This window comes from Macrotis lagotis, chromosome 1 (assembly GCF_037893015.1).
Source record: "Macrotis lagotis isolate mMagLag1 chromosome 1, bilby.v1.9.chrom.fasta, whole genome shotgun sequence".
Taxonomy (NCBI): Eukaryota; Metazoa; Chordata; class Mammalia; order Peramelemorphia; family Peramelidae; genus Macrotis; species Macrotis lagotis.
This window is the reverse complement of record NC_133658.1, coordinates 39,319,163-39,391,251: the sequence shown is the minus strand read 5'-3', so window position 1 is coordinate 39,391,251 and position 72,089 is coordinate 39,319,163. Positions and strand designations below refer to the sequence as shown.

At 36.9% G+C, this 72,089-nt stretch overlaps 1 protein-coding gene across 2 annotated transcripts; it reads left to right on the top strand.

The window, feature by feature from the left end:
- Positions 1-22,179: 22,179 nt before the first annotated feature.
- LOC141496075 (interleukin-36 gamma-like) lies at positions 22,180-55,743 on the top strand. Of its 2 annotated transcripts, none has more exons than XM_074198202.1 (6): positions 22,180-22,260; positions 45,483-45,628; positions 46,687-46,733; positions 49,850-49,957; positions 51,785-51,921; positions 54,493-55,743. In XM_074198202.1, exons 3-6 carry the CDS (start codon positions 46,715-46,717, stop codon positions 54,700-54,702), a joined length of 474 nt encoding a protein of 157 aa, XP_074054303.1. In that variant the 5' UTR covers positions 22,180-22,260; positions 45,483-45,628; positions 46,687-46,714; the 3' UTR covers positions 54,703-55,743. The 2 variants fall into 2 exon arrangements, with proteins under 2 accessions (XP_074054303.1, XP_074054293.1); XM_074198192.1 differs by having other exon boundaries at positions 49,836-49,957.
- Positions 55,744-72,089: the final 16,346 nt, after the last annotated feature.

Here is a 72,089-nt window from a genome sequence, read left to right as displayed (position 1 = left end):
TTTAAAAGGAATAGTTTCCAGGAAGAATTGAATTCCATTTCAATTATATTCTGATTCTGTTCTGCTTCTTCTGGAGTATTGTATTCAATTATGGGCCACAGTTTGAAAGAGACATTGATAAAGTGGAGAGTTTCCAGAAGAGAGCAAACAAGATGGTGGAGGGTCTTAATTCCTTGTCATTTGAAGCTTGATTGAAGGAATTTGGCATGCTTAGCTTGGAAAAGAAAAACCTTGGGGGTTTGGGGCGAGGCACAAGATATCTGTATTTAAGTATCTGAAGGACTATCTTGTGGAAGAGGCAACTTGACTTTCCCTTTGGCTTTAGTGCACAGCAGAACTGGGATCAAGGAAGAGAAATTGCAAAGAGACAGTTTTGGGCTTCACATCGGCAAATTTATGGAACAATTAGAGAAGTCTCAGACTGGGATGGTCAGCATCAAGAAGAGATGTATCTCCACTCCTTAAAAGTTTTCAAGAAGAATTTGAGTGATCATTTATATAAAAAATGCACACACACACACATATATGTATACTTAAATATACAGATATACATGATGCAGAGAATTGTGAATGTGGGAGATTTGTGGTTGGAAACTGATTTTGTAATCTTTTATGCTTTTAAATTTTGTTAAGGTGTAGAATACTGTCTGCTCTTGAGATGTAAATGGACTCCTATTGTTCCATTGTAAAATGAAAAATTTGCTTCTGGCTCCTCATTCCCAACCTCCAGTCTCCAATCTTCTCCCTGGCTTTGGTCTTGTAAAGAGGGAGGGATTTTCCCTTTGCTTTCTGTGCCCAAATAATGTGCAAGGCTATAAAAACTTGTTCTGGACCTCCACCCTGGCTATTCTCCTCTCTGGCCCAGTCAGTTCTCCCTGACTGTCTTTGTTTTCTATCCCTCCTTATCTCTCTGTCTGTCTCTGTCTCCCAAGCAACCTCACCTAGTCTTTTGTTATTCACTCTTGTCCTTAAAGTACCTGTTGTTTCTCCAGGAGGAGAAAAGTTTTTAATCTGTATACTTTGCAATAATTTATGGTTGGGTTTTTTTTTAGGTTTTTTGCAAGGCAAATGGGGTTAAGTGGCTTGCCCAAGGCCACACAGCTAGGTAATTATTAAGTGTCTGAGACCGGATTTGAACCCAGGTACTTCTGACTCCAAAGCCAGTACTTTATCCACTACATCACCTAGCTGCCCCTACTTTGCAATAATTTATAATAAATACTGACCACTTTCAAAATCTCTGGGGACATGTGAATTCATTTGCTTTTCAGTTACCCTTGATTTTTGTCTTAATTGGTGACACTAATTCTCATCAATGACATCCAAAATAGTGGGGATATCTTTTGTGTATGGATTGGACTGGATGGCCAGTGAGATCCCCATTCTCAAATTCTGAAATTCTCTAACCCCATCTGCTGGGTGTTTTCTTCTTGCATTTCAGACAAGGGATCCAATGGAATGCTATAAAAACCCAAAGGCAGAGATACTTTTTGTATTTTTCCCAAAATGCACCTGATTTTACAATGTATAAGTGTGTGTTGCAGAGCTGGTTCCCCTTAAATGGAATGGTCATGGGCGGCTAGGTGGCACAGTGAGGGAGGCTAGGTGGAGCAGTGGATAAAGCACCGGCCCTGGAGTCAGGAGTACCTGGGTTCAAATCCAGCCTCAGATACTTAATAATTACCTAGCTGTGTGGCCTTGGGCAAGCCACTTAACTCCATTTGCCTTGCAAAAAAAAAAATGGAATGGTCAGAAGACCTGGACTGGAAAAGAAAAAGGAGTTTATTTGCTCTTCTCAAGAAAGGGCACAACCTCCTTTAACATGTGTTACAGCCCTTAGGAGGAATGAAAAGTATGGAGGCATGCAAGCCCCTTTTATCCTAGTCCCTAATGCAGTCCCATCCCCCTGGCCTGCTACCAATTGCCTAGATAACTGAGCTCACCATCTTTTGGGGAGTATCTAGCTATTTAAAGCTCTATCTGCATAATTATTCAGATCCAGTTTTACCTTATTAGAGAGATAATCCTATATCCTTTCAATCAGTGCAGTGCTGTATATAACTTTTGCTACACCTGACCTTGGGGAAGTGGAAACTGCAATTCCTGCTGACATGGCCTTGGGGGAAAAGGGAGGCACATCAAAACCATGAGGGATGCTTCTTTTAGTTATAATCCCACTCAATTTCTACCTTTGGATTGATTGTCTATCCTGGCTGGGTCATGTGTACTCCAGCAAAGAGGGATAAACCTGCCAGTATAAACAAGGATGTGGAAAAAGATAATACAGCTTTCTATTCAAATTTTGAATCAGTCTTGTTCAAGTAGTCTCAGTTCAGTAAAAGCCTGTCCTGCCCTACAGTGTAGCCCATGTTCTGGAACACTTTCTTGTACACTAATCCTGTACTAGTGTTGGGGGGACATGAACTAAAACTAGGATGTGTTCCTGCTTTCTAAGAGCTTGACAATTAATACCATTAATAATTGAGTTAAATTAACCAAATGCCAACCATTGTATCACTGACATAGATATCCTGCAACACTGAGGCTCATAATTTTTCAACTTTTGGGCAGCTAGGTAGTACAGTGGATAGAAGACCAGTCCTGGAGTCAGGAGGACCTGAGTTCAAATCCATTCTTAGATGCTTGGCATTTACTAGCTGTGTGACTTTGGCCACTTAATCCTGATTGCTTCATATTCAGTGCCATCTCCAGTCATTCTGATTCATCTCTAGCCACTGCACCCAGATGGCTCCAGAGGAGAAAGTGAGGTTAGTGACTTAGCACAGCCTCCCTTCACTCAAAAACAGTTCACTTGCTTGTGGTGGCATCGCCTCCTTGAAGTCATAATCTTCTTCGAGAACAAAAGCCAAACATCATCATCATCATCATCATCATCATCATCATCATCATCATCATCATCATCATCATCATGTCAACTCCTGAACTCTCTATTCAGGTAATTTCCCTTATATTCTCTAAAAAAGAATCAACCCAGCAGAGCAGTTCCAATTGATTTGGTGGGGGGAGAAAACTGACAGTAGACAAGGTGGCACTTGGGAATGTTTGTCTTCTGAAATTGCTCTTGAGAAGGATGTTTTCCAGACCAGACCTATCTCTGATGTTGAAGTCTTTCGACTGTTTTTCATATCTAAAGTATTAGTACCCAGGATCATGAAGTATTAAAAAAAACCCAAAAACTGTTAATGATGGGGTCCCCAGTGGTCTATGAATAGGAATGAAATGAGTTTGTCAGAATGTTAGGGTTATTGGAATAAGATGGATGTGCATATATGCTTGAGCAAGAAAGACCTTGATTAAATATGTAGAATGCATATTTATTTATTAAATAGATTATTATTTATACATATTATATAGTTATATAGAAAATATGTATTTTATGCATTACACGCATAAAACACACACAGAAACATATGTGTGTACTCTAAGTTCCATAGTATAGTTGATAAAGACACTGGATTGGTATTCAGAGGATGTGCATTCAAATTCTAACTGCCACTTATTACCTGTCCAATTATGGTTAAGTCACTCAACTACCCCAGACCTCAGCTTCCTCACCTGTTAAATGAGAAGATTGGACTTGATGGTTTCTGATGTCCCTTCCAGCTCCAAATCTAGGGTCTGCCATTCTAAATCCAATAAAAGTTGGTAGTGGCTAAGAGGAAATGGGTGAGTGATTGTGGTTCAGACTCACAGAAAGGGATTCCTTGGATGTTTTGTCTTACCTTAGCTCACACAGCTTGTTGTGAAAGAGCTAGGATGAGAATCCAGACCTGTGGACTCCAAATCCTCCCCTCCACCCCAGCACTTCCCACCTCCCACAATCCTGCCTCAACCCCATCATTTCTCTGCCTCTCTGAATCCTGCCTCTACCCCAAAACTTCCCTGCCCCCATGAATTATGAGTGTTTTGAAACATGATTCAACAGATGAGGAGTCTGATGACTGGTGAGGCACCCATTTCGCATCAGTAGTTCTATCCATGTTATAGAATCATTAGTTCTCAGCCAAGAGCATGTCAGGACAGATTTCTGTGCATTTTATTACCTGGATCTGAGAACTAATATTCACTATCTACCAACTCTGTGAAGTCATGTGTCTGAATGGATGCATGGCTAGGCATATAAGAGATATTTACCTCCTTGGGCAAATTTTTTTTCACTGTATAAATGATGTTGTTGTTGAATTGTCTTGGATTCCTCATGAATCTGTATGACTTTTTTTTAGGTTTTTGCAAGGCAAATGGGATTCAGTGGCTTCCCCAATGCCACACAGTTAGGTTAAGTATTAAGTGTCTGAGGCTGGATTTGAACTCAGGTACTCCTGACTCCAGGGCCAGTGCTCTATCTACTGCACCACCTAGCTGCCCCTGTATGACTTTTTTTTTTTTGACAAAGATACTGAAGTGGTTTTCCATTTCCTTTCACAGTGAATTGAGGCAAATAGAGGTGACTTGTTTAGGATTATATAGTTATGTCTGAGGTCAGATTTGAACTCATATCTCTCTTACTTTCATTCCAGAGGGCCATCCACTGAGTCACCTAATTGTCTCTGAATAGTCACCTTTAAAGGAATTACCTTATACCCACATTTCTGAGCATCTGAAATATTTTTTGAAAGTTTTGTCAAAGTTTGTCAGGTTTTTATTTGCAGCTAACAAAGGATATACCTGTGATCATTAGCATGTAAGGGTCACTTTGCAGTTCCAAGCCCTTCAAAAGACTCAGAAAGAAGGCAGTGTCCTTTATCCTCCCCCAAATTCATCTCTGAGAATCTTCCCCCTGTGTCTCAGTCTGTGACTCAGGCAGATTCTTCCTGGGCCTCAGATCAAGTACTTTCCTAGAAAATGGTAGGAATTATATGTAAAGGAATTTATTCTTGGTTAATTTCTAAGGAAGGATCTCCAAAGCTCCAATTTTGTACTGGTCTTGTCATTTGCTCTCAATGGATCTTACTGCAAAGTGAGAGAGTTGGATTAGATGAGTCCTCAAGAATCTTGATTCTACATGTCTGACCCTAGCAAAGTTAACCTTCCTCAGCTTGGATATTCTCATCAGTCTGATGGAGATGGAAACCTGGTCTACTAACCTCATAGTCCAACAAGATACATTATAGGTGCTTTGAAAAGTTCCAGAACTTTTCTATAGACAACTCCTATAGAAGAAAATTTCTATAGAATTTTCTATAGAAAACTGGCAGTTTTGTTACTAACCCATCCACCCTAAGTTTAACTTCTAATTTATATCAGTTTCCAAAATAACTCTGCCAGTATATGGTAGTACTATTATTGGATAAACCAGAGGTAGGTCTTCTTGATGCCAAAGTCAGGTATCTTTCTCCTATGCCCTGGGGCCTCTCTGAGGAAGGGTGTCTATAAATGAAGACACTGAGAAGAATTGATAGGGAATAAGCAACCTGAAATGTGTCTTCAGTAAAGTTGGAAGATTGAGGTTAGGGGAAAGTGGTAAATATGTGAAGTTTTAGGGAGGTGGCATCTTTAGCCTTCTTTTTTCAGCCTTTTTGCACTGAGGTGACTTTTTTAGCCCTAGAGAGTAGCTAAATGTGGAATCAGGTAAACCTAATTTATTATTCTATTTTGTACCAAGAATCCACATAAACTCTCAGCCTCATTCCTTTCATTGGTAAAATGGGCACCAATCTCAAAGGGTTTTTGTGAATAATAAATAAGAAAGTGTTTGTAAGTGCTTTGTAAACTCTAAAGCACTCTAGAAATGTGAATTATTCTTTCCCTAGTAAAAATCTTCTCTGAGGAAATAGGGATAGAAATTAAAACTGTAATTTCTTTGGTGTTGAGAACTGTTGGACATAAATATCCTCTACTCATATATGTTGGTAGCTTCTCACCTATTCATAGTTTTAGGGAGTTGTCTGGAGGCCTTAAGAAGTTAGATCACTTGCCCAGGACAACAGAGACAGGAGTCAGAGGTAAGATTTGACCTCAGGTCTTCCTGACTCAAAAGCAGAGATCAATTGTTCTGGAAAATGACCTAGGAAGGACAGAAATAAACCATTATGAATTGTGAATTATGATTATGAATTTTTCAAGGAGGAAAAACAATAGAGAAAGGGAACTAGATATACTAGGCCTGTGGTATAGCCTGATATATATATATATATATATATATATATATGTGTGTGTGTGTGTGTGTGTGTGTGTGTGTGTGTGTGTGTGTGTGTGTGTGTAAGCCTGATTCTAGTAGATTGAGAGATCTGAGCTGATCATAATTTATAGAACATCCATTTCTTGCACTTATTCAACAGATTCCCAGAGTGTGCCAACCACTGTCCTGGACACTGGGAAAACAGGGACAAAAAATGATAATGTCCCACCTTGAAACAATGTACATTCCACAGAAGAGAAAACAGAAAATTACATTTAAATATGTAAATATATACAATGATAATTCTGGGAGGAGGGTAATAATACCCAGAGGGGGAGATCAAGGACCCTGGAGAAGATGGTACCTGATATATGATGGAGAACAATGAACACCTATAAGCCTTTAACTTGTCAGTTTTAGGGTGGTAAGTTCTGAAGAGCAAAGAGGACATGATGGGTGACATGAGCTCATGGAGGCCTCTAGTTTAGCTTCTTTGAGTGCTGAGCATGCATAAGGGTTGACAAGCTTGGATCTGAGAACTCACAGGGTTTTCCTGAAACTTCTATGTTTTTTTAATTTGTCTGCATACGATGGAAAGGTTTCAATATGAATTATGTTTCTTGAAGTCGGGTTGTAGATTATCTATGATTCAAAGGATCCATTATTAAAAGACTGTAGGAACCACGAGAATCTAGACCATGCAGTTGTCCAATTTATGCTTTGATTGTTTTTCTCCTATGATTATGAATGAAGAAGTGAATTCAACTATCCTTGTTTGTGGTATTCACTGATTGAAAGAGAGCAGGAAAGAGAAGAGGATTGTGTTTTCCAGTGGATGGGTTCAATAAGATGCAATCACATACACTATAATTCCATAGGCTATTGGGTTGAGCATGACTACCTAAAAAAGAGGACAGAATTGAGGAATGAGACCTAAGAGCCACAGAGACTTTGGTATCACTAAAGAATGTCCTGTTATCTTGGTTAGGGAACCAGATGGGTGAGGCAGAAGGAGGTTAAAGTGATTTGCCCAGGTCACATAACTAGGAAGTATCTGAGCCTGGATTTGGACTCAGGTCTTCCTGACTCCAGACTCAGCACTCTATCTACAGTTCCACCTAATTGTCCAACTTAACAAAGAATTCCATACTACAGGCAGACTATCATTTGTACAGCCCTTATTTCCTCTTATTTCCTGGACTCTGCCTAGGAATTACCAGTCAATCATCACTTATCTAGCATTGAGACATAACTCCATTCCATTGCATCTCAAACTAATGGATTCTGAGATCCAGGCTGTTAACATTCACTTTCACCTCAAGTGCATAGCTAATTAGCCATTTAATTGGACTCATAAAAGTCCAGAAGTGTTATATCAATGACCTCTAGAATCCAACATTCCAAATATTCCTCAGTCCCAACTGATTCAAGACAAAAACACTTTTAGGTTGAAATATGGCTTCTTCCCTTTTAGCCTGCCATAGTTATGGGAGGACCAACCCAAAGGTTCATTAACTTCCCGTAAACCTCCCTCATCCCAGTGAAGAGGGACTGAGACAGACACTATTTTAATGATAACAAGCATTTATTAAGCACTAGGTATATGCATTGAAGAAAAAGAGGAAGGAAGAGGAAGAGAGAGAGAGAGAGAGAGAGAGAGAGAGAGAGAGAGAGAGAGAGAGAGAGAGACTTGTCTATTTAGTCACAGTTCAGATTCAATCCTTAAATCTGGAGAGAGACACTAGTACCATATGGTAAAGTTATTGAGTTCACCTAATCCTAATGTGAGAATTAGAAATTCTTCAGTGGTTCTTTAGTCCAAATCCCAGTAACCTGACAAGTGGTTCTCAAGCCTCCTTTTCCAAATTTTAGGAAGTTCTGGATTCCAAGAGTGATACTCCAATGATAAATCCTTTCTGACTCTTAATCCCATGATTCTTTCTAAGCTGTCTATCTCTCAGAAGCCTTCATTTACTTTAAAATTCAGCATTACCTCCCATATGAGACCTTTTCTGACCCTTCAGCACAAGCACATTTTTTAATGTGTCATGACCCCTTCTGGCAGACTGACAAAACCTATGAACTTCTCACAATCATGTTTTTAAATGCATCAAATCAAATCAATCAATCAATCAATAATTGTGCTAAACACTAGGGAGAAGAAAAGAGGAACAAGACAGTCCCTATCTTCAAAGAGTTTACAGTCTAATAATGGAGACAGCAAGTAAACAAATCAATACAAAACAAGCTATACAGAGGATAAATAGGAAGTAATTAACAGAGAGAAAGACATATGAATTAAGAAATGCATAGAATTTTATACAAATATGGAAAGGTATAAATTTACAAAGGAGAGCAATTACACTGAAATATCTTTATCAAAATATTAAAAAAGGAAAACAAACTCACATTCCCAGATTGAGAACTCCGGCTCCTAGAAGCTCGTTCCTCCTCCTCCCATTTCCTTGTGGTGGTTTTCAGTACGTACTTTCTATTTACTACTATGTCCCAATGTATCCCCAATGCAGTGTAACTTTCTGGAAAGCAGGAATGAGTTCCTTTCAATCTCTGTATCCCTAGCACCTGGGTAGTGTCTGATACAGTAAAGCTCATTTTGAATGGGAGATTGACCCATTTGGGTGGTGTCTTTGAGGAGGCTAAGGTTCCAGACATGACCAATCTGATAACTTCCTTTGGACACACCTTGCAGGGAGGGAGGAGAGTCAAGTGTAAGGTGATGCAATAATAATATGATAATGTAATGAGGGTGAGATCTTGAAATATAATATAGGAATTAATTAGCAGGAACTGCTGGGTTTTTTTTTTCCATTGAATGTGGAATAGAATGGAGAATGAATCTCTTTAGAATTAGTAAAGAACAGGAAGGTTTGGGGTGGTATATGGTGTTTTGTGAACTTTTATCCCTAATGCAAACATGGAGAATTTAGAACATTTTTTTTGCAAGGCAATGGGGTTAAGTGGCTTGCCCAAGGCCACACAGCTAGGTGTCTGAGACTGGATTTGAACCCAGGTACTTCTGACTCCAGGGCCGGTGCTTTATCCACTGCACCACCTAGCTGCCTCTAGAACATTTTTTTAATGTAATTTTATTGTATTTTTTTCCCAATTACATGCAAAGACAGTTTTCAACATTCATCTTTTTGTAAGTTTTTGAGTTCCACATTTTCTATTTCCTTTCCTCCCCATGGCAGCAAGTAATCTAATACATGTATAATCGTGCTTAATATATTTTCATATTAGTCATGTTGTGAAAGAAAAATCAGAACTAAAGGGAAAAAACATGAGAAAGAAAAAATAAAATAAAATTTTAAAATGTTAAAATTGTATGTTTCTGCATTCATAAGGATAAAATGGACACTGAATCTCCTTAGACTTACTGGAGAGCAAGTAGTTCTGTCATGGTATCTAGTGTTTTTTGAACTTTTATTCCTAATGTAACCTTGGAGAATAGAACATTATAGGGGGAAAAAGAATTGTCTTTTGAAAGGATTTCTGGAAAAGATAGTGGAGAAGATATCTCTTAATGCAACTATTCTATTCAGAAGTGAAATTAGAGCCCACATGGAATCATGAGATTATAGAATTAGAGCTAGAAAAATTAGACTCGTGTAGTCTACAAAGCACCACCCGATTTTACAAATGAAACTAAGATCCACAAAGCTAAGTGACTTGCATCAGATCTCACAAGTAGAATCAGAGATGGGAGTTCTACCTGGGCCCTCTGAGTCCATGCTTTATGTGCTCCTTTCATTCATCTTGGTCATTAGGCATGGGAGGATGGATAAGGAATAGGGCTTTGGGAAGGCAGAGATTCCAGAAAGATTGCCAGCAGAGAATTTGGTTCATATTATGCTGACTCAGTCTTTGTAGGCCAAGACCATACCCAAAGAAGCTAAGAACAAGAACATAGGCAACAAGGTTAGAAATCTTATAATGACAAATTTATTATTTAATCAAAATATAAGTACTCACAGGGATGTATTTTCCAAATTACCAAATGGAGGCAGTTCTAAAGAAATGAGTTAATTTCACATCAACTTTAGTAGACATTATTTTGTACTTTCTAAATATTAGTATTTTTATTTGTATACAAGCTGTTTTCTTCTAGCAGACTTTAAGATCTTCCAGGTCAGACACTGTTTATTTTTATCTATGTATTCCCAGCTCCAAGTTCAGTAGCTGAGCTTAATAAATTATAGTTGAATGGGTTATCTAAATTGCCTCTGCTTCAAGGAATTGTATGTGTAAGACAAGTGTGAGTTTTGATCAAACCCTAGAATCCTTTGGGTGAAAGGTATAGGTAGAAAGAGAAGAAGCAACAACTACTTCTCTCCTTTCAGACGTTGGTTCCATATGTCATCAACGACAGAATTAGATATGACCCTGCAATGTTACCTTGTTTCCATTCATTTGCATTTTGATTGAGATTTTGTCCTAATTCTTCCTGATTTTCAGTTGTCAGTAGATTCAAATATATTTTGCTCTTTGTTTTCAAGAGGACCAATGACATCAAGAGGTGATCTCTTGACTGGCATATGAATTCATTAATGAGGCAGAGTTGTATAAAGTATTCAGTCTCACTGTCTTCCAGAATCATCAGAATCCAGTGGAAAGACAAAGTCAGACACTGAAAGGAGTGCTCTTGGTACCTCTGCTGCCTGATCAAGCTCTAAGCTCTCCACTGCCTTTGTTCTCATCTGCCTATTCTACCAGAGAAATCTTCACAGGTTTGGGGTAGATCCGACTCTTAACTCACTGACTGAACTGAAACTTTAAATACTTTCGGGAGGAAAAGCAAGTCAAGAGTTAGGGAGGTAAAGAGAAAAGGGGTCTAAGCAAGTTTTATCATGCCCCTGGGTCTCATTCTCCTTTTCTTGATGATCATGGAAGGAGGAGGTACAGTGGGAAAAGTTTGGATTTAGAGTCTGAGGACTTTGGTTTAAAAATCTCACTCTAGTAACTTAGTTCTTTTGTTGGGCCAGTCATACAGCCTCTCTGTGTCTGGGCTTCCTCATTTATAAAATGAAAGGACTTGAATTATGTGGTTTCTAATGTGTCTTCCTGTTTTCTGACTATGATTCTATGATCCTTTATGGTCTGATCTCAGCTACTTTGGTCCCATAATCATATATTGAGGTTCTCTGTAATTCAGCATTGTGCTATTTCATAGGTCTAGGTTTTCAAGCAAATCTTATGATTCCCTCCTCAGCACTTTGCCTCTGTGACTCATCAATACTCATGATATAAACTGTTCCAGATGTGAATCCTAAGATCATGGGACTGGAACAGATTGGATTTCCTTAGATATTAACTGCAACTAATCACTAGATGGCAATCTTAGGGATTTATTTTTCCAAGAAAGGACTGAGCATTTATTAAACTATTAATATTCAATATTCTATTAAACAAATTAAACTTTTGATATTAGATGCGTCTCATTTCCTAACAAGTCCTTATTGTATCAAACTATGGATGAATAAGTATTCCTATGGTTATGATTAACCTAGACAATGAAACAAGTAAATGGTAGGAAATACAATATTCATTACAAGTTACAAAGATTTAGCTCTTATTGAATGCCTAGTATAGCAAGTGTCAACAAATCTCACTTGCAGGTCACTCCTTGCCTTGTTACTTGATTTGCTGTCATGTTGATTTTTATCACCCCAAACTCTAGAACAATCCAATTTTGAATATTTTCTCATTTAGCAAACTGCAACATCTTTCGCTAATTAATCAATTGGTTCAGAGTCCTACCCAATTGTTAAATAAGAAATTGTTCACATCTTATCTCAAACCCCTTATTTTCTAGGACTAAATTAGTATGAAATATACTGACTCAAAAATAATATAAAGATATAAAAAGTATAATAATTTAGTGGAGTCCAAATCATAGAATCACTCAAATTCTTACAGTGATGAAGAACACTCTTCCTTACTTCAAGAAATACAGTTTCACCTTTCATTTTACTCAAGATACCAAGCAAAGTTTCCACTCAAGAATTCTCTTCTTTTGCCCACAAAATAAAGGTTAAAATTTAAAAAGAGAGTTTCTTTCTTCCTCAACTTGACAGAAAAACAATTTCTCCAGATTCTATTGAGTTATCCCTTTCAATAGTTTCCTCAAACTGATTCTTCCTAGAAAAATAATTCATAATAATGTTTCATAATAACTGTTAAAACTCCTTAATTTTGTTATTGTCATTGTTGCTTAGTCATGTCTGACTCATCATGACTCCAATTCTGGTTTTCTCGGAAAAGATAATGGCGTGGTTTGTCATTTCCTTCTCTAAGTAATTTTATAGATGAGGGAACTGAGGCTTTTGGTGACTTGGGCTGGTTCACCCATCCTTAGGTAATTTAGTGGATTCAGGGACTTAAATTGCTAATACTTAATTCCTGTGGATTACAACTTGGCCTATCTCATTTTAGTTCAGAATTCCTCAACCTCTCTGATGGCTAGGCTTATAGGTATTCACTGTAAGACCTGGTTTTCTATTTGTGTCTTAATAACCTTCAAGTCCTGATCCCAAATATGTTTCTACCTTTTTAGAGCAGTTATAGATTGGATCCAAAAAATGTTCTGAGTCTGAATCAGTGAGGAGACTAAGTCTCCTCCACTGAGTTAAATCAGTGAGGAGACTAACCTCATTTCTAACCCCCACATGTACCCTTTTACTAAATAGAGATGAACACTAGACAAAGTCATAGAAACATTCAGCAAGAATATATAGAATGTCTCATAAGTCTTTGTGAAATTTTAAGCTTTGATAGACTTTTAGGGTATCCTAGTAAGGAGCATTCTTGAGGTACTCAGGTCCACGATATCAGCACACAAGAGAGTCAACAGTTTGTCGGATCTGCTTGTCCCTTCCTGCTTGATGTCAGATAATATAAGATTCTCTCCACCTCCCCTCCCCTCCCAAAGTGGCTCCTCTTTGTCCTGTATCTCCATGTAAATAACACAACATATCATTTATTCATTCATTTTTGCTTTTAAAAGATTTATTTTTTATTTCAGCAAACAATTTTTAACACTGTTAACATTTTAACAACTTTTGAGTGCCTCCCTCCCTTCCTTCTACCTTTTGAGAAGGCAAACACTTTGATATATTATATATTTGCAATCATGCAAAACATGTTTCCCTATTTGCAATGTTGTAAAAGAATGCAGATCAAGATCAACCAAGAAAAATAAAGTTAAAAGGGATAACTCAATCTGTGTTCAGACTTCATCAATTCTTTCTTTGAAAGTGGTTAACATTTTTCATCATGAGTCCCTGGATCAATGAATTGTACAGAATAGCCTAATCATTCACAGCTGATCATTGAACAATGTTGCTGTTGCTGTTACTGTGAACAATGTTCTCCTGGATTTTCTCACCTCTGCATCAGTTCATGGAAGTTTTTTTAGGTTTTTCTGAAATCATGCTGCTTGTCATTTCTTATAGCACAATATTATTCCATCACATTTGTATACTATAACTTGTCCAGCCATTTCCCAGTTGATGACCTTTCCTTCAGTTTCCAATTCCTTGCCATCACAAAAGAAGTGCTATTAATATCTTTATAATGTTGGAATCTTTTCTTTTTATTCCTTTGCTTCTCTTTGGGATATAATTGTAGTGGTGGTATTGTTGTTTCAAGGGATATATACACTGGTACATTTTCACATTCCTCTCCAAAATGGTTGAATCAGTTCACAAATTCATATCCCAATTTTCCCACATAATGATCAAAATTTATTATTTTTTTTATACTTGTCAACCTGATAGGTATGAGGTGGTACCTTAGAGTTATTTTAATTTGCAGTTTTCTAATCAATAGTCATTCAGAACATTTTCAGGACTAAAATAGCTTTAATTTTAACTGAAAACTTTCTGTTCATATATCCCTTGATCATTTATCAATTGGAAGTTGTTTGTATTCTCATAAATGTAATTCAGGTCTCTATATGTATGAGAAATGAAACCTTTAGCAGAGAAATTTACTTTAAAAAATTTTCCCCACTTTCCTGGTTGGAGGTTTCTAGAGATTTTTCAAAGTAAAACTAAGTTGGAATTTTCAGGGCCTAGCCAGTTCCTCCCACTGCTGTCAACCCAACTCTCCCTGCTCAGTCACCTGTTCAATATTCTCTGAAATCTTTGGTAGCAACATCAATTATTTCTCCTTAACTTCAAGTCAGGAGTTACACAACCAAGTTACAGAGCCACCTAATTCTTCAACTGGATAAAAGGCCATGCAGCCCCGGAAAAATCTCAGTGGAGCTTAAAGAAGCTCTCACAGCCCACAAGTGCTAAAAAATTGAAGAGAGCAGTTGGACCAAGTAATCTTGGGCTCTTTGACCTTCCTGCAGCCAAAAATCATCTGTCAATGAATCTTTTCCTCACAGCTGTCTCTTGGGTTCCGGGGATGTGGATCTGAGTCTTAAGTATTTCTATTGTCAGGATCTTTTGGTTTTTTGCTTTAGGATCCATTATGTTCCATGGTGGTAACAGATGCCTTTCCTGATCATTGGGAGTAGGCACTGATAGCTGATGGCTGAGTTTAGTACAGAAATTTTTAGTGATATATTTGACTAAGAAAGGAAAATTGTATCCTGGATGGGATCTTTCAATGGAAGTATGGTCCTGAGGTCTGGTCTACTATTCATTTGCTACTCTGGGGGGATAATGGAGGTGATGCCTGTGCCCAGGGGAAGATTATTTCTGAGGAAGCAAAGAAGAGTGCTCAAGGGTGCCAGGGAAGATGAACCATCTGTTAATCTGTTTAGGCTAATAACTATGACCTGCTGACCCATGGTTCAGAGGGCTTGCTCACCCTAGCACAGTTAAGTGACACAGTGGAGGGCTGTGTCTGAAGCCAAAAAGAACCAAGCTCAAATCTGACCTCAAACACTATTAGTTATTTGACCTTGAGTAAATGACTTAATCACTATCTGCCTCAGTTTCCTCAAATGGGAACTCAGCAAGATAACAGTACTTATGAATAGGGGCTTTCATAAGGAGCAAATGACATGATATTTGTGAAAGGCTTAGCACAGAAATATGTGTACAGTGCTTAGTCTGGCACATAGTAGATGGAGGAGAAAGGACAGGGATTAAGCATTAATTTTGCTTTATTACATATTTTCTCCTTTTTCTCCCTGATATCTCTTTGGATAGAAGTGTTGAGGTAAAGTTAAATCAGGGCGTATACCTGGTATACCTGAAGAACGAGCTACGAATTGATGAATCTGTCTTTATGGGAGCAGAGAGAATCTTATCATGAATAAGAACAATGAGGATTTCATTTTAGACAATTTTTTTTTTGGTTTTGGTGGGATAAGAAGGATGAGAGAGGTCACAGAGAGCATCCAAACCAATGCGCAGGAGTGGGGAGAGAGAGGGAGAGGGAGGGGGATGGGGATGGGGAGGGGGAGAGGGAGAGGGAGAGGGAGAGGGAGGGGGAGAGGGAGGGGGAGGGGGAGAGGGAGAGGGGGAGAGGGAGAGGGAGGCTGCAGGAAGGTCAAAGAGTCCAAGATTATTTGGTCCAATTGCTCTCTTCAATTTTTTAGCACTTGTGGGCTGTGAGAGCTTCTTTAAGCTCCGCTGAGATTTTCCAGGGCTGCATGGCCTTTTATGCAGCAGAAGAACTAGGTGGTTCTGTAACTTGGCTGGGGACAACTTCTGACTTGAAGTTAAGGACAAATAACTGATGTTGCTACCAACATTGTAAGCAGGTAACATGGCAGACAACATTGGCTCTCAGACTAGTAAAAAGGAGAAAATCTAATCGTGGGACAGTGTCAGGTTCTGAAGTTAGATCATTCATCTGATGCTCATTGCCCAGGTCTTCTTGGTCAATCATTTAGTATCCCTATGTTTATAATATGCCAGAAACTATGTTTTACAGATCTTATCTCAGTCCTGGGAAGTAGGCGTACTATTGTCCTTATTTTATAATTGAAAAACTGAGGCAAATAGAGGTTAAAATGCTTTGCCTAGGTTACACAGCTGGTAAGTGTGTGAGGTTGGATTTTGCCAAAGGTGTCGGACTAGATAGTTACCATTATTTTTTGTAACCTTGTATCTATGATCTTTGTCTATCCTAGAAAAGAGAAGGCTAAAGGTCTACACTGAGGGTGATGATGTTAGTCAAAATATGGAAATACATGAGAGCTCCCTAAATTCTAACCAGTATATGAAAGATACTTGGGTGTTCCATAACATTTTATTTTCACTTATACCTGTGGTGGAGCCTTTCTTATTCCCCCTACCCACTCCCATTGCTGATGTCTCCCTCCCCAAAATACCCTAAATTAAGTTTGTATAAATCCTTTATGTTCCTATATAGACATTTCTCACATTACATAAATTTGCTCAAATTCGATTTTTCTTCTGCATTCCAAAAAACCCACTTAAGTGAACATGACTGTTCAATACCCACTCTTTCCCTACTCCTGCCCATTGGTTTGGATGCTCTCTGTGACCTCTCACCCTTCGTAACCCCCCAAAAACAAAAAAAAATGCCTAAAATGAAATTCTCCCAGATAAAACAAAAGAACAGAGGAAGGAGGTACTCTCCACTACCTTTTCCCAGATTTGCCTACCTATCCTGCCTGTCTTCCATCTCAAGTCTGTCCTTCTGGTCTCCATATCCCCTTTCTCACACCTGTTCTTTCTTTAGTTTCTGACCCCAGGCCCTTCATATTCTTCCTCCTGTTTTTGCTTCTTCTGTTCCTATGCTAGCCTGTTCCCTCAGTGGGAGGAAGCTCCCTTTGCAGCCCCCTTCCTGGTTCCATTCCAAATTCCAGGCAAATTCAAATTACTGTCAAACTATCCACTCACATAAAGAGTACCTTGTATGTGTACATACTTAGTAATCTAGCTGGACATGCTAGATTAAATTTACTTCCTTGCTTGATGTAATAAGTGGGCATGTAGATGAACAGCTAAAATTCTGCTGATTCTGGCAAAGGAATAAAGAATTACCAGCTAGTCTTGAGGAAAAAGACAGAGATTTTCTGTTCAGAGTATAGGAAAATTAGAATCTTGATAAATTCGAGATTGATGAGATGACTGGACTCAAAAGAAGATTCATTAATGATTTAATGGACAGAGGGTCAGACGTGGAGTCAGGAAAACCTGAATCCAAATCTGACCTCAGACATTTACTAGCAGTTTGACCCTTGGGAAGACATTTAACCATCTTTGCTTCAGTTTTCTTATCTGTCAAATGAGTTGGAGAAGAAAATTACAAACAAATCAGAACTTTGCTAAGGAAATTCCAAATGACCTCATGAATAGTTGAACATGCATTGTGACAACTTTACTTTTGAAATGTATAGTTCAGTCTAACATCAGGAGAATTCATGACATCCATCAGCATAGCATGTCTTGACCCCTCAAGAGAAGACCCTCATAGCTGTTTCTGAGTGAGTAGGAAACCATGCCCGATTTTCTCATTCTCTGAGACATTCTCATACTTTAGGTGACCCTCTCTTTATAGTGATCCCTTGGACAGATGCCTGTGACAAAAATCATTCCAAGCATGATTGAGAGAGTTATTAGGCAAAAATGGTGGGAGAAAGGGAAAGGTTCTATACCATTCAATAACAGATGGTAAGGGAAGAGGCAGGTTAGCCTTGATAAGAGTTCAACCATGCTGTTCCAAGAAGACAAAAGAGCAGTAGAACAATTGTGTTTGATTGATCTTTTGCAATCAAACCTATTGCATGTGAGTTATGGGAAGATTGGGGTTGGGAAAAGGGGATAATGGGAGGAGAGAAAAGAATGGAGTGCTGGAATGGAATAAATGGGTTTGACCTAGATTACCAACATACAGGAAAGAGGCAGAGAGTTTCCTCCATATGGCGTTCCTTTAAAGGCAAATTCGGATGACTTAGTGGATAGAGCAACAAATTTGGCATTAGAAGACCTGTGTTAGACTCCTCCCTTAAATGATTAAGTGGTTTGTCATCTTGGGCAGTCAGGCAAAAACGAGGCTCTCTGAGCCTTAATTTTTTCATCTATAAAATGCAACTTGAATTTGATGACAGAAAAGTCTTTTATTGCTCTAAGTTTATAACGTTTCCCGGATCCCAAGGTGTGAGGGAGTGGGTGAAGAGTACATGTAAATGAAACTGGGAAATGGAATGCTCCATTCCATATTGCCACTGAAATATTTTCACTTCTTTTGTGGCCACAGAGAGATGGCTGTTTTGGGGATTACTCCTTCAATTGTCAGTTTTCAAAAGAGCTACTGGGCTAAACATACCTATCTATCGCAAGTCAGGTGTCTGCCATCTAGAAGTACAATGCTTTCTTGACATTTAGGATCCAAGTCACTCTTGCTAGTCGCTCTGGGAGTTAGTAGCCCTAAACTAGAACAGTTAATGTCATCTCGGCAACTTATATCTCTTTCCACAAACGCTCAATGTTAAACGCAACAAAGATGATCATGTACAAAGAACAAAAATAACTATCAAAGCAATCGGCAAAACAGTGTTTTAGGGAGTTAAATCAATTAATTGAGGCATGTGAGTCAGGGCCTCTGGGATTTGAAAGTAAGGTGAAATCTCAGCTCAACCCAGGGGCTCAACAGTTTCACGTAAGTGTCTGATCTTTGTAAACAATGGAGTGCATATTCTGGAAATCAGTGAATATATATGCTAGGATGCTACAGCCTCCTGTGTACCTCCTGTTTTCCATAAATTAATCCTTTCTCTTTCCTTCCACCTCTCTATTTCTCCCTTTCTCTGCTTCTCTACTAGAATTTTTTCAGATTTGAGTGAAGGGGGACTGTGTTAAGTCATCAGCCTACTTTCTCCTTTGGAGCCATCTGGGTCCAATGACCAGATATGAATCAGGATGTTGGAAGATGCCCTGGAGGAGAGGCAATCAGGGTTAAGTGACTGAGCCAGTGTCACATACCCAGAAAGTATACGAGGCAGGATTTGAATTCACATCATCCTGATCCAAGTTCAGTAGCTACTAGTGGCAGAGTTAATATGATTAAAATTCCTCCCCCTCCCAAAAAATATTAACCTAATGCAACAAAAGGAATGGTTTCCAGGAAAAGTTACATGATAATCTAATTGTATTTTGTTCTTAGCCCACTTCCTCTGGAGCATTGTATTCGATTTTGACCTCCACATTGAAATAATTGAAAGTGTTCAGAATATGGCAACCAAGATGGTGGATTGTCATTTGAAGATTGGTTGAAGAAATCTGCTTTGCTTAGCCTGGAGAAGAAGAGGGGATGTGGAAGGGGATTATAATATGTCTTCCTATATTTAAAGGGCTATTTCAAGAAAGAGGGACTTGTCATTTCATTTGACCTCAGTAGGCAAAAACTAGGATTAACCAATAGACATTGGGAAGAGGAAGATTTGGGCTTAATCTCAGCAAACCCATCCTAACAATTAGAATTGGCATTAGACAACTCCAAGAGCAGATGAATTCCCAGTCCTTGAAGGTTTTAAAGTAGAAGTTGGATGATTATTTAGATATATAATAGTGGGAATGTCTTTTGTTTATGGTTAGGACAGGGTGGCCACCGAGATTCCTTTCAATTCGCAAATTCTGAAATACTATAATCCTATCTTATTCCATCTTTTTCTTAGTGCTTTTCAGGAGAGGGACCCAATGGAGTCATATGATAAGCAGAAAACAGAGGAAACTTTTGTATTTTACCTAAATGCACCTGGCTTCACTTCTACCTTTAAGTCAACTGTCTATCCTGGCTGGTTCACACATACTTCAATGCAGAGAATGACCTGTAGGGATGACCAAGGAGTGGAAAAAGATAATATAGCTTTCTCTTTCTATGTCATAGACTGAGCCTGGTCTGGGTCAAGTTCCCTCAGTTCATCAAAAGCCTACCCTGGGTGGGCAATTGTCTCATCTTCAATAAAAGAGACTGAAGTAGAGGTCTGAGCCAGTGGCATTTTATTAAAGGGTTTATGGTCCCATATGATCTGAGATGCCCTCTCCTTCTGGTGCCCTATTTTTCTAAGCCCTTATATATTGAAATTCAAGAATGGCTATCAGAAATACAGAATGCATGAAAAGAGGGAAAAACAAATGTCAGCTAGGTTATAAGTTGGGTGAAACAAGGAATATCTCCACTGACTAGATGATCACAAGTTGGATGGACTAATCTCAAGGTTGTAGAAGAGGAAATAGCTGGCCTATTCCAAAAGATGGAGTAGAAAAGATGATATAGCTATATATAGAGATAGATATAGATATAGATATATAGAGATGATATAGATATAGATATAGATGACATAGATATAAATGATATAGATTAGATATAGATATAGCTATAGATAGATATAGATATAGATTAAATATAGATTAGATATAGATATAGATATACTTTTACCAGTATATTGAAGTGGGAGGGGCTTTCCATAACAAGTCACCACCTATGCATAATTTGATTATGGAATCTGAGCAAAACAGGATAGAGATATCTCCATATCTTGTTATTACAGAAGTGAACAATATTGACTATTACACCTCGAAGACTTTTGCAAGGCAAATGGGGTTAAGTGGCTTGCCCAAGGCCACACAGCTAGGTAATTATTGTCTGAGGCTGGATTTGAACCCAGGTACTCCTGACTCCAAGGCAGTGCTCTATCCACTGTGTCACCTAGCTGCCCCAGCTTGAAGAATTTTATAGAGCATTTCAATTGACTCTATACCCCTATGTGATTTATACAAAGTAAGGATTAATATATTACTTATTCTTATACTACTATTAGATATTTGAATAAATATATATCCCTAAATGAGTATACATTCCTAATTACTAATAATCATTACCCCCATTAAAGTCACCATGATTTGAATAATACTGAATAGAATTGGAGTAAAGTTCCTCAGTCATAAATCAACTGTTTCATTTGTCCCTTCAATCTACAGAAAGACTCTTCATTACCATCTAATTGAATGGAAGGCAGCCCTCCAAGGGTGATGCAACACTAGACAGGGTCAGTCACCTTACTGAGTTGTAAAGGTGACATTAGAGAAGAGGAAAAATGGGCACAACTTATGGAACACATTCCATTTCATTAAATTTTAATTCATAAGGGCAACTGGGTGACACAGTGAATAGACCACTGGACCTGGAGTGAAAAGCACCTAGGTTTAAATCCAGCCTCAAACATTTAATAGTTAATTAGTTCTGTGACCTTGGACAAGTCACTTAACCTCATTGCCTTGCAAATACCAAAATAAAAAAAAAACTCATAATACACTATATATACAATAAACATCTGAGGTGACTCTCTCACTAATCAAGAACCATGATGCTAAATATGTACGACAAAATGGTTCTTGTCCTTCGTTATCTAAGAAGACTAAAATGACATCATTATATTTGAGACAAATTACAATGTGTCCAACTGTGTCTGATCAGCCCGAAAGAGCTCAGAATGGTCTACCACAGGTTGGATACAAACAGTCCATGTGAACATCTTACAGATGTCATGTTTCCTTTGAGCTGCTTCAATGCCTTCTGCCTTCCTCATAGGGTGCAGCACCCTCACTGATGGGGGCATACCATTCTGGGCAGTCCTGTGCCAGACTCTCCCAATGAACTCTAAAGCTCTTAAGAGAGACCTTCAGGGTGTTTCAGTATTGCTTCTTCTGGACCCCCCCCCCCAACCATGACCACTTGTCCCATGTGAGTTCTCCATAAAATAGTCTTTTTTTTTGGGCAAGTGTATGTCTGGCTTTCTAGCACTGTGCCCAGCCTCTTGTAGTTGTACTCTCTGTAGTAGTGTTGGAATGCTAGGAAGTTTAGCTCAACAAAGGACCTCAGTGTCTGGTATCTTCTCCTGCCAGGTGATTGTCAGGATTTTCCTAAGACAATTCAAATGAAAGCAATTCGGTTTCCTGACATAGCATTGGTAAATTGTCCAAATTTCACAGACATAGAGGAATTGGATCAGCACAATGGTTCTGCAGGTCTTCAATTTGGCAGTTAGTCTAATATCCCTTTTCTCCCATGCTTTCTTTCAGAAACTCCTAAACACTGAGCTAGCTCTGGATAATGCCTGTGTCAACCTCATTGTCAATGTGTATCTCCCTGGAAAGGACAGTGCAAAGGTAAGTGAACTTGTCCACAGTACTCAAAACTCCATTTTCTGGTGTGGTGATGACTGATGGAGCACCTGGGTTTTCTTGGTGTTAATTGTTAGACCAAAATTAGCCCTAGCAGCAGAGAATAGATCTGCTGTTTGTTGCATCTCTGCTTCAGAGGTTGCATTGAGAGCACAATCATCTTCAAACAGAAGCTCATATACCAACACTCCCTCTACTTTGTTCTTGGTTTGTAGCCATCAGTGCATTAGCTGACCTTGAAGCTATGTTCATCTTCAGTGATGGCATTTGATAACATCACAGGAAACATCATGCTAAAAAGTATGGGAGCAAGCACACAACCTTGTTTCACTCCATTGGGAAATCTCAAGAGCATCGTCCATCATCCAGAATCTGGGCAAGCACACCATCCTGAAGGTGACAATACTGATGAACTTCCCTAGGCAACAAATTTTGACATAATTTTCCATAAACTCTCATAACTGATGTTATCAAAGGACTTGGTCAGATCTACAAATGTTCTGTTCCTGGCATTTTTCCTGGAATTGTCAGTCAGCAAACATCATATTGCCTCTTCCTCGACCCTTTCTGAAGTCACACTGGATCTCAGGGAAGTGATCATCTTCCGGTCTATTGAGAAGGACTTTGATAAGAATCTTACTGTGTGAAGCATTTTAATGTAAGTCATTTAGCAATGACTAAAATAGAAATATACCTATGATTGTCACAGGACACTCTATTTCCTTCACCTTTATGGAGATGGACGGTGGAGGCATCCTTGAATTCTTAGGGGATGACTTCTTCATGTCATATAACACGGAAAATTTCAGTCAGCTTTTGGATGAGCAATGAATCCCCCACCTTATAGATTCTCCCTTTTTGTAGTTTTCTTTCTCCTTTCCCCTTATCTGTCCTCACCATTGTTTTGCTTCTGATTGCTAAATGCCTCACATGGTCCTTTCTCCTTTTCCCTCCTACTTCCTTGTAAGGCAGGATAAAATTTCTAGACCCAATTGAGCATGTATGTAATTCTCTCTTTGAGTCAATTCTGCTCAGAGTAAGACTTAGTATTTATACTCTTCCTTCTACTATAATAGATGGTTTGTGCCTCTTCATGCAATGCTAATTATCCTCTAATGTCTCTACTTTCTTCTCCCAGTATATTTATATCTTAATTATTTTATATTTTTCTTATATCCCCTCTGTCAAAGTATACTTGTTTAATTATCCTGATACAAGGGTAATTCTCAAGAGCCATATGCATTACCATCATCATGATCACTTTGTACCCACACCTTCTGTTCAAATATACTCCTTTCAACTTTTCCAATAGAAATATAACTCTCATGAGCTGAAGTACCATCACTTCATAATCAATTGATACTGATGACCTCTGTCTGAGTGCCCTCTTTCCAGCTTTCCCAATAGAAATACAATCCTCATTGACTAAAGTAAGTCATCATTTCATGACCAATTTATATCCATACCCTCTGTCTAATTATGTTCCTTTCTTCTTTCCTAAGAGAAAGCAATTCTTAAGAATTAGAGATATTGTCTTCCCATTTAGACTTCTTGCCTAACATTTTATTTTTCCTTTTTGTTTGCCTTTTATGTATCTATTGAGTCTTGTATTTGAAGACCAGATTTTCTGTTCAGTTCTGGACATTTAATAAGTCAAGTTTGAAAGTCCTCTCTTTCATTGAATGTTCATCTTTTCCCCTAAAAGAATACGCTGAATTTTGCAGGGTGGTTGATTCTTGGTTGTAATTCAAGTGACTTTACCTTCCAGAATATCATATTCTAGACCCTCTGATTCCTTAATATTGAAGCTGATAAGTCCCGTGTAATCCTAACTGGAGCTGCCTGCAACCCACTCCTGCCTGTTGTACTAGGGGGCCAAATTTTGCCTTCCAAGCTGGGACTGGAACCCTCAATGCTGGACTACTGCCTTGCTTGCTGAACCTGGACATGAATTGTGTTGTGGTTAAGGGCTTCCTGCTGGCTTCTCATCTCTGTCACATACACTAGGCTATAGTCCCCTTTTACCCACGTGAGACAGACCTTTACTGAAGTTCCTCCATAGTATCTGGAGTTGAGACTTTGTTTCACTCTGATTTTTTTTTTTTCACTTTATGGTCTGTTTAAAGTCTTCATTTAAAGTCATTTCTGGAAAAGCTCTAGAAGTGTCCTAGCTTCCTGCTGCCATCTTGGCTCCTTAGGCTTAAATTTTTTTTTATCTAGTTTTAAAAATTGTGTCAAATCTCCTTCTAATCATATAATCATGTTGAAAGGAAGCAATAGGGTGATCTTTTATAACTAAATAACTCGTTAGTTTTAAAACTTCACGATCTCTATTATTTGTGATTCAAACGTCAATTCACGATCCCTCACTATGATACCTATAATACGTAGTATTATATAATATAGTAACATGTATAACTTTACCAAAAGTCACCAATAGGGTTCATCTTCTTTTTCAGAGTCAATATAGCAAACTAGGCTCAATATCCTCAGTGAAAGTTAGGATTTCAGGGGGCAGCTAGGTGGCACAGTGGATAGAGCACTGGCCCTGGAGTCAGGAGGACCTGAGTTCAAATCCAGCCTCAGACACTTCATAATTACCTAGCTGTGTGGCCTTGGGCAAGCCACTTAACCCCATTGCCTTGCAAAAACCTAAAAAAAATGAAAGTTATGATTTCAGAAGAAGTATTTATTTCAGAACTAGGGACCCAAAACTTGGACAGGGTTGGCATACAATAATAATCTTTTTCTGTAAGTACTCAAAGAGGGAACTTTTTTTTTTTACCCCTGGCATTTTCATACTAATAGTGTTGGTTTATATATTGTACATACCATATTACAGGCTTTTTTCTGTAGCTTGAAAGTTGCTTAAGCTTGTTTTTAATAATACTTTAAAACGTTTAGTCTAAGTTTCTCAACTTGTTACCATTCTAAGTCATTAGAAAAAATACCTGTAAATTAGTTAGCATTTTGTTCTGTTCCTACAAGTCTTCCTACAAAATAGGAAGTACAATATACTTCATCCTTTATACAAACCAGGGACTGTGTTAAGCTTTTTTTTTTTTTTTAGGTTTTTACAAGGCAAATGGGGTTAAGTGGCTTGCCCAAGGCCACACAGCTAGGTAATTATTAAGTGTCTGAGTATGGATTTGAACCCAGGTATTCCTGACTCCAAGGCCAGTGCTCTATCCACTATGCCACCTAGCCACCCCTGTGTTAAGCTTTTTAAAACTATATGTTTTCCCCAACAACCCTAGGGGATAGGTATAAATGTTTATTATTCATTTTATACAAATAAGGACTGATTAGATTTACTAATTTAATTCCATTATAATATTTCAGTCCAATCAGTTTTGATTTATAATGAGTAGGGGCAATAACTAAACTTCAATTTGCACAAGGTCCCATTATTTTTAGTTGGCTTATCTTAAATTCATGGTGACTATCCTAACTTTCCATTACTGTTTATTTCTTTGAGTTTCCCAAATAACCAAATGAATTCCTTTAAAATTTCTAAATTACAAGTCCTTTACCATGACTATTTAAATCAGAACAGAAATAACTCTTTCTCTACCAATCAATTAATTCATGTTATGTTATGCTTATTTTGTAGTCATATGAATTAATTATTTTGTAGTCTTATATTAATTCAATTTCTTTTTCTTTATTTAAGGCAATGGGGTTCAGTGACTTGCCCAAGGTCATACAGCTAGGCTATTAATTCTATTTCAATGGGACTAAAACCCTTTCTGAAATTGCCTTTTCAACACTCCAGGACCCTTGACTTTCAAACTTTGAATCTAATCTGTGTCAGTGCAAATGGATTCCATCTTTCTTTACACTTTGACTCATTCTGAGCTTTTTAAATTTCCCAATTAAATTTCCTCTTTTTTAGTTCTTTAGTGGTTATAAATGCACATTCCATACCAATTTCTTTAAGGGTTTTTTTAGGTTATTAGAATTACTTACAATCACTCTTTGTGTGTGTGTGTGTGTGTGTGTGTGTGTGTGTGTGTGTGTGTGTGTGTGTATGTAAGACTCTAAGTGATAGAACCCCCAAAACAACTCACTCAGTGCAATAAATCCCACATTGGATGGTGTCACAGGTTTCCGTAAGCAGGATGATTTTGGAGAAGAAATCATCTATCACCTTCTCAAAGTTAACTTTTGTTATGCCAGAAAAGCAATTACCCAACTATTTTATGAAGGAATTCACTTGGCAATGACCAAGAGTTCAACTATGGCACAAGAATGACATAGTAATAGCACCACTGGAAAACTATCTGATAGAGATTGTACTTTTTTCTAAAGTGCTCAAAGTTTAACTTTTTTCAATTTCTTTTAAAATTTTTTTCCTTCAAATGATTCAAAATTAAGTCCATTTGATTTGTTTTTTTAAATAATTTGCAAGTTCTGCTTTTCTTTCAAATTTTCAATATTTTATATCTTTATAAAATTTTAATTTGATTTTAATTTGATCTTTTCTAATTTGATCAGCCTTGGTCACTTATTATTATGATCATTTATGGCTTTTCAGAATGACTATCCTTACTTTCATAGCTGCTATCCCTGTGAGCTGATCAAAATGACTTTGGTGGAACTCTAATCAGCCCTAATACCATGAAAGCTAAGGGTTTTTTCTCTCCTATGAAAGGGTTACAGAGCTGCACCACCAGCCCCCAATCTCTGCAAATGGAATCACAGTATCTTGTTCCTTTAGTCACAGCTGTGACTGCCAACAGCATGACCCTTTCTCCTTTTTTCCTTTTATGTAAACTAAACTATTCCCTATATTTTTTATTTTTATTATTTCCCTGAATTTCTATTTCACTGAATCTCTCCTGAACATATCTTCTGCCTAGTAAGATAGTTCTTAAAATACAAACTTCATCTTTAAATCAATCTCTCAGTCATTTTAAAAGTGTCCTTTAACTTATCTGTGAATTTTATTGTTGTCTTCATTAAACTCTACAGTGTGTTAGTACTCTATAAATTGATCAAAATTCTTTATAAAGGCATTCAGATTTTAATTTGGAAAGGAAAGAAATTTGAATGTTCTTTTTTTCTTTCTTTTTTTTTTTTTTTTGCAAGGCAATGGGTTTAAGTGGCTTGCTCAAGGCCATACAGCTAGGTAATTATTAAATGTCTGAGGCTAGATTGGAACTCAGGTACTTCTGACTGCAGAGCCAGTACTCTATTCACTGTGCCACCTAGCTGCCCCGAATGTTCTTTTAAAAATTTGGTTTTCAATTTTTTTTTTTGGTATCTTAGTTTTCAACTAATTTTGGTATTTGTCTTTCATTTCATCAATCTCTAATATGGTCAGTGGTGGAAACAGAGAAAGAAATAAAGATTTCTCCTCTTTTAAAGTTTTTTTGAAAGCTTACCTTTTTCTAACAGCCTCTTTCCTGTGCCTGATCACTCCAAAACAAAATAATTATTAGCTATGGATCAGCACAAAGGACAAATAGCCTAGACAAAATAGATACATATTTCCCATTCTCTTAAAGATTTTTCTAATTGCATAAGGTCCCTTTCTATCTGAAATAAAGAATCAACTATTCCTAAACTTAGTTTCATCATAAGACAAAACATTAAATCAGATCCAAACTTTTAAGTTTTTCTCTAGGAGATTTTGAAGTCAAGCTCTTCCCTGGAATTCTATTTAATATAGAATTTATGTTTAGCGTGTAGCTGGCATCCTGTTATCAATCTAAGATAATCCTTATATTAACTAATTATGTTAATACTGTTATAATCTGTTCAATAAAGCATGTAATGTAGTAACAATACAAATTACTTTAGTCTAATTTGCCAGATTTACCCATTTAAAGTGCACTTTGTATTTAGAACAAGTCCCTAATTAATAGAAGAGTTGATTAAAATTTCATTTCTCTTGACTTTTTACCAAAGTATAATCAAAGGAAGAAAAACTGAGAACAATAATTCAGCAATAACAATAGTTCAATTGCTCTAAACTGATTTGGGGAGGTTATTCAGTAAAATTCCATAACTTTATAAGTAATAGAAAGTTCCATGCTTTGGCCGAAGCAATTTCTGAAGCCTTTTGGATTCTCAAACCAAACTTTATACTGCATAATAGTTGACTCATCATCCTCCCAACAAGGAGTCCACCTTTTTCCCTATTGAGATTCTGTAGAATACATATTTCTAATGCCTGACCCTATTTTCTTGCTGGCATCCCCAGTAAGGAATAATAACATTTCTTTGGAGGAACTTCCCCTAAGGAAATTCAATCTCTTCTAATTCCATGATCCTAGAATTTCTGTCTGGGGAAGACCATTGAAAGAATATGGTTGGGGGCAGCTAGGTAGTGCAGTGGATAAAACACTGGCCCTGGAGTCAGGAATATATGAGTTCAAATCCAGGCTCAGACACTTAATAATTACCTAGCTGTGTGGCCTTGGGCAAGCTACTTAACTCCATTGCATTGCAAAAACTACCTAACTAACTAAATAAATGAATATTCAGCAAAATTTATACTTACTTTCCTTTAAAACTTCCTAAAAATTTAACTCAATAAAACCAAAATGAATCTTTTTCCTCAGGTCAGAACATGGTGAGATTTTTTTTTTCCCAGGGCAGTTATCATTTGGTTTTCTTAGTTCTCAAAGAAGATCTTAACATCATGATGACGTGACATGTTTGATTAAACTGAGAGGAAGTTGTACAAAGACACTGTTCTCATTATCACTTCCAGAACCATATGAACTCAGTGGCCTGATAAAGAAAGAACAAGATGACTGGTTTTGGTTTGGATATAATGGGAACCCAAGGCTTTTTAGATGTAGATCTTTTCCATATTATTGAGACTCCTTGGTGTTTTCATTCAAAGTTTCCCAAGTGGTAACTGCACCCCTTTGGATCCTCATTCTGCCTTCTAGGGGCTTAGCATTTAATATCACTGAATTAAATTAACCTATATACCAGCCATTGCAGTCCTTCAGATGCATTATCAGGAGTTATTGAGAGTTTTAAGTTTTCAACTCCAGGATTTCTTATCCAGTCACTTTTGTTTACATTCTTTAAGGGAACAGTCACCCAGAAGAGTAGTTCTTAATGACAGGAAGGGAAGCTGACTATAGACATGAGGTCCTTGGCCAGATGACACTCAATTGTGAATGTTTGCCATCTGGAATTGCTTTGAGGAGGATGCTTTGCAGACCAGACCTGTCCTGGGTACTGAGGTCTTGTGACTGTTTCTCAGACCTAAAGAATTAGCACCAAGGATCATTTTATACATACATATATATGCTCAAGTGCTAAATAAATTGGCTAAATATATAATACATATTTATATATGAAATATATTATATATGTGCATGTGATAGATTTTATAAATTATATCTAAAATATGTGTTTAATGTTTCACATACCAACACACACACACAACAGAGAAAGACAGATACATAAATGAATATATGTACACATTAATTAGGTTGCATAGAATAGTAAATAAAGACAGTGAATTGGGATTCAGAGAAACTGAGTTCAAATTCTGAGTGCCACTTATTACCTCTGTGATTATGACCAAATCACTCAACCTCTATGGATCTGTTTTCTCACCTGTAAAATGATAAGCTCTGAGGTCTCTTCCAGCTCTCAATCTAGAATCCTTTATTCTAAGGCCAAATAAAAGTTGGTAATGTCTAATAGAAATAGATGGAATGATTGCTATTCAGGTTTTTAGAAAGGGAGACCTGGGAGGAATCTCTCCCTCTGGAGATGATGATACAGAGATCTTGTGTTTACCCTTAGATCACACAGTTTGTTGTGGGGGTGGGGAAGCTAGGATGAGAATCTAGATCTGCTGACTCCAAATTTTCCCTCTCTACCACCTCCTGCCTCCCTGAATCTCACCTCCTCCCTAGCACTTCCCTGTCTCTCTGAATCCCACCTCCAACTCAGCACTTTCCTACCTATCAGAATCCCATCTCTACCCCAGAACTTCCCTCTATCCAGCACTTCCCTGCTTTCATGAATTATGAATACTTTGAAACATGATTCAAAAGCTCACAAAAGATTCTGTGGTCAGATGACATAGATATTGGTGAGGCACTTAAATCATATCAGTATTTCTATCCATGAAGTAAACTCAGAATGAACATTAGCCCTGAGTCAAAGTCTGGGCAGATCTCGGTGTGTTTCATTACCTGGATATGAGAACTGATATTCATCATTTGCCTTCTCTGTAAAGCCATTGTGAATAAATGGACATGTAAATGTATAAGAGATATTTAGATCCTTGTACAAAATTACTTCATTGCCATAAATGTTGTTGCTCAGTTGTTTCAGGTTCTTCATGAATCTGTATGGGGATACAAGAGTAGTTATCCATTTGCTTCCTAGTGAATTAAGGCAAATAGAGGTCAAATGACCTGCCCAGGATCACATAGCTAGTGAGTTTCTGAGGCCAGATTATAATTCAAGTCATCCTGATGCTAACCTAGTGCTTTATTCACTGAGCCAACTCTGAATAACTTCCTAAAAACTATCAAAGTTTAATAAGTTTTTATAACTTATAATTCTGATAAAAAAATCAATTTCTCTGATTCTAATTAAGGTTTATAAGTCTGAAATTCCTCTGCCTTTCTCAGGATCTGTGTCTCTCCAGTTATAAATTGGAAGGAAGTCAGACTCTGTATGAATTAGCCTGTTCCCCCTCTAAATGCATCTCCAACTTGACTTTCACAGTTGTGTGAAAAATTACATAAAGAGAAGGCAGGAAATTGGTCTGGTTGTCCCTATAAGAGACCCCCAAAATTCTTATACTTAAGATATTTTGGAAATGGAGAAATCCCAATGTTATATATATATATATATATATATATATATATATATATATATATATATATGTGTGTGTATATCTTTAACATTTTTGATAACAACATAAAATAACAAGGCAAAAAAGGAGACAATAGCCCTGCTGCTAATTGGATCTTTGTCAGTTCTGATATAGAATAGATTTTATGGATGGTAAGAGGATGGTAAAGTAATCAATGACACCTTTATACCCTAATGTGTAACTTTATTGGTTAGGCACCAAAAATTTATGATTCTTTGTATGTTTTTCTATAAGTTCTCTCTTCATGCTCTGGGTATACAGCTCTAATGATGTCTTCCACCTATAGAGTTCTAGATAAACTTTAGAGAATAACTTTATGCATAACTAATGTTTCATTATTTCATTTTTAGCCCAAAGTAATTAAGATAAACAAAATTATGTGATATACACATTACTGAGTGTATGAAATCTTTTTTTTTTTAATTTGACAGTTTTGTGGTTTTTACTTAGAATCTTACAAAGGATGTGGCTGTGATTATCAGCATTTAATTCTGGACCACTAATAGACTCAGAAAGAGGCCTTTATCATCCCTCAAACTCATATCTGAGAATTTGAGACCACAGGGTCTCATCTTGAGACTCAGGCAGATTCTTCCTGAGCTTTGGATCAAGTATCTTTCCTAGCAAAGGGTAGCAATCATGGATAAAGAAACTTGTTCTTGATGAATTTCTAAGGAAGAATCTCCAATTCTCTAAATTTGCACTTGCTTGAATCTCCCACAATTATGCCTTTGATGCATACTGATGGATGTGACTTGAGTCAACAGTTAAGTGCTTTAGGACTAAAAATGGGAGAGGTCTTGGTGATCTATATAGACAGAAAGTGTTTTATCACTTGGGATTTCCCTCTACCAAGGAAATCAAAAGTCTTGTCCAAACCTAGACTCTCAGAAAGTAGACTTTAGAAATCTGATGGGTGATAAGAGTTGAAGGAATCCATTGGAGAGGGAGGAACTTCATTATCCCTAGGTTCTGTGACCTTCAGTAAGCATGGTTGATATAGGTGGAAGTGATAGAGTTGGAAAGATGACTTCTCAGGAACCATTCATTTCTAGATCTCTGATCCTAGCAAAATTAATCTTCCTTAGTTTTGATTTTCTCATCACTATGATATGGATTGGTAAGCTATTCTGCTAACCTCACCGAGGTGTTAGAATGTTCCAATGAAATACTCTAAATGTCTTTGAAAAGTTCTAGAACAGTCTATGGATATCTGACGTTTTGTTACCAAATCACGCACCCTGAGTTTATTCATAATTTCTAGTTATGTCTGCCCATATGTGGCAATGCTACTATAGGATGAGCAGAGGTTTGAACTCAGGTCTTCATGATTCCAAGACCAGGTCTCTATCTGCTATGCCTGTATGAGGAAAGATGCCTACAATGAAGGTAATGAGAAAGATTGGCAATATCATAGTTAATATTTTTAACAGCGTTGCTCCTGACCAAAGTCTAAATTCTCAATCTGTAATTAAGGACTATGAGTTTGGAATTTCTATCTCTCCTATTTTTAATTGCTCAAACAATAACAGGAAGAGAAGTGATTAGAAACTGGTAAATCTGGCTAGTTGTTATGAGAACCATATAGGTATCTGGTATCAAGTAAGAGATAGATAGCCATCTTCTCTCTGCAATGTAAAGGTGACATATCTATGAGCAAATGTGTGCCTGATCCTCTAATCATTAGAGGTTTTAATATCTCTTTGTTCTTTTCAATGTATAAATTCTCCCTCCTCTCTGTTTGAAATGGTCATTTCCATTATGGCCTCCTCCCATAGGTATCTTGGTAAATTCTAGAGAATAAATTTCATGCCATTTTATTTTAGCCCTACATTTTTTAATAAATATTTTGTTTTTCCGACTGCAAATAATGGCAGTTTTTACCGATCATTTTTTTGCAAGGTTTTGGGTTTTACCATTTTTTTCCTCTCCCTCCCTCCCCCCTGACAGAAAACATTGTGATATAGGCTTTCATTTGGAACCATGCTAAACATAGATCAATATTGAACATATTGTGAGAGAAGAATCACAGGGAAAGGAAGAGGACTGTGTTTTCCAGTGGATGGCTTCAATAAGAACCAATCATATTCTCCAATGCCATAAGCTAATGGTACAGCTGGATCCAGAAGCAAGAGAGGGAACCACAGCTGTGGTTCTTTTAAGTGAGGAAAGCACAAAACTCTCTGAGTCAGAGGAGCAAAAAAAAAGAAACTTTATTACAAAGATTACTATAAGTAAATAAGCAATACTGAGAATTGATCATCTAAATTTTCCTATGGAAGCTAAGAGAATACTTAGGAAAAGTAGCAAGGTAAAGGAAGCATGACAGTTACTATAGCAACAATTATTTGTCTTTCATTTTCAAAGAAGACCACAACATCAGGAAGGTGATGCCACGGCAAGTACATGTGAGAGGGTACTGTGCTAAGTCACCAGCCTCACTTTCCCCTCCAGAGTCACTTGGGTCCAGTGGCCAGATATGAATCAGGAAGACTGGAGATAGTCCTTGATGCCAGGCAGTCATAAATGACATGCCCAAGGTCACACAGCTGATAAGTGCCAGAGACTGGATTCGAACTCCTCCCCTCCTGATTCCAAGGTCAATGCTCTATCCACTGTGCCATCTACTGCCCCCTATAGCAACTGGGCTGGAACAAAGGTAACTAAAAGCTACCTAGTTGTTCAGCACCTGAGGGAGGGGGAAGGTAGCTTTTTCCGAGCTCTTGGGGAAAAGATCAGGTGGCATTAGGGGCTGAGCTGGGAGATACCAGGGCAGGACTAAGGAGCACATGACATCTGGAGGAGCTAAAGTTATAGATTAACATTACATTTTAAAATTAAGGTTAAGAATTTATAACATCTTAGCTGAAAGCATCAGCTTGACTGGGATTTAAGGTTTTGTTAATTCAAGGTAATCTTGATGTTTAATTAAGAGAGCCTGGTTAGATAACTTAGACTCACTAGTTTACAATGGATTACATAGCAGACCAATACAAAATCAATATAGAAACAGGGGAGGTTTAACAGTTTTAAAAGACTATTTGCTTAGGTATGTTCCTTACTTATAGAGGGATTTGGTTGTAAGGAACAATAAAGAGAAAGGAAAGGATAACATTTGTCTCAATATAGATAAAAGAGAAAAGACTGCACTACTACTCTGTGCCCAAAGTTCCACCACTTCAATGGGTTGAGCATGGCCACCTAGCAAAGGGGACTGAACAGAGGAAAGAGATGTAAGAACATTAGAGAAATTGGTATCAACCAAGAACATCTTCTCATGTTGTGTGGCCAGATGGTAGGGTGAGGCTGAAAGGGATTAAATGATTTGTCCAGGTCACACAGCTTGGAATTATCTGAGTCTGAATTTGAACTGAAGTCTTCCTGATTCCAGGCCAACATTCTATCCACAGTTCCATCTATCTGCTCAAGTTGACAAAGTGATACAGACCACAGGCAATCTCTCAGTTGCATAGCATTCTGTCTTACTCTTGCCTTTTGGGCTCTGCCTAGGAATTACCAATCATCGCTAATCAAGAATTGAAATTTATCTCCATCCTTTGCATCTCAGACTGATGGATCCAGTCTGTTAACATCCTTTGATCTCAAGTACACAATTAAACAGTCATTTAACTGGATTAGTAAAAGTTCGGATGGTTTTATATATATATATACCATAGAATCCAACACTCCAAATATTTCTCAGCCCCATCTCTCTCAAGGCAAAAAATTCTCTTTTAGGTTGAAATATGGTTTCTCCTCTTTCAACCTACCATAGTTGTAGGAGAGCCAAACCAAAGGTTCATTATCTTACCATAAATCTCCCTTATCCCAGTGAAGTGGAACTAAGATATAAACACTGTTTCAATGACAATAAGCATTTATTAAGCACCAACTATATGTATTGCCCTATTCTGGTTGCTGGAGAAAAAGGTTGAAACTGAAATTGGCTTTTCCTACAGGGAATTTAAAGCAATTGGAGATAAGGGATGGAATCTGTGGCAGGAATCTCCAGTGATTCACAGTCACAGTTACAGGCATAGGCTGGGCAGCATAGAGAAAGGGGGAAAGGGAACAGAGGGAGAAAGAGAATATGGAGAGAGAGAAAGAAAGAGATAGAGGGAGAAACAGATGGAGGGAAGAATAAGAAGGGATGGGGCGGCTAGGTGGTGTAGTGGATAAAGCACCAGCCCTAGAGTTAGGAGTACCCGGGTTCAAATCCGTTCTCAGACACTTAATAATTACCTAGCTGTGTGGCCTTAGGCAAGCCACTTAACCCCATTGCCTTGCCAAAAAAAAAGAATAAGAAGGGAGACAAGGAGAAGTAAAAAGGAGGAAGGGACTTTGTTTTTTTTCCTCTCTAGTTCTGATTCTTTTTTTCATAATATACCTAATATGAAAAATTTTAAAACATGATTGTACAAGTATAACCCACATCAAATTATTCACTTTCATGGAAAGGGGAAGGGAGAAAAATATGGCACTCAAAAGCTTGCAAAAAGATGAATGTTGAAAACAACTTTGCATGTAATTGGAAAAAATAAAATAAATTAATATTCAGAAAAAAAGGGGGAAAGGGGTAGATGGAGATGTCATAATAAGGTTTCTAATCTTGCTGCCTATGGTCTTGCTCTTAGTTTTTTTGTGAGAGGCCCTCTGCTACCAAGACTGAGCAAGCATAATCTAGATCATAATCTCTGTTAGCAATCTCTCCCCAACCTCTGCTTCCTCAAAGTCCTATTCCTTACCCATCTTCCCATGCCCAGTGAAGAAGATAGAGGAAGGTAGTGAGGAAGGAGTAGGAAGAAAGGGATGCAGCAGAGGGAAGGAGGAAGATGAAAGAACAGAGAGAGAAGAGCAGAAGAGAGGGAGAGAGAGATTTAGCTTAATTAGACATAGATCAGATTCAATCCTTAAATTTCAGAGAGATGCCACACCATTTGTAAAATTTTAGAGTTAATATAAACATAGTGTGAGAGCTGGAAAGTCCTCAGTAGGTTTTTTGGGGGGAGGATGTTGCAAGGAAATGCGGTTAAGTTACTTCCCCAGGGTCACACAGCTAGGTAATATTAAATATCCCAGACCACATTTGAACTCAGCTCCTCCTCACTTTAGGGCTGGTGCTCTATCCACTGCACTATCTAGCTGACCCTCAGTGGTTTTTTAAATCCATCGTAACACACCTGATGAGTGGTTCTCTAGGCTCTTTTTGAAAACTTTAATGGCTCCAAATTGTAGGAAGTTTTTCTGGACTCCCAAACTGATATCTCTCACTTTTATCCCTATGATTCTTTCTAAAGTGGTGCCTCTCAGAGGCCTAAGTTTCCTTCATTGTTCAGCATTACCTCCTACCTGAGGACTTTTCTGACTCTCCAGAACACTTTTTTTTAATGCATCATGGCCCCTTCCAAGCGTTTGATAATACCTATGAATGCTTCACAATCATGCTTTTAAGTGTATGAAGTAAAATCTATCAGTCAATGATCATTTATTATGTACCTGCCATGGCTACATAAAAAGAGGCAAAAGACAGTCCCCCTTCTCAAGGAGTTTATAATCCAAAAGGAGAGGCAACAAGCAAACAAGTAAATGCAAAGCAAGCTGTATAGAGGACAAATAGGAAATAAGTAACAGAAGGAAGACACAGGAATTAAGAAATGGATCAAATTTCATAGAAATATGGAAATATATAAAATTACAAAGAAGAGCAATTATACTGAAATATCTTTATCAAAATATTAACAAGGGAAAAGAAGGTCATTGTCCTCAGGTTGAGAACCCCTCTGTTCAGAAGCTTGTCCCTCCTCTTTCTGTTGCCTTGTGCATATTTTTTTGGTACATATTTTGCACATATTTTCTATCTAGTTCTATAACACCATGCATCCCCTACTAAAGCAGGGATGAGTTCCTTTCAGCCTTTGTATCTCTAGCACCTGGGCAGTGTCTGTTACAATAAAGTCTTCATAAGGTCATTCTGAATGGGAGATTGGCTTATTTGGGTGGTGTCCTGGTGGAGGCTGGTGTTTCAGACCAATTTTATAACTTCATTTGGGCACACCCTTCATGGAGAGAGGAGTGTCAAATATAAGGTAATGTATTGTAATAATTTAATTATGTGATGTAATGATGCAATGATTGTGAGATCCTAAAATATCATATGGGACTTAATTAGCAGGATCTATTGTTTTTTTTTTCACTGACTAGGATAGAATGGAGAATGAATCTTAGAACTACTGGAAAGCAAACAAGTCTGTATTATCTGATATTTTGAGAACTTTAATGTAAACATGGACGACTTAGGGCATTTTAAATGTTACTTTATTTTATTTCTTTCAAATACATGCAAAGATAGTTTTCAACATCCATCTTTTTGGAAGTTCCACATTTTTCTAACCTCCTCTCTTCTCTCCCTCTTTCCTATGGCAGCAACTAATTTGATATAGGTTTTATATATATATAATCATACTTAACATATTTCCATATTAGTCATTTTGTGAAAGAAGAATCAGAACTAAAGGGGAAAAATCCATGAGAAAGGAAAAATAATAAAACAAGAAAAATACAGGAGAAAGAAAAAAATCATAAAACAAGTTTTAAAAATGAAAATAATCTGCTTTTCTCTACATTCAGACTCTACAATTTTTTTCACTGGATATGGATGACATTTTCCAGCAAAATATTTTAGAATTGTCTTTCACTACTACCTAGAACATTTTAGGGGAAAAAAAGGGCTGTCCTTTTGAAATAATGTCTGGTAAAGACAGAGAGGAAAATAAAAGCACCTTTCAATGCAACTATTCCATTTAGAGGTGAAATTAGACCCCATGTGGAATCATGTGATGATAGAATTAGAGCTAGGAAGGACCTTAGAGTTAGCTAGTCTAGCATTCCCAAACCAATTTTACAGATGAAGAAAATGAGACCCACAAAACTAAGTGACTTACTTAAGATTGCACAAGGAGTAAACATCAGAGATGGGAGTTTTACCTGGGCCCTATGACTGCAGGGCCTGTGATGTTTCTGCTCCCCTTGATGGTTGGACTTGGGTCAATTGGACCTGGGTCAATGGAATAAGGTAATTCCTGGGTAAGGACTAGGGCTTTGGGAAGCAGATCTTCGGGAGAGATTGCCAGCAGAGATCATAGTTTGGATTATACTGGCACAATCTTCTTGGAGAAGTCCTCTATCAAAGAGACTAAGAGCAAAACCATAGACAGCAAGGTTTGAGTCTTTTGACAAGTTTATTGTTTAATCAAAATGTAAGTACTTATAGAGAAACGTTTTACTGAATGTTGGCAGTTCTAAAAAAAAGGGTTAATTCCACATCAACCTCACTAAAAACTATTGTGTACTTTCTAAATATTTTTCTTTATTAATAGAGTTGATTTCTTCTAGCAGATTTTAAGATCTTTCAGGTCAGACACTATTTGTTTTTATCTATGTATTCCCAATCCCAAATCTAGTATCTGAGTTTAGTAAATTACCATTCAATGAATTAAATGACTTGTCTCCCCCTTTAAGGAATTATATTTGTAGGACAGGTATGAGTTGAGGTCAAATCTTGGAATCCTTTGAGTGAGATGTTTAGGCATAAAAAGAAACTAACAACAGTTCTTTCCATTCAGTCTTTGGTTCTACATTCCTTCATTGACAGAATTAGATATGACTCTGCAAAGTTATCTTCTTTTTTTTACTCATTTGCAATCTGTTTGAAGTTTTGTCCAGATTTTTGTCTGATTCTCACTTTGGCAGTGGTTTCAAATATTTTTTTTCCTATGTTTTGAAGAGGACTAATGACATCAAGGGGTGATGTCTTGACTTGGACATGAATTAGATTTAAGTAGGTAGAGTTTTATTAAGTAGTCAGTCTCACTATTTTCCAGAGTCATAAAAATCCAGTGCAAAGACAAAAGCCAATGGATTAGCCTCTTTGGTGTCTGACAAATCTCTGAGCTCTCCAGTGACTTCAAGGTCATTAGAACAAATTGTTCTTATTGGCCCATTCATCCAGGGAAGTCTTCATAGATTTGAGGAAGACTGCATTGTAACTCACTGACTGACTTGAGGCTTTAAATACCTTTGGGGAGGAAAGTTAAATAAAGTGATAAGGAGGGAGAGAGAAAGAAATAGACTATGTAAGATTTATTATGGTGCTTCATCTTATTCTCCTTTCCTTGATGAGCATGCAAGGAGAGCAATACTGCAGAAAGTTTTTTGGATTTATAATCTGATCACAGGATAAAAATCTCACGTCAGCAACTTATCACTTGTGTGATCCTGGACCAATATAGCAATCTCTCTGTGTCTGATATTCTTCATCTGTAAAATGAAGGGACTTGGATTAGATGGCTTCTAATGTACCTTTCTACTATAAATCCATGATTCTATGGTCCTTTCTAGATCTGATTTCAGATATTTTGGTACTGTAATCAGATACTAATTTAACATCGTACTGTTTCTTAGGACTGAATTTCTAAGGCAAATCTTATGATTCCTCCAAGATATATGTCTCTGGGACTCACCAATAACCATTCAATTATTTGCCCCAGACATGAATCCTAGGATCATGGAATTAGCACAGACTAAATTTCCTTAGACACTAGTAACAACAAGCCTCTAGATAGCAATCTTGATAATTTATTCCTCCAAGAAAGTACTGACCATTTATTAAACTGATAATAGCTCCTTGCTATATAGAACTGTAGAATAATGGCAATTATTCTTGTTCCTATTGATAATACATTGAAACCAGCAAATGGTAGAAAATATAACATTTACTACAAGATATAAAAATTTAGTTCTTAATGAATACCTTCAAAGCAAGTGTCAACAAACCGCAATTGTGGGTCACTCCTTGAATTGTTACTTGACTTGTTGTCGTATTGATGTTTATGATCTCAAACTCTAGGGCAATCAAATTGTGAATATTTCCTTATTAATTAGCAAGTTGTAACTTATCCACAGTATCCAAAACTTCTCCATTTACTATAATTGATGACAACATATGAATGGTGTGGTGTTGGCTGGTGGAGCACCTGTGTTTGCTTCATGTTAATTGTTAGGTCAAAATTAGCACAAGCAGCAGAGAATTCATCCATATTTTGTTGCCTCTCAGATTCAGAGGCTACATTGAGTGCAGAATCATCTGCAAACAGAAGAAAATGCAACACTCCCTCTACTTTGGTCTTGGCTTGTAGCCTTTTCAAATCAAAGAATTTACCACCAACGTGGTAGTTGACCTTGAGGCCATGTTTATCCTCAGTGAAGGTATTTGAAAACATGGCTGAAAACATCATACTGAAACACATGGGAGCAAGGATACAGCTTTGTTTCACTCCACTGGGGACCAAGAAATCAAGATAGTATCATCCACTATCCAGAACCTGTGCCAGCCATCATGGAACTGACATACAATACTGATGACTTTCCCTGGTAAACCAAATTTTGACATAATTTTCCATAAATCTTCACAACTGACAGGATCCAAGGCCTTGGTCAGATTTACAAATGTTGTATACAGACCTCTGTTCTGCTCTTGGCATTTTTCCTCGAGTCGTCAGGCAGCAAACACCTTCAATTCCTTCTAAAGTCATACTGGCTCTCAGGGAGATGATTATCTCTCAGGAGAAGGATCAGTCTATTGAGAAGGACTCTGGCAAGAATCTTACCAGCAATCACCAAAAGAGAAACACAGCTGGAATAGAATCAGTACCAGGTGCTTTGCCATTTGCAAGGAGTCTAATGGCATTCAAAACCTCTTCAGTTGGAGTTTTAGCTAGGGACTGATTGACTTCAACTTGAGGTAAATGCTCGGTGGTTTCTTCATTGATTGATGATAGTTTGTTAAAAACACTATGGAAACTTTCAACCCTCATCTGGGGGTGGCTAGGTGGTTCAGTGGATAAAGCACCAGCCCTGGAGTCAGGAGTACCTGGGTTCAAATCCGGTCTCAGACACTTAATAATGACCTAGCTGTATGGCCTTGGGCAAGCCACTTAACCCCATTTGCCTTGCAAAAACCTAAAAAAAAAAACCCTTATCTCTAGGATTATGTCCCTATCATAAATCAATGTGGATCCATTGATACAGAGTAGTTGGGATACACCATAGGTCTTTGGCCAACAAATAGCCTTCAGGGCATTATAAAAGCACTTTGTTACTATCAGCATAAAATTGAATTTCATCTGCCAAGAGTCCTGCATCTCTGTAAACTTCAGTTGTACTTTATTTTTGATGGAATTAAATATTGCCTTCTTAGAAATGGATGAACTATCCTCTTGATGGATTTCTGTGGAGTTCTTGTTTTTCATTTATTAGCTTCTGTATTTCCCCATCATTTTCTACAAACCAGTCTTGAAGTTTGTACGTATTCTAATCTAGATGAGCAAATGCAGGATTAAACTCCAGGTCTTTGAAAGCTGCCCACTCTTATCCTATTCCACTGTTAATCTACTATGTGTTGATTCAACTTTTTCTCCAAGTTAGCAACAAACTGTTCCCACTCAGAAAGGCATCTAATCTCTTGACATTAATTCTGGTAGTCTTTGTGCCTTGTGTCAGATGCTTCAATTGAATGTAAATATTTAGATTGGAGAGGATGAGTCTTTAATCAGTCCAGCACTCTGCACCAAATATTGACTTTGTTACTCTCACATCCTTGGTCCGTCTCTTCTCCTTACAATCACACAGTCTATTAGATACCAATTTTTGCTACAAGGGTGCATCTAGGAAATTGTATTGCATTTAGGTAAATGAAAGAGTGTTTGTGATGGGAAGGTCATGAGATATACAAGTTGTCAGAAGTAGGTGAGTATCGCTGTTGCTGTTTCCAACTCCATTTCTTCCAAGGACTCCTTGCCATGTTTGGTAGTCTGAGCCTACTCTAGCATTAAAGTCACCCAGCATTATAAGCTTGTCCTCTTTTAGTACATTGTTGATAGAAAAGAGAAATTCACTTACCTTGACAGTGATCTTTCCAGGGGAGTACATATTGATAATGAAGTTGACCTGCACATTTCCAGAGCTAGTGGAAGATAAGAGGTATTAGACTGAAAGTCCAAGAAGCCATTCTGCTGACCTTGTAGCTATATGCCTGTGAAACCTCATTAATTTACTTAGTGCCATGTCAAGAAACTGAATCACTTACATTTAAATTGCCTAAGGAAGATTCTGAAGATCAGCAGGCAGGAGAAGATACAACACTGAGGTCCTTCCTTGAGCTAAACTGCCTAGCATTACAACATTACTACAGAGTGCAACTACTACTGGCTGGGCACGATGTTAGAAAGCCAGAAGTAAGCTTGCCAAAAAGACTATTTTATGGTACACAATGCAAGTGCTCATAGGGAGGGTCAAAAGAAATGATAATTGGACACCCTGAAGGTCTCTCTTAAGAACTTTAGAATTGATTGTATAGCATGGGAAACTCTGGCATAGGACCATCCAGCATGGCATGGCCTTCCAGAGAGGGTGCTGAGCTCCATGAGGTAGGCGATATTGAAGAAGTTCAAAGGAAACATGACATAAGTGTAAACAGTCCCAAGTGTTCACATGGACTATTTGTGCCCAACTTGTAGTAGAGCATTCTGAGCTCATATTGGTCTGATCAGCCACAGTCAGACACACTGTAAATTGTCTCAAACATAACAATGGCATTTTGATCTTCTTTAATAGCTAAGGAAGAGAACCAACCAGCAAGTTGCAACACTTCTCACTAATTAGTCAATTAGTTCAGAGTTCTATCTAAATAAGAAGTTGTTCATATCTCATATCAAAACCCCTTATTTTCTAGGATCACCTCAGTATTAAATATACTGACTGTATAATTCATTAACAATAAAACTGATAATAATATAAAGATTTAGAAAATATTATATTTTATTGGAGAGCCAAAACACAATCCGAATCACCTCAAATCCTTACTGTGATACGGAATAGTTTTCATTACTTTTGGAAATATATTCTACCATTCATTTTACCTAAGAAACCGAAGTTTCCACTAAAGATTTAGCTTCATCTGCTTCACAAAATAAAGGTTAAAACATCAAGAGAGTTTCTTTCAGTAATTCCTCAATAATTTCTATGATAGGAAAATAGTTTCTTCAGATTGTCTTGTTACCACTCTCAACAGTTTCCTGAAACTAACTTCTTATAGAAAAAGATGTAACACTTTCACAACAGCAGTGCAAGGTTTCCAGTTTGTTATTGTTGTTTCGCTTAATCATGTCTGACTCTTCATGACCTCATTTAAGCTTTTCTTGGGAAAGATACTGGCATATATTGCCATCTCCTTCTCTATTTTACAACTGAAGAAACCGAGGCTTTTCATGACCTGGGCTGGTTCACCCACCCTCAGGCAACTTAGTAACCCCTCTTAGCAGGAATTCAGAAATGTTAATACCCTTAACTGATGTGGGCTCCAATTGGCCTTTCATCTTATAATTCAGAACTTCTGAGCCTCCAAAGTAGTTGGATTATCGGCAAGCACTGTAAATCCTGGCTTTCTATCTGACTTTTAAAGTCCTTCATATTTTGGCCTTTTGTAAATTTCTAGTCTTTATTAGAGTAGGTTTAAACTAGATCCAAAAAGAAGTTCTGGGTCTGAATATGTCAAATCAATGAGGTGATAATCTCCCCCTTATAACCCCTTCCCATGTACTCTTTTTGAAATGGAAATAAATATTAAACCAAGTCATAGAAATTTTCAGCAAGAATATACAAGTTGTCTTCATGTAATTTTAAGCTTGTTAGACTTCTGGTGTATTCTGTATAAAAGTATCTCAGGTCAGTGACATCAGCCCTCAAGAGATTCAGTGTTTGTCAGATCTGAAAAGTTCCTTCCAAGCCCTGACCAAAGTGACTTAGTCCACTTCGTCTATCCCTCTTCTGGTTCTGTATGTGAATAACACAGCACATGTTACTCATTCATTCATTTTTTGATTTAAAAATGATTTCTTATATTTTTTAATTACAGGAAGAAATTTTAACATTCATTGTTTTTTATAATTATTTGAGTTCCAACCTCCGTCCCTCCCTTCCCTCTCCCCTCCTTGAGAAGACAAGCATTGTCTATGACATAAATTATATAAATCATACATTTGTAGTTATACAAACCAAGTTTCCCTGTTAAGTTATATGTGGGATGAAAATCCACTTAAAAAATATAGAGACCCTTCTGAGCAAAAAGGAAAGTTTATTTTGGCTTTTCTCGAGAAAAGGGCATACTACAAGTCTCACAAAGGTAGTGAAGATCAAGGAGCTCCCCTGAGGTGACAGTCAAGGAAAATTATATGACCTAGTGCAATTCCCCCCTCCCTAGCCGCCTCTCTTCCAACCTGATTGGTTAAGGTTTTCAGTTACAATCTTTACGTGAAAAATCTTCTCAGCATCAAAGAGAAGAAAGAAAGGTTTTCATAGAATATTACCTCACCATCCAGATGGCAGATTTCTAATGACCTTCTGTTAAATGAATTAATGTCTGAGTATGCAAGGTCTTCTTAGTTTTAGCACTTATCAAACAAGAGAAGGCAGGCTACTGTTCTCACAGTCTGTTATCAAACAGGTGGCCAACTAAGACTGCAAGAGCTCTTATCTGGAAATATTCCACTATTTCCCTCCCTATCAGAGTCAATGCAAGGCCTTTCTGGAAATAGTCCATGTTTCACTCCCTAGCCAAATCAGGAGGGTGTCTGACTGGGAATTGCAAGGCTTCTCTCCCTCTTCTAAGAATAGTCTAAGGGTAATAGTCTTGTCTTTGTTTTCATGATATTTAACTCTGAGAGGATTTCACTAAGAATATTAACTCTTTTTTTTAAGGTTTTTTGCAAGGCAAATGGGGTTAAAGTGGCTTGACCAATGCCACACAGCTAGGTAATTAAGTGTCTGAGGCCGGATTTAAACCCAGGTACTCCTGACTCCAAGGTTGGTGTTCTATCCACTGCGCCACCTAGCCACCCCAGAATATTAACTCTTAAGAGGGAATATTCCACTCAATTATACTGCAAAAGAGAAAACATCAGAAAAATTAATCAAGAAAAATAAAGTTAAAAATATACTTCTGAAAAATTGTTCGTGTCTTTTGACATTTGATCAATTAGAAATTATTGTATTTGCATGATTTTGGGCCATTTGAGAAACTAGGCTTTGATCAGAGAAACTTGTTTTAAATAATTCTGACCATTTCCTGGTAGGAGGTAACTAGGGATTTTTCAAAGTAAAACTAAGGTGGAACTTTCATGACCCAGCCCAGTTTCTCCCACTACTGCTGACCCAACTCTCCCTACCCAGCCAACCAGTCAACATCCTTTGACATCTTTGATAATTGCCTCAAATCTCTCTCCTTAAGCTTTCATTTAGGAGTTGTCCCCACCCAAGCTATAGAACCGCCCAGTCCTTCTACTGGATAAAAGAACAAACAACCCCAGAGAATCTCATTGGAGCTTAAAGAAACTGTCACAGTTCACTTCAGGAAAGCCTAAGTCTTTGGACCAGGTACTTTTTGATTCTTCCTATAGCCTAAAATCATTTGTCTCTTGATCTTTTTCTCACTACTGTCCCTTGGTTTCCAGGGAGGGGAGTGGATCTGAATTCTATTATCAGGATCTTTTGGTTTTTGCTATAGGATCCATTATGGCCCATGAGAATAGCCACTGGGAGTAGTCACTGCTGATTAATGAGCTGGATTTAGTATGGAAACTCTTAGTGACATATTTGCCTAAGTCAAGAAAACTGCACATTGTCAGGATCTTTGAATGGATATATATATATATATATATTCTTGAGGGCTGATCTATTGTCCCATCTGTTGCTCTGATTTATTCTGGAGGCGATGCCCAGGGGAGATCCCTGCTGAGAAAGCTGAGCAGAGTACCTGGGGTACCAGAGAAGATGAGCCATCTGTGAATTTGTTTAGTCCAGTAGCATGACCTAGGGGATTTCCTCACCTTAGCACAGCTATGTGGCACAGTGAAGGTCAGCACCTGAAATCAAGAAGACTCAAATTCAAATCTTACTCAAACACTATTATCTATTTGACCTTGAGTAAATCACTTAATTTCTATCTGCCTCAGTTTTCTCATTTGAAATATGGGGATAATAACAGCAGTTACTTTCCAGGTTGCTATAAGCATCAAATGAGATGTAGAATGTTTAGCACAGAAACATTTGTAAAGTGCTTAGCCCGGTTCATGAGTGGAAAAGAGAGGACAAGGATTCAGGATTTAGCAAGCTCTATTTATGAAAGTTCTTTTATTTATTCTTTTTCTTTTTTGGTTTTTGCAAGGCAGTGGGGTTAAGTGACTTGCTCAAGGTCACACAGCTAGGCAATTATTAAGTGTCTGAGGCCGGATTTGAACTCAGGTACCCCTGACTCCAGGGCTGGTGTTCTGTCCACTGTGCCACCTAGCCACCCCTGAAAATTCTTAAAAAATGCTTCTCTCCGTCCTTTCTCACTGACACCTCTCTACAGAGAGGGGCTGAGATAAAGTTAAGTATAGGGCTACCTCTGAAGAAAGTCCTTCAAATCCATTGTCTTTAATCTCTCTTTACAGGAGTAGTGAGAATCTTATCATACGTATAATGGAATGCTTCAGGAAAGGTAAGCAGACAACATGGCAGACAACATTGGTTCTCAAACTAGTAAGAATGAGAAAATTGAGTTGTGTGGCATGCCAAGAGCAATGTATCTGAAGTTACAAATCCTCTGATACTCACTACCTGGTTCTTCTTGGGTCAATCACTTAATACCCCTGTGCCTCAGTTTCCCCATATAATTGTAATAATATATCAACAGCAGTTAGCATGATGATGTGCTAGGCACTGCACTTCACAAATCTTGTCTTATTTGATACTCAAAACAACTCTGGGAAGGAGGTGCTATTATTATCCTTATTTTATAATTGAGGGAACTGAGGCAAATAGAAGTTAAAATGGATTGTCCAGAGTCAGGTAAATGTCGCAGGCTGGATTTTGCCAAATGTGTTGGACTAGATGGTCACAATCTAGCTTAGTTTCTATGACCTGTGTCCACCCTGGAGAGGAGAAGACTAAAGGGCTATGGAGAGGTGATGTTTGCCAAGCCCAGTTTTAGAGAATCTAAAAGTCACACATATAAGAATCCATGTGAATCCCCTAAGTTTCTACCAGTGTATGAAAGATACTTGTGTGTCCCATCACAGTTTATTTTCACCCATACTTGTGGCAGAGGCATTCTTTTTTTCCAAGACTGCTGGTATCATTTCCTACCTCCGAATGACCCCAAATTATATTTTATATATACTTTATCTTCCTATACACAGTTCTTACTTTACATAAATTTATTCAAATTCAACTTTTCTTAAGGAATTCTGACAGAAATCTGCATTCCAAAAACTCACCTAAGTTAACTGTCCTTCAGTACCTGCTTTCTCCCTGATCCTACCTTTTGGCTTTGGTGCTCTGGAGCCTCTCACCCTCCCTCTCCCACCAAAAGCAAACTAAAAAACTTTTCAAAATGAAATCCTCCAAGAGAAAGTACAACAGAGGAAGAAGAGAAATCTTCCCCCTCCTACCCATCCCCCATAGTGTGATGGGGGTGGGGGGGCTTGACTTGAGACCTCCTTTAGTGAGAGAGAAGACCATTGTCCTGCTTTGCCTACCTGTCCTCTTGTCTGCCTTCCATCTGGCACAATTTGTCTGTCCTCCTTCTGGTCCCCACATACCCCCTTACTCCCATGCCCTGTTCTTCCTCTAAGTCTGGTCCCAATCCATGTATATTATTCCTCCTGTTTTTGTTCCTCTGACCGTATCCTTGAGTCTGTACTGACCCTTTCCCTCCATGGGAGGCAGTCCCTTTACAGCCCCCTTCCTGCTTCTACCCATTTCTTCCCTAAGTCCCAGGTAAATTCACATTACTGCTAATGTGCCACTCATATAAAGAGACCTGTCTTTGAAGTGTGAATGCTTAGTATGTCTACATGCAAGAGAAAGAATCAGTGATCACAAATTTCTGGCTGCTTTTAACAAAAAATAGTCATGCCAGACTAAATTTATTTCCTTGTTTGATGGATTAACTAAACCTAAAGATGAAGGAAATGCCACAGATAAAATTCAGCTGGACTTGGCAAAGCAATAAATGATCTCCTGCTATTTTTTTGTAGGAAAAAATAGAGATATGCTGCCTAGACTATAAGACAATTAGAATCTAATTGGATTCAAGATTGGTGGGATGACTGGACTCAAAAGAAGATTGATTAATGGTTAGGTGGATAGAGGTCTAGGAGAAGGGTCAGTAAAACCTGAGTTCAAATTTGGATTTAGCTATTTGCTAGTTATCTGACCCTGGGCAAGTCACTTATCCCTATTTGCTTCAATTTCCTCATCTAGTAAATGATGTGAAGAAGGAAAAGATAAATCACTGCAATACTTTACCAGGAAAATCCCAAATGGCATCTTGAAGAATTGGACCTGACTGAAAAACAGCAAATCCTCCAAAAAAATGATTTGGAAGGAACTCTTTAGTGGAATACCCCAGGGATCTGTTCTTGTGACATATCAGATACTTATCAAGCTTGCAGATGAAAACAGAGTGAAGGGGGACAATCAATACCCAGAATTATAAAATCAGGGTTCAAACTGATCTTGACAGGTCAGAATATAGGTTTTATGCAAATAATATTAAATATAATAGGAATAAATGCAAAGTCCCACATTTAGGTTTAAAAATTAACTTAGCAGTATGAGATTGTGTGGTTAGATAGCAGTTTGCCTGCAAAAGATCTGGGTTTTTCATTTAGTAATAACTTAAATGAACTGGAGAATCCTCAAAAAAGGGAAACCCAATTCAGTGTCTGCAGCAATATTATTCTAGGCCAACATAGACACAGACACAGAAATACAGACATACACTCACACTTATAAACATATACAAATACTTATAAAGACACATACATACACACACACACACACACACACACACACACACACACACACACAGTCCTGATGTGATATGGAATTGCTTTAAGAGAATCAGTCACATCTGAGAAGAAAGTTACTGAAACTCTGTCCCCCTACCTGGATTGTTGTATTCTTATTAAGCCGTGAGCGAGGATTTGGGGAAAATGAAAGCAGTCAGATAGATGAGGGTCAGGCCTTAAGTCCATCCCAGAAGAGGATGGTTTACAGTAACTGGGGTTGTTTAACTTGGAGGAAACAAACATTCAGTGGGGAAATGATAACTGCTTAAATATTTAAAACAAATCCTAGAGAAAAAGAATAGATTCACTTTATTTGACTCAAGACAAAAAGCAGAACAAAATATAGTTTTCAAAGAGGCAAATTTAGACCCAATTTCAGGAAAAGACTTCCTGTAATTAGTGAAATTGGGCTATGGTCTGATTTGGTGAATTCCTCTGAATTAAAATTTTTCTATTAAAAAATATATTTTAGACACACTCAACATTTGGGAGTGGGTTGAATAAGATGAACTTTAAGTTCTTTTCCATATCTGAAATTTTGCAGTTCCTTCAGTCAAAATCAAAACTATTTGGTCATCAAAGTAGGGATTTAGATATAGAGAATGTGACCTTGTATACGCTGTTTGGGGCTGTATTCCATCAACTTCAGTCCAACCTTCTCCATGTGTTTGATGGAGAATTGGAAATGTCCTGGAAATCAATCCTTTAAATGAGCTTTAATCCTCATCTGCCAATATTTGTAACAGTGTTCATTTTAAAGAGGTACTGCATCCTGTCTCTGTGACACCTCGTGACATTCATCAACAAGTCTTGGTCCTTCAAGGGAAGACCCTCATAGCAGTTCCTAAGGTTCAAAATGTGACCCCAGGTGAGTAGGAAATCTGGCCCCATTTTCTCATTCTTCAAGGTGGTTTCTTGCTTTTGGTGACTCACTCTATATAGTGTCCCCCAGGACAGATGCCTGTAGCTTAAAACATTCCAGGGATGACTTGAAAGAGGTGGGGCATTTCCTCTATATGGCATTCCTTTACAAACTAGGGTGGATAGAGCAATGAACCTGGCACTAGGAAAACCTGTGTTGGACTCCTCCCTTAGATACTTAATAGTTGTGCCACCTTGGGTAGTCATCAAACATAAACAAGGTTCTCTGATCTTCCATTTCCTCCTCTACAAAATGAGGTGCTTGAATTTGAAGGCTTATATCTTCTTTTCTAGCTCTAAGGCCAAATTTTATTGTAGTAAGTTGAACTGGGCCCAAGGCTTGGAGAGTGAGTGAACTTTCATATGGATGTATATAGCATATGGAATACCCTACTCCATATCTCCTAGGAATATTGCCACATTTCCTTTTTGGCAAGTGGGGGGCTGAATGTGTTTGGGTGATTATTTCTTTGCTCTACAATCTTCAAGAGGACTATTAGGCTAGAATTATATCTGTCTATTACACAAGAGATATCTGCCATCTAGAAGGACAAAGAATTTTTTGGTGTTTAAGATAAAAGTCATGTTTGCTAATCACTCTGGGAATAAGCAGTTCTACCCTAAAACAAGCCAGTTTATATCCCTCTCCACAAACCATGAATACTAATTATATCAAAGATGATCATGTATAATGAACAAAAGTAATTATCAAAGCAAACCATAAAACAGTAATTTGAGAAGTTATAACAATTGGTTCAGGCAGAAGAATGTATATGAGTCAGGGGTCTCTGGGACTTAGAAGGGAAGCGAAATCTCAGCTCAAGCAAGAAGGGAACACTTTTCCCAAGAGGTCTGCTCTTAGTAGCCTTTGGGAGTACAGGTTAAGGGAATCAATGAATATATATATATATATATATATATGTTGGGGTGCTAGGTCCTCCTGACCATCTACTATTTGGCAAAAATTAATCCCTTCTCTCTCACTTCACATCACTATATCTCCCTTTCTCTTCTTCTCTATCAGAAGTTTTTCCGCTAATCAGGAGTCATAACTTTCATGTATGTGATACACGGGAGCATCACAGCATCATAGAACAGGAGACTGACAAGCCTACTTGCTTAGGGTATTACCAGAAAGGAAATTATAAAAGACAAATTGCAGTCATGACTTAAGCAAGATCCCTCTTTTGTGAGGCCAGAGTCTCTCCCCTGAGATACTTCCTAGGAGGATTGGGATTCAGAGTTCAGACACTAGAATTCATGCCAGACATTCCAAAGTCTGAAGGACAAGTTGAATAAACATGGGAATTCACCATTGAGCAGATGACCTCTCCATCCATGAGTGAATGGAATATCCCCATAGATCTGAGCTCTTCACTTTCCTGCTCTTCCCTGGACACTTCCAAATCAATATCCCTAAAGCTCAAGTCCAACCATGTCATTTCTCTACTCTTTTCTTTGGAATGGGGGTGGGGAAACTTTTTTCTGCTAAGGGCCTTTTGGATATTTATAATATCATTAGCAGGGTATATATTTGGTCAAACATTTAATTACTTCACCCTTAAAAAGTTCACTGAATGGATTTTGAGTCCTACCTGTGCTTGCCTTGGCAATACCAGACCAATAAGGCCTGTGGGTTAGAGATTCCTGGCTCCTGCTTTAGATGGATAATGCCCTTCTCCATTATCTTTCTCTTTGTTAGAAATAGATTCTCAATCCTCTTATATGCACACATGTTTTCACCTTATGTGGTCTCTGATTCTTTTATTTTCAGTCTCACTGGAGATCACATCGTGCCGAGATGAGGCTCTTGAAAAAAACAAAGGTGAACCTATTTACCTGGGAATTGAAGGCCACAAATTGAGTCTGTGCTGTGTAGAGAGTGAAGGACAGCCCATACTGAAGCTGGAGGCGAGTTTCATAGCATCTCATAGGATTTCAGAATGGGAAAGGATTTCAGAGGTCCTAGTTCAATCAGCAGTTAAATTAGAATCACCTAGAAAGCATGACCAGGATTCCAGGAAAACTCTTGAGTTCTGATAAGTGAGTTTTTGCTTTACTTAGTTCTAAACCAGACCATCCTGCCACGTCCTGACCATTTAGAAACCACAACTACACCTCCAAATGCTTTCTAGCTTTGTTTTATGTCTTATCTGCCCTCGTTTGAATGTAAGCTCCTTGAGGGTAGGCACTGCCATACTTGCTGATTTTTATATTCTCAATGCTTTGAGTGTCTGGCATATGATAAATAAATCCTTGATAAATTCATTTTTCCTCTTCCCATTTCTCCTTTCCTTTTTCCTTCCTTTCCTCTCTCCCATTTTCCTTTCCTTCCTTTCCTTTTTTCCTTTGCTCATTTGTTCATTTACTCCTTTTTTCCTTCCATTCTTCCTCTGTCCCTTCCTCCCTCCCTTCCTTCTTTTTTTCTTCCTTCCTTCCTTTCTTGCCATCATTGCCTTTCAAAATAGCTGATTCCTATCTGACCTCAGACAGGGGCAGCTAGGTGACACAGTGAATAGAGAACCACCTTCAAGTCAGACCTTGAACCTGAGTTCAAATCTGATCTCAGACTCTCTAGACTTACTAACCCTATGACCCTGAGCAAGTCACTTAACTCCAGCTGCCTTATATCCAGGGACAATTCCAGGCTTCCTGATCCATATCTGGACCCAGAACACTCTAGAGTAGAAAATGAGATTGATGACTTAGAATATCCTTCCCCCCCCCACCCCGCCCCATTACAATTCACTTCATGTCCATGGTATGGCATCACTTCTCTGATGTCATGGTCTTCTTTGAGAACAAAGGATAAACAGCAACAATCAAATTGATTTCATTTTGGTTAACTTTAATCATGAAGTTGCTTTACCTTATATTAATCCTGAATCTTTGTTGCAATATTAACCCTTTCTTCCTTGTTTTGCCCTGCGGGGATAAACAGCAAATATTTAAATCCTTCTACATTACAGACCATTTGACATTTGAAAAAAAAGATATCATGTCCTCCATAGAACTGTTCTCCTTCAAGTTAAGCACCCCCAGTTCCTTCACCTCACTCTTACTTGGCATGACCTTGACAGTTGCCATTATTCTGTTCTCCCTTCACTGGATATTCTGTAGTTTTAAAGTTCTCACTGAAACATGGCGCTCAGAATCAAATGAATGAAAAACATTGAGCATTTAATATGAGCCAAGCATTCTTCTGAGCACTAAGAATGAATAGATGAAATTCCCTGACCTTAAGGGACTTACATTCTAATGGAGAAGATGCCTTACATAAGAGAGTGGTGGGCAGCAGGGGGATTTGTGATCTGGAAAGTCACAGGCATGTGTTCAACAATAGGGCTTACATGCTGTTTCAGAGGCAATGGTCATGGCTAATCATAGCTTGCATTTATACACCGCTTTAAGTTTTGAAAAGCACCTTATGCCTATTATCTCATTGGATCCTCACAATAACCCTGTGAGGTAGGTGCTTTATTATCAGCATTTTATAGATGTGGAAATTGAGGCAGCCAGAGGTTAAGTGACTTGCCTAGCTTTAACAGACAGTAAGCATCTGAGGTAGGATTTGAATTATGGTCTTCCTGATCTACATTCAGCAGAAATTAGCTGCTAGTGGTAGGGTTAATTTAATTAGAATTCTCAGGGGAAGAAACTATTCCACTACCACCCCCCCAAAATGCAACCTTTGGCTACATTAAAAATACTGGTTTTGGGTGGCTAGGTGGCGCAGTGGATAGCGCACCAGCCCTGAAGTCAGGAAGACCTGAGTTCAAATCCAACCTCAGACATTTAAAAATTACCTAGCTGTGTAACCATGGACAAGTCATTTAACCCCACTGCCTTGCAAAACACACCAAAAAGGACTGGTTTCCAGGAAGAGCTGGTTGGTAGTTTAATTGCGGTCTGCTTTTGTCCTTTTCGTCTGGAGTATTGTATTCGATTTTGTGCACCATAGTTAAAAAAGGATGTTGACAAATGGAGAGTGTCCAGAGAAGAGCATACAAGATTTTTAGAGGTTCTTGATTCCTTGTCATTTGGGGATTGGTTGAAGAAATCTGGCATGCTTAGCCTGGAGAGGAAAAGACTTAGAGTTCTGCATGGGAGACATAATATGTCTTCAAGTGTTTGCAGAGCTATATTGTGCAAAGGGATTTGAAATTCTATTTGGCCTCAGTGAGCAGAACTAGGATCAAGCAGTAGAAGTAGCACAGAGGAAAATTTGGGTTTAATTGCAGCTTATTATCAGTGACCCATCCTAACGATTGGAACTAGGACGGGTAGCCTAAAGAGGAGAAGAGTTCCCACGCCTTGGAGGTTTTCGAGATTCAAGAGGTTAGATGGCTGTTTAGATATATATTATAGTGGGGATATTTTTTGTGTATGTGTTTGACCGATGACCATAGAAATTCTTTGCAGTTCTCAAATTCTGAAATTCTATAACTCCATCTTAAGGGTTTTTTCCTTCTTGTTTTTCAGGTAAGGGACTCAATGAACTTATATAAAAGCCCGAATAAAGAGAAGCCTTTTGTATTTTACCGAAAGGCAACTGGGCACACTTCTACCTTTGAGTCAGCTGCCTATCCTGGCTGGTTCCTGTGTACTTCAGCAGAGATGGGGAAACCTGTCAGTATTACCAAAGATATAGAAAAATACAATATAGCTTTCTATTTAAACTTCAAGGACTGATCTTGGCCTGGGCCCCATTGCTTCAGTTCAGCAAAAGCCTACCCTGTATAGGGATTAAAATCGTCCCATCTTCAATAAAAAAGAGACTGAGGCAGAACTCTGAGTCAATGCCACTTTATTAAAAAGTTCATGGTCTCCCCAAATGAAGTAAACCTCAAATCTTTCTTATGATCTGATATGCCCTCTCATTCTGGTTTCCTATTTTTTCTAAGCCTTGATATATTAAAATTCAAGAAAGGCTATCACAATTATTTAATTCCATTGGTTGGTTTGTAATGCATGCCGTAAAATAGGCAAAACCAAATGTCAGCATGGTCATGAGTTTGATGAAGCAAGGAATTTTTAGGTGGTCACAAGACAGATGTACTTACTCTTAAGGTTAGAAAAGAGGAGATAGCTAGGCCACTAGGGCAAGAAAACATGATATGGTTGTATATTCTCTTTCAAGAATATATTGGAGAGGGGGACTTTCTGTATCATGCCAATTCCCATGAATAATTTGGTTAGGCAATTTGAGCAAAACAAGATGGAGATCTCTGTGCCAGCATTCTTGTGATTATACAAGTAAACAATATTGACCTTTACCTTGAAAACTTGAAGTCTTTCATGAGGCCTTCCAGTTGACTCTACATTCCTATGTACCTTATACAAAGTATGATTAAAAATTGTTTATTTTTATACCTGTTATTAGATGACTGACTAAATATATGCCCCTAAATGAGTATTCATTCCTAATTACTAACAATCATTATCTTTTATAAAATCAAAATGATTTGAATGATATTTATTAGCATTTGAGTAGAGTTCCTCATTCTAAATCAGCTTTCTCTTTCATCAATCCACAGAAAAAATCTCTCATTACAATTTAAATGCTTGGAGGGCAGCCCTCCATGTGCAATACAACCACAAACAGGGACAGTTCCCTTACAACTTGTACTGTACATGTTCCATTTCATTAAACATTAACTCATAATGTACTAAATATGCAATATATATATCTGAAGTAATTCATTATTTAAGAACCATGAGAAACAAATAACTCCTAGCAAAACATATGTTACCAAATATGAAAATTTGGGGATCATAGAGCATTTGTTCAAGCTCATTGTTTACCCTGAACAAAGGTTCTGCAAATCTCTTGAACTTATGAAAACAATTCAAGCAATTTTGACAAATAACCAGTTTATTATGGTAATGAGAGGCAACATCCCTGCAGACAACAAAACAGATTTAGATAACTGCAGCATAAAAAGTGGAAGAAAATAAAGAACAGATTGAATTCCATGAACAAAGGAATTATCAGTCCATTGCTGTTAGTTGTGGAGCAAAGACTGAAGTGGGATATTGAAAAGGAGGATTTGAAGTCCCAGTCACAGCAGGGTCAGGAACAGGTGGATTAGGAACTATATGGGGACAAGATGATGATGATGAAGATACCGTGTTTTCTCATTGCATCTCATACAGTTGTCCAGTCTCTGAAACATTCTCTGATACAATCCTGTGGTCCTCTGGGGAATCTCTCCTCTTAAGAATACTGGAATGAATGGGGCTTCAGGACATCTTCTAATAGATTTGCTTCTTTGGTTTGGGTCACTTGCAGAGATCCCTTTTTCTGTTAAAAAAAATCTCTGACAAAATAGATCTTGAAGCAATTCCAACTTGGTATTACAGAAATCAGGTCAGACAGTGAGAACCAACTCCAGCTTCAATATCAGTGTAGTTTGATCACCACTAGAGCAGAGATTTTACATATTTAGGTCAATAAATTCAAATAGCTGAAAAAATTCTGAATTTAATATTTGGCAATTATAGTTACCTTGTTGCCACGATTTATTAAAGCCCACTGAAAAATTATCATTCCATCTACTTTCTTTTAACTACTCATTTAGCTATTCTAGGAGGCCAAGCTTTTGCTGGGGAATTAATGAGAGCACTTTTTAAAAAAATCCAATGATGACCCTGATATAAAACTGAATTCATGTTGTCAAGATAATTGCATTTGTCAGAAAAAGTTCTGGGCTAGAATGCATAAAAACACTGAATAGGCAATTTCAAGATACTGAATATTAAAAAAAGTTATTTATATTAAAACATGGTTGTCTTTCAAGACATGCTCAAATCTAGGTGGTAATAATAACCCTAAATAAAATTAACTTTTTCCATTTTGTAACATTAGCTATTTAATCATTCTACTTCCCCCCTTTTCTTTTTAACACAAAACTGGAGATATTTAAGCTTAAAGTTCTTAATTCAATTCTGAAAATTATGTCACATCTACTAATATTCCTATCATGATATAAGAATTATAAAGTTGTCTCTTATAAATTAATAAACTACCACTTGTAAGATTTCAAGGTCTACATTATTTGTGATTAAAATGGCAATCAAAATGATCTCTCATTCTAACAGCATGCATAACTTTTTCAAAAGTCATCAATAGGGTTCTCTTTTGCACTTGCTCTTATCAACAGAATTTGCTATATGAGAAGAAAGTCAGACACATAGCAATATTATTTGTTTGATTTCAGGTATAAGTCATGGGCAGTCAATTGTGTATGGCAGGATGTCATACCAGGTTCAGCATTAACCCTGTGAAAAAATTTCTTATTTATTTAGATGGGGATAGGTCAAGAGAATCCCATCTTCACGTTTGCAAGATCATTCTCTTGACTTTCCCAGGGACAGACATCTACCTACAGCAGCCCTCAGACTGTAGGGGCTCATAGTATTTTCTTTTTAAAAATTTTATTTATTTTGAGTTTTACAATTTTTCCCCTAATCTTACTTCCCTCCCCCCACTCCCCTCCACAGAAGGCAATTTGCCAGTCTTTACAGTGTTTCCATGGTATACATTGATCCAAATTGAATGGGATGAGAGAGAAATATCCTTAAGGAAGAAACATAAAGTAAAAGATATAGCAAGATCAGACAATAAGATATCAGTTTTTTTTCTAAATTAAAGGCAATAGTCCTTGGTCTTTGTTCAAACTCCTCAGTTCTTTCTCTGGATACAGGTGGTATTATCCATGGCAGACAGTCCCAAATTGTCCATGATTGTTGCACTGATGGAATGAGTGAGTCCATCAAGGTTGATCATCTCCTCTATGTTGCTGTTAAGGGTGTACAATGTATTTCTGGTTCTGCTCATCTTACTCAGCATCAGTTCACCCAAATTCCTCCAGACTTCCGTGAATTCCCATCCCTCCTGGTTTCTAATAGAACAATAGTGTTCCATCATATACAAATACCACAGTTTGCTAAGCCATTCCCCAATTGAAGGACATTTACTTGATTTCCAATTCTTTGCCACCACAAATAGGGCTGCTATGAATATTTTTTGTATAAAGTGATGTTTTTACCCTATTTCATCATCTCTTCAGGGTATAGGCCCAGTAGTGGTATTGCTAGATCAAAGGGTATGCACATTTTTATTGCCCTTTGGGCATAGTTCCAGATTGCTCTCTAGAAAGATTGGATGAGTTCACAGCTCCACCAACAATGTACTAGTGTCCCAGATTTCCCACAACCCTTCCAACAAAGATCATTGTCCTTTCTGGTCATATTGGCCAGTCTGAGAGGTATACGGTGGTACCTCAGAGATGCTTTAATTTGCATTTCTCTAATAAGTAATGATTATAGAGCAATTTTTCATATGACTATGAATTGCTTTGATCTCCTCATCTGTAAATTGCCTTTGCATACTCTTTGACCATTTGTCAATTGGGGAATGACTTTTTTTTTAAATTGACTCAGTTCTCTGTCTATTTTGGAAATGAGTCCTTTGTCAGAAATACTAGTTGTAAAAATTGTTTCCCAATTTGCTACATTTCTTTTTTTTTTTTGGCAAGGAAAACAGGGTTAAGTGGCTTTGCCCAAGGCCACACAGCTAGGTAATTATTAAGTTCAGGTCTGAGACCAGATTTGAACCCAAGTACTCCTGACTCCAGGGCCAGTGCTTCATCCACTACACCACCTAGCCCCCCCCGCTACATTTCTTTTGATCTTGGTTACATTGGTTTTGTCTGTGCAAAAGCATTTTAATTTAATATAATTGAAATTATCTAGGTTTTTTAATGATGTTTTCTATCTCTTCCTTGGTCATAAACTGCTTCCCTTTCCATAGATCTGACAGGTAAACTGCTCCTTGATCTTCTATTTTTTTTATGTTTATATCCTCTATCCATTTTGATCTTATCTTGGTATAGGGTGTGAGGTGTTGGTCTAATCTAAGTTTCTTCCATACTAACTTCCAATTTTCCCAGCAGTTTTTATCAAAGAGAGAGTTTTTATCCCAATAGCTGGACTCTTTGGGTTTATCAAACAGCAGATTACTGTAATCATTTCCTGCTATTGCACCTAGTCTTATTCCACTGGTCCACCACTCTATTTCTTAGCCAATACCAGACAATTTTGATGACTGATGCTATATAATATAATATAATATAATATAATATAATATAATATAATATAATATAACGTAACGTAACGTAACGTAACGTAACGTAACGTAACGTAACGTAACGTAACGTAACGTAACGTAACGTAACGTAATATATAATATAATATAATATAATATAATATAATATAATATAATATAATATAATATAATATAATATAATATAATATAATATAATATAATATAATTAATATAATTAATATAATATAATTAATATAATTAACATAATTAATATATAATATAGTGTAATGTAATGTAATATATAATATCATATCATATCATATCATATCATATCATATCATATCATATAATATAATGTAATGTAATATAATGTAATATATAATATAATATAATATAATATAATATAATATAATATAATATAATATAATATAATATAATGTAATGTAATGTAATGTAATATATCATATCATATCATATCATATCATATAATTTTAGATCTGGTAGGGCTAAGCCACCTTTTTTTCATTGAATCCCTGGAAATTCTTGACTTTTTATTTCTCCATATGAATTTACTTACAATTTTTTCTAACACATTAAAGTAATTTTTTGGAATTATGCTTGTTAGGGCACTAAACAGATAGTTTAGTTTTGGTATAATTGTTATTTTTATTATATTAGCTCAATCTATCCATGAGCAGTTGATGTTTGCCCAGTTATTTAAATCTGATTTTAGTTGTGTGTGTGAGAAGATTTTGTAATTGTTCTCAAAAGGTTTCTGAGTCTGCCTTGAGAAATAGACTCCCAGCTATCTTATATTGTCTGAGGTTACTTTGAATGGGATTTCTCTTTCTAGATCTTTCTGCTGTATTTTGCTAGTCATATATAGAAATGTTGAGGATTTATGAGGGCTTATTTTATATTTTGCAACCTTGCTAAAGTTGCTAATTGTTTCCAGTAATTTTTTGCATGATTTCTTGGAATTCTCTAGGTAGACCATCATGCCATCTGCAAAGAATGAGAGTTTTGTCTCTTCCTTCCCAATTCTTATTCCTTCAATTTCCTTTTCTCTTATTGCTGAGGCTAACATTTCTAATATGATAATGAATAGTAGTGGTGATAATGGGAATGCTCATTTCACCCCTTATCTTATTGGGAATGCCTCTAGCCTCTCCCCATTGAATATAATGCTTGTTGATGATTTCAGATAGATACAACTAATTATTCTAAGGAACAGTCCATTCATTCCTACACTCCCTAGTGTTTTTAGTAGGAATGGGTGCTGGCTGTATTTTGTCGAAAGCTTTTTCAGCATCTATTGATAAAATCATATAATTTCTGATAGTTTTGATGTTGATATAATTAATTATACTGCAGTTTTCCTAATATTGAACCAACCTGCATTCCTGGGATAAATCCTATTTGGTCATAATGTATTATACTAGTGGTAACTTGTTGTGATTGTTTTGATAAGATTTTATTTAAGATTTTTGCATCTATATTCATCAGGGAGATTGGTCTATAATTTTCTTTCTCTGTTTTAACTCTTTCTGGTTTAGGTATCAGCACCATATTGGTGTCATAGAAAGAGTTAGGCAGAGTTCCATCTTTCCCTATTTTTTCAAAGAGTTTATGTAGAATTGGAGCCAATTATTCCTTAAATGTTTGGTAGAATTCACTTGTGAATCCATCAGGCCCTGGAGATTATTTCTTAGGGAACTCAATAATGGCTTGTTGACTTTCTTTTTCTGAGATAGGGTTGTTCAGGTATTTAATCTCCTCTTCATTTAACCTGGGCAACTTATATTTTTTGTAAATCTTTGTCCATTTCACTTAGATTGTCAAAGTTTTTGGCATAGAGTTGGGCAAAACAATTTTGAATTATTGCTTTAATTTCTTCCTTATTGATGGTGAGTTCATCTTTTTCATTTATGATACTAGCAATTTGGTTTTCTTCTTTCCTTTTGTTTTAATCAAATTGACAAGAGGTTTATCAATTTTATTAGTTTTTTCATAAAACCAACTCTTGGTTTTATTTATTAATTCAATACTTCTTTTGCTTTCAATTTTATTAATTTCTCCTTTAATTTTTGAATTTCTAATTTGGTATTCAATTTGGGGTTTTTAATTTGTTCTTTCTCTATTTTTTAGTTGCATATTTAATTCATTGATTTCCTATTTCTCTGATTTATTCATGTAAGCATTTAAAGATATATATCCCCTGACAGCTGCTTTGAGTGAATCCCATAGGTTTTGGTATGTTGTTTCATTATTGTCATAATCTAGAATAAAATAATTAATTCTTTCTATATTTTGTTTTTTGATCCACTCATTCTTTAAAATGAGGTTATTTAGTTTCCAATTAGTTCTGGGTCTATATCTACCTGGCCCAATATTGAATATGATTTTTATTGCATTATGATCAAGAAAGATGTATTCACTATTTCTGCTTTTCTGCAATTGATTATTAGGTTTTTATGCCCTAGTTTATGGTCAATTTTTGTGTAAGTGCCATGTACTGAGGAGAAAAATGTATATTCCTTTCTATCCCCATTCAATTTCCTCCATAAGTCTATCATATCTAGGTTTTCTAACAATATATTTACATCCTTAACTTCTTTCTTGTTTATTTTATGATTTGATTTATCTAAATCTGAGAGCAGGAGGTTGACTCCTCCCACTAGTAGGGTTTTGCTCTCTATGTCTTCCTGTAATTCTTTAAGCTTCTCCTCTAAGAATTTGGATGCTTTCCCATTGGGTGCATACTTATTCAGTATTGAAATCACTTTATTGTCTATGGTACCTTTTAGGAGGATATAATTTCCTTCCTTATCTCTTTTAATGCTATCTATTTTTGCAGCTGCTTTGTCTGAGATAAGTATTGCTACCCCTGGTTTTTATTTTGTCCCAACATTTTACCTTTACCCTATATGTATTTCTTTGCTTCATATGAGCTTCTTGTAAGCAGCATGTTGTAAAATTCTGGTTTTTAATCCAGTCTGCTATTCGCTTATGTTCATCCCATTCACATTCAAAGTTATAATTACTAACTCTTTATTGCCCTCCTCATGGTATTTTCCTTGAATGATAAATTGTTGATTCAATGCCTTATGTGAGACCAGACACTTCTACCTGGATTCAAGACTTAGAAAGCAGCAAATAAAAGTTCCAAGATACTCTTTGTCAAATAGAAAATTTCACTAATTTACAGTTTAGGACCATAGACCTGTTATACTTTTTTTCCATTATGTTAGCCCTCAAAACTCATTTAGAATTTTTTAACTGTTCACAACTATCATTTCCCTCCCCATCCTTGGTCTGCAGGTAAAGTCTAAAGGAGAAAGGGAGAATGTCAGATCATTTCTAGAATAGAATGGAATAAAAATGAGATGTTTACTCCAGTGGAGTCCATGCAGCAAGTGGCTTATACCTGAGCTCAATCTCCTCAGTGAAAGCTATGGCTTTTGAGTGAACTCTAGTTGGTTTTAGAACTAGGAAATAGTTTAACTGTGGGCAAGGATTGACTTGGACACAATAATAATCTTTATCTGTAAGTAGTCAAAGGGTTAAAGTTAGCAAATAGATATCAGTGAATAAGGCTTAAAAGGCAAGCTGGTTAAAAGAAACATGGTTTGGACAAGTGACTGTCATGCAAGTTGCCACTGGGGTGGCATCTGTAGTAACCTACTCTTTTTTAAATTTTATTTTTTCCATTTACATTCAAAGATAATTTTAATATTGTAATTAATAAGACATTTAATGAGATAATTAATAAGATAATAATTTAATTAATGGAATCTTTTTATAACATTTTGAGTTCTGCATTTTTCTACTACCCTTCCCCCTCACCCCATCTTACAGCAAGTAAGTTGATACATTTAACACATTTCCATATAAGTCACATTGTGAAAGAAAAATCAGAATTAAAGGGAAAGAAAACCATGAGAAAGAAAGAAAAAAACATAAAACAAGTTTAAAAAAGTGAAAATAGTATGCTTAGGTCTGCATTCAAACTCCATAGTTTTTTCTTTGGATGTGGATGACATTTTCCATCACAAGTCTTTTAGAATTGTCTTTGATTACTGAATGCTGAAAGGAGCTAAATCCATCATAGTTGATCATCTCACAATATTGCTGTTAATGTTTACAATGTTCTCCTGGTTCTGCTCACTTCACTGAGCATTAGTTCATGCAAGTCTTTCCAGACTTTTCTGAAGTTCACAAGCTCATTATTGCTAAGCAAACAATACTATTCCATCACATTCATATACCATGATTTGTTCAGCCATTCCCTAGTTGATGGGCATCCCCTCAATATCCAATTGTTTGCCACTAAAAAGAGTTCCTATAAATATTTTTGTACATGTGAATCTTTCTCCCCTTTTTATGATCTCTTTGAGATACAGACCTAGTAGTGGTATTGTTGGATCAAAGGGTATGTACATAGGCAAATGCGGAATGGCTGCATCAGTTCAGAACTCGAGCAATAGTGTCTCTGTTTTCCCATATCCCTTCCATAATTTTTAATACATAATTTGTATGGACTCCATTTGGCCTATCCCTTTATAATTCTGAACTCCTGATCTCCTATGTAGCTGGTATGATAGGAATCACTATACTATCTGGTTTTATATTTGTCTTTTATATCCTTTCATGTCCTGGTTAATCTATATCTCTCTGACCTTTTTTAGAGCAGGTATAGACTAGATTCAAAAGAATAGTCTGTTTCTAAATACATCAGATCATTCAGGTGAATAACTTCCTTTCTCATCCCCACATGCACCCCTTCAGTAAATAGAAGTAACACTAAAGAAAGTCATAGTAACATTCAATAAGGATATATATGATGTCTCAAAAGTCTTTGTGTTATTTTAAGCTTTGATAGACTTTTGGGGCGTTCTTGAGGTGGGGTGGCACTCAGGTCATTGACATCCATCCACAAGAGATTCAGTAGTTTGTCAGATCTGAAGAGCTCCCTCTCTTTCTGATACCAGTTTGATGAAATTCTTTCCACCTCCCTTCACCTCTAAAGTCACTGTTAGAGCATTTCATCTCTCCTTGTTCTAGGTCTCCATGTAAATAGCATTTCATTTCATTTTTTCATTCAATTTTATTTTTAATGAGCTAATTTTATTTTTTATTTTAGAAAACATTTTTAACATTTAATACAATGTTTAAAGATTAACATTTTAAATGATTTTTGAGTTTCAAATTCCCTCCCTCCCTTCCATCTCCCCTTCTTGAGAAGGCAAGATCTTCGATATATTTGTAGTCATGCAAAACATCTTTCCCCATCAGCAATGTTGCAAAAGATGATATAGACCAAAAAATGAATTAAAAAAATAAAGTAAAAAGTATACTTCAGTCTGCATTCAGGTTTCATTAGTTCTTTCTCTAGAGGTCGATAAGATTTGTCATCCCGAGTCCTTTGGAATTGTCTTGGATGATTGCATTATTCATAAAAGCATAATCATTTACAGTTGATCATTGAACAATGTTGCTGTTACTGTGAACAATGTCCTCCTGGGTTTTCTTACCTCAGCCTGCATCAGTTCATGTAAGTTTCTCCAGATTTTTCTCAAATCATTCTGCTTGATATTCCTTTTTTTTTTTAGGTTTGTTTGGGTTTTTGATGCAAGGCAAATGGGGTTAAGTGGCTTGCCCAAGGCCACACAGCTAGGTAAGTGTCTGAGGTCAGATTTATACTCAGGCACTCCTGACTCCAGGGCCAGTGCTTTATCCACTGCACTACCTAGCCACACCTGCTTGATATTTCTTAAGGCACAATAGTATCCTATCACTCATACACCATAACTTGTTCAGCCAGTTCACAGTTGATGAGCCAGTCCCTCAATTTTCAGTTCCTTGTCATTGCAAAAATAGGGTTTTTTTTAATACTTTCATAATATAGGACTCTTTTCTTTTTGTTCCTTTTCTTTCTATTGGGGCTACAATTATAGTAGTGGTATTGTTGGTTCAAAGGGTATACACATGGGTGGGCACAGCTCCAAATTGCTCTCCAAAATGATTGGATCAATCCACAACTCTATCAAAAAATCCCAATTTTTTCGCAATCCCCATTGAAATTTTGGCCTGCAGTATAAAGAGGATAGCAATGCAAGATGAATGGCAGGTGGTGGTATAAAGCTGTTTACTAAAGGAAGAAATGTGACGGGGTCAGAACAGACCACAGAAGTACATAGTTGGGAGAATACACCTTTTATAGGGTGTTATAAGAAAGTAGGGTGTTGTGGCTTTCATTGGAGTTTAAAAGTTGTTTGTGGTCACCATGGAGGTTCTGAGTTGCTTGCGGTCTCAGCAATTCTGGGTTGTTTGAGGTTGAGAGTCATTTAAGGTTTCTATAGAGGTTAAGATTTATTTTCTTAGGAATCAACACTCAACCAGGCTCAAAAATCAAGAGTGAAACTCAGGCCTGGATCCAACACCCATCAACATTTATTGTTTTTGTTTTCTGTCTTATTTGCCAACCTGATAAGTTATGCGGTGGTATCTCAGGGTTATTTTAATTTCCATGTTTCTATCCATTAATAATTTAGAGCATTTTTATGATTTTAGATAGCCTTGATTTTTTTAATCTGAAAACTTCTTGTTCATGTCTCTTGGAAAATTACTCATATTCTCATATAAATTCTACCCAGTTCTTTATATATTTGAGAACTGAGACATTTATCAGATATATTTACCATAAAAACTTTTCTCCACTTTCCTTGTAAGATGTTTCTAGGAAATTTTCAAAGTAAAATTATGGTGAAACACCCAGGGCCCAATCCAATTCCTCCCATTGCTGCTGACCCAGTTATATATATTCCGTTCCCCTCCCCTTGCTGCCATTCTTTTCTCATCTCACTCAGCTTGGCATTACTAGAATGGCCTCCATCTATAGGTTAATGGGAATCCCAGAGAATAAAACTTTATGTCTTACCCATATTTTCTGTCATTTTATAATAATCCTAATTCTCTAAGATTTATTTTTTAAGGCTAACACCTACTATGTGCCAGGATTATACTCAGAGTTGAGGCTACATAGAAAAGTCAAAACAGTCCTTTCTTTCTTAGAGCTCATAATATGAATGTGAAAGACAACATGGAAGCCACTATACAAATCAGATCTATATAGGATAGAGAAGGCACCAGCATTAAGGGGTAACAGGAAAGCTCTCAAAAGATAGGATTTTTTTCTGGCACCTGAAGGAAGCTTGGAGGAAGAAATGGGAAGGAAGACAACTGAAGGTGTGAGGGACAACCAGTGAATATAGCAGAGTAAGGAGATGGAGTGAATTATTCCTGGAGCAGCAAGGAAGCTGATATCACTGCATCAAAGGACTATGTGGAGGCACATATACAAGGGAATTTCCTAAAATCTCATATTTTTGATCCAAAACTGGTTTCTCAGTCTCTGAATTTTAAGTCTGAATTTTATCACTACATCCATAAATTTAGATGTCAACTTTGTATATGTCAAATTTGCTTGGTCATCCATATCCTTTTCAATAAATTAGACTTGCAGTTGTCCTCAAATTATAGGAAGACAGATGATAGGAGGCAGGAAACTTGTCTGGTTAGCTCTAATTAAGCCACATGTCTTCTTACTATTGTGAACTTCTGGCAGAAGAAGAAATGTTAGTTCTCTCTATTTGAATTAAGCCAGAAAAAATGATTCTCCTAAAATGTAGGTCTCAATCCTCTTCCCTTTTTTTCTTTTCTCTTCTAAGCTTCTTCTCTTTAACAATATGGTCTCAGCTCCATGTAGCTGGATCTATGTTGATCTAAGTTTCAATCCTTTCTTTTTCTTTCAAGCCCTAGACTTTTTTTCCATTCTCAATTTATACTAATCAGCCTATCCTTTAAGTAGCTCATCATCTTGCTACCTCTCCAGAGAGCTTAATCTATGAACTATTTGCAGTCACCAGGGAACTTTACGTAGTAACTTGTCATCTTCTCTAATAACATGTGAATAGTAACCAGTCAATTAAGATCAAAACCTTTCTTTACTCCAGGGTTAGATGGTCTGTCTGTGAATTTTTCACTTAAAATGAACCCAATTTTTAAGCCCTCTTTACCCAAACCAATTTTCCATTATCAAAGTTACACAATCCAGTCATAAAATGTCATTCCTATATTCATCTATTCAAATGAGGTTTTTAAAAAAAATTAGTTATTTTTCATCCATACGTACATGCATATTTCCAAGTTACAAAATTTCCCTCCACCCTCCCTTCATCAGGAAACAGTCAGGTTAGCATTTTACAACATATTTTGTTAAACATGTTTACAGATTAGTAATTTTTGGCATGAGGAACTAGGATTAAGGGAAAGAGACACATAAGAGATAATTTTTATAAAGTGTTCATCAGATTAGGAAAGGTTTGGGTTTTTTTTTTTCTGTGTGCTCTGTTTTGATTTGTTTTTTTCCCCTCTGGATAGGTACAATATAGTCCATAATCAGTCACATACAGTTGTCCTAGCTCTCTGGACTGCCAGAGGAGCCGCTTCCATCAAGGTTGTTCATCTCATAATGTTGTTGATGTGTACATTGTTCTCTTGGTTCTATTCCCTTCGCTCAGCATCAGATCCCTTAAGTCATTCCATGCTTCTCTGGGGTCCAACCATTCATGGTTTTTTATAAAACAATAGTATCCCATAGCATTCATGTACCATAACTTGTTTAGCCCTTCCCCAATTGATAGGCATCCCCTTGATTTTCAATCTTTGCCACTACAAAAAGAGCTCCTATGAATATTTTTGGAGCATGTAGGACTTTTCCAATTTTTTTTTTATCATTTCTTCTGCATATATAGTCCTAGAATAGGAATTGCTTGATTAAAGTGTATGAACAGTTTTATTGCTTTTTGGGCATAGTTCCATATTGCTCTCCAGAAAGGTTGAATCCTTTCAAAAACTCCACCAGCAACGCATCACTTTCCCAATCCTCTCACAATCCCTCCAACATTGATTATCTTCCCTTTTTTCTCATCTGGGTTAATAAAATAAGTGTGAGATGATATCTCATTGCTATTTTAATTTGCATTTCTCTAATCAATAGTGATTTGGAGCATTTTTTCATGTGATTATATATAACTTTAATTTCTTCAATTGAAAACTGTTCAAATCCTTTGACAATTTGTCAATTGGGGGATGACTTGTGATCTTATAAATTTGATGCAGATCTCTATATATTTTAGAAATGACACCTTTTAGCAGAACTCCTGGTTATGAAGATTGTTTCCCAGCTTTCTGTTTTTTTTTTTTAATTTTGGCAGCATTGATTTTATTAATTCAAAAACTTTTTATTTACTATAGTCAAAATCATTTTTCAGTTTATAATGTGCTCTAATTTCTTGTTTGGTCATAAACATTCCTTTTCCATAGATCAGATAGATAAGTTTTGCTCTATTAATTTATCTATTATATCACTCTATGTCTAAATCCTATACCCATTTTGACCTTATTTTGGTATAGGGTGTGAGATGTGGATCTATGCCTAGTTGATGCTATAATGTTTTCCAGTTTTCCTAACAATTTTTTGTCAAATAGTGAGTTCTTATCCCAGAGGCTGATGTCTTTGGGTTTTGTCAAATAGTAGATTGCTGTAGTCATTTACTGCAGTTTCTTTTGAGCCTGTCCTAATTCACCGAGCCATTACTCTGTTTCTTAGCAAGTACCAGGTAGTTTTGATGACTGCTGCTTTACAGTAGAGTTTTAGATCTGGTAGAGCTAGGCCACCTTCCTTTACATTTTTTTCATCAGTTCCCTTGCTATTCTTGCCCTTTTGTTGCTCCAGATGAATTTTGTTACTATTTTAACTAGCTCCGTGGCTTGATTGGTATGGCACTGAATAAGTAATTTAATTTGGGTAGAATTATCATTTCTATAATATGAACCTCAACTTAACCATGAGCAATTTTTCCAATTACTTAGATCTGACTTTATTTCATTGAAGAGAGATTTATAACTGCATTCATACAATTTCTGGGTTTGTTTTGGGAGGTAGATTCCCAGGTACTTAATGTTGTCTACAGTTATTTTAAATGGAATTTATCTTTCTATCTCTTGCTCTTGGGCTTTGTTGTTCATATATAGAAATGTTGATGATTTATGTGGGTTTATTTTATATCCTTCTACTTTGCTGAATTTGTTCATTGTTACAAGGAGTTTTTTTAAGATGATTTTCTAGGGTTCTCTAGGTACACCATCAATATCATCTGCAAAGAGTGAAAGGTTTGCTTCCTCATTGCCCATTCTGATTTCTTCAATTTCTTTCTATTCTCTTATTGCTACTACTAGCATTTACAATGCTATATTGAATAGTAATGGTGATAATGGGCATCCTTGTTTCACCCCTGAATTTATTTGAAATGCTATGAGTTTATTCCCCATTAAATATAATATTTGTTGATAGTTTTAGATAGATACTATTTATTATTTTAAGGACAACTCCATTTATTCCTAAATTTTCTAGTGTTTTTAATAGGAATGGATGTTGTATTTTATAAAAGGCTTTTTCAGCATCTATAGAGATAATCCTATGATTTCTGTTGGTTTTACTATTGATATGTTTAATTATGTTGAGTGTGTTCCTAATGTTGAACCATCCCTGCTCGCCTGGTATAAATCCAACCTGGTAATAACTTGCAGTAGTCTCATTGCTAAAATTTTATTTAAGATTTTTGCATCAATATTCATTAGAGCTATAATATTTTTTATCTGTTTTGGTTCTTCCTGGTTTAGGTATCAGCACCAAGTAGTTTATGTTGAATAGGAAGTAGTTGTTCCCTAAATATTTGGTATAATTCACTTGTAAATTCATCTGGATTTGGAGGACTTTTTCTTGGGGCATTTATTGATGGTTTCTTCAATTTCTTTTTCTGAGATGGGGTTATTTAAGTAATTTATTCCCTCTTCTGTTATTCTGGGAAGGTTGTATTTTTGTAAATATTCATCCATTTCACTCAAGTTGTCCAATTTGTTGGCATATAATTTGGCAAAGTAGTGCCAAATTGTCTATTTAATTTCCTTCTCATTTTTGGTTAGTTCACCCTTTTCATTTTTGACACTGGTAATTTGGTTATCTTCTTTCTTTTTTTTTTAAATCAGATTACTAGAGGTTTGTCTATTTTATTGTCTTTTTCATAAAACCAAACTCTTAGTTTTATTTATGAAATCAAAAGTTTTCTTGCTTTCCATTTTATTAATCTCTCCCTTGATTTCCAGAATTTCTAATTTGGTATTTAATTGAGGTTGTTCAATTTTGTAGGATTCTGGTTTTTAATCCATTCTGCTATCTGCTTCCATTTTATGGGACAGTTCATCCCATTCACATTTACAGTTAAGAATTACTAATTCTTTATTTCCCTCCATGCTTTTCTCCATTTATATTTATCTCTTTCCTTTTCTCCTTATTCCTCCTCACCAAAATTTTACTATATTTCCTCTTCTGATTCTTCTTTTAGAAATTTAACTTTCAGTTTATTTTCACTTATACCTTCCCTTCCCTTTTATCAGTCCCTTCTCTTATCTTTCCCATTCCCTATCCCCTCCTTCCCTGTAGATTAAGTTAGATTTTTAAACCCAAGTGGGAATGTATCTTATTCCCTCACTGAACTAAATCTATTGAATAGAATTTATTCAGCATTCACATTTCTCTTTTATTTCTCTCTAAAATTATAAATCTTTGTGCCTCTTCCCTTGGTGCTCTAATATTATTAATCAGGTATCATAAATCACAGTTCAAATTATTTGATTGCTTGATAACCTCCTACTATTATCAGTGTATCATCACAGGTTGTTTACCCTATTGCTTGATAAGCAGCATTGACTCCAAATTGCCCTCAAATCATAATTATAATAATTTTTTACCTTAACCCCCTTTTCAATATTTTTCAAGTACACATAATCCTCCTTATAAACCAACGTATCATCCAAAGCCATATCATTTCTTGAACTTTTTGTGCCCCTTCCCCAGTCCTATTTTCTTTCATACTTCCCTTCCCCCACTCCCCACCCAGGGTACTTAACCTTTGTTAAGTGAAGCTCTGGTTGTTAATCTGATTAAATGTAAGAATCTTGAAAATCTCTGAGTACTGAGCTGCTCTGGAGGTCTCACTGAGAACTTAACAAATGGTTGAAAGTAACAGAGACACTATCTCAGGTCTTCACAGTTCATGATGCCTTCATTAGACAAAGTGTTTAGCACCTTGTGATTAAAGTGAGATCAAGTATAAGGAGACTCTTAAGTTAACGTTAACACATTGATTTTTTTTTCAAGGGCTTTCTGTCTCAAATGTAGTGATGTGTTCTTGGACCTAAGGGAGTTTTGATGAGTTCAACTCAGGGAAGCTAGCTCTCACTATTCTAATCAGACTGCCTGGACTTCTTGAATAAGAAATCAGAATTCCTAAGGCTTGATTCCACACTCTTTTCCTCTTCTCCTTCTTTTTCTCCCTCCACTTTCCCAGTCAATTATCTACTTCAGGTGCTCACCACTTTTTATGAATTTGTTTAGTAAAAAGTTCCTTATTTGTCTCCCTGTCTCAGGTCTCTCCCCATTTTTACATGGTGGCCAAAGCTATTGCCCCAGAAGGCATTTACTCAATAAATGGCTATGGTTCCCTATTGCCCATAGGTTCAAGCCTTTCTATAGTATTCTTCTTTTTTTCTCAAAACTGGATCTTCTTATCTCTCCCACAATGGAAGTATGGGGCTATTCACCAGTTTCCATTTTAATGGGTAACCGAATTGCTGCTTTTCCTGCCATGAGCTTGTTAACCCGTCCTAAGGTAGGCTCATAGTCATACTCCCTCTTTGCAGGGACTCACAATTGTTATTATCATAATTAGTGTAAACTCCATTTGATCTAGGCCACTGTAGTTAGTCCAGAACTCCTGAGCTTCCCAGGTAATACCTGTTTTTTTATTTGGCCTTTAATACCCATTATGTCCTGGCTTAATCAAAA

Coding starts and splice junctions, on each gene's coding strand:
- LOC141496075 (XM_074198192.1), top strand. Junction 49,958..51,784: donor GGTTCAAAATGTGACCCCAG/GTGAGTAGGAAA, acceptor TTTTATTTTCAG/TCTCACTGGAGATCACATCG. Junction 51,922..54,492: donor AGCCCATACTGAAGCTGGAG/GCGAGTTTCATA, acceptor CTTGTTTTTCAG/GTAAGGGACTCAATGAACTT.